Source organism: Equus asinus, chromosome 29, assembly GCF_041296235.1.
Source record: "Equus asinus isolate D_3611 breed Donkey chromosome 29, EquAss-T2T_v2, whole genome shotgun sequence".
NCBI lineage: Eukaryota > Metazoa > Chordata > Mammalia > Perissodactyla > Equidae > Equus > Equus asinus.
The window spans coordinates 39682639-39754727 of record NC_091818.1 but is presented as its reverse complement, the minus strand read 5'-3'; the positions used below and the strand labels follow the sequence as shown (position 1 = coordinate 39754727).

The 72089-nt window shown below is 39.9% G+C and overlaps 1 long non-coding RNA gene across 3 annotated transcripts; it reads right to left on the bottom strand.

Moving 5' to 3' along the window:
- Positions 1-34918: 34918 nt before the first annotated feature.
- On the bottom strand, positions 34919-66561 carry LOC123282131 (uncharacterized). 3 transcript variants are annotated; one of them, XR_011499258.1, is made up of 7 exons: positions 53234-66561; positions 52582-52862; positions 43174-44324; positions 41847-42005; positions 39847-41295; positions 38344-38406; positions 35893-37764 (listed from the first exon to the last, which is right to left on the bottom strand). It is a non-coding gene; the product is annotated as an uncharacterized lncRNA (long non-coding RNA). The 3 variants fall into 3 exon arrangements; XR_006522106.2 differs by having other exon boundaries at positions 35900-37764; positions 43174-43318; XR_011499257.1 differs by having other exon boundaries at positions 34919-37764; positions 43174-52862.
- Positions 66562-72089: the final 5528 nt, after the last annotated feature.

The window sequence follows — 72089 nt, the reverse complement described above, 5'->3', positions numbered from 1 at the left end:
TGCTGGATCTAAACACAATCTTCAGGCACTTCCAAAAAGAGGAATGTCTGATTTACAAATCAAGACAGTCCGATCTTTGTTTTTGCTGTCCTTTCACCCAAATTTCTCTTTCTGTTTGTGAAATGATAGTTAACTTAACTGAAATTCACAAGAATCCAAACCAAGTTTATGAAATGCATGTAAGTTTTATACTCAAAACTGTCAAATCTTCTTGGAAAACAAACCTATATGTCAAGAATTTTAAAACAAAGTCAAAGTTTTTGCCTCAGAAGCTAATTCAGAAAATATTACTCCCTTGCAAGTAGGCTGTTAAAGAACTGATCATCATTCCAAAAATCAGTTAATTAGAGATCATAACTCACTGTGCTGCTTCTCAGCCTAGAAAGAACAGAATTTATGTATTGTGTGAATGTTTTTGTATCTATTTTTGCTTTACTAAGAAATTCTTATTGAAATTCATTGGAGAAAGTTTGGAGGTTATTTTTCAAAGAAAAGAGGAATACCAACGTCTTCCAAAATTTGGAACATTGTGAAAAACTATTAGGGAAAGCAAATGGAAATTTTAGGAAAAGTTTAAGCATCTTCAATAGTTCTTGTCCCACTGCTTCAGACAGACACTCATTTTGCTTTATTTGAAGCATGCAACTCCCAGGCAAAAACTGACTTGCTCATAAAATGTTCATGCTTATGATGCTTAGAGATTGAAAGAGAACCTTCAGGAAAATATTTTGTGTATTCATTTGCATGGGAAAAACATCCTTGGGAGAAAACATGATTTAATGAATCTATTCTTCCACCTGCCCCCTGCAACCACTGCCACTCTCAGCTGCCATCTTCTCAAGAACTCCACTCAGGTGCTACAAGAACGCTTGTGCAGAGTAAGCATTTATTGTGACGGTATCAACCAGAGAAGCACAGTGGTCCAATATTTGCCTGTTTTATCTACTGATAAAGAAGCAGTTCATGACTGAGAAAAGGGAATTATTCAGAAAAACGAATTGTGTGTTTTAAAGATGGCTGCAAACGTTTTGACACTCTTCTCATTAAGAGATGGGGGACTAATTGTGCCCCCTATGCCCAGTTAATCTGGGCTGGCCTCAGGGACCCCTTTGGAACCCATAAAATGTGGCAGAAGTGACACTGGGTGGCTTCCAAGGCTAGATCAGAAGAGGTTGTGCGATTGCCACCTTGTTGGCTGGAACGCCTGCTCTTAGAGCCCTGAGCCACCATGTATGAAGCCCAACTATCTTATGATCAGCATGCCATGAGGAAGTCCACACCACATGGACACAGTTCTGCCAACTCTCCCACCTGAGCCCAGTCTTGAAGTCATCCCAGCTCAGGAGAAAAGACTTGGGAATGAAGATGCGTCCTCTGCCGCCACCCACCCCAGAGGATTCAGGCCCCAGATGTTTGAGTCACCCCAGCATTCAAGTCTTCCAAGCTGAGTTCTCAGACAGCAAGACACAGAAAGACCCCATCCCTGCAGCACCATTTTTTTTTTAAGGAAGATTAACCCTGAGCTAACATCTGTTGCCAATCTCTTCTTTTTGCTGAGGAAAATTGGCTCTGAGCCAACATCTGTGCCCATCTTCCTCTGCTTTATATGTGAGAGGCCTGCCACAGCGTGGCTTGATAAGTAGTGCATAGGTCCTCACCCAGGATCCGAACCCACGAACCCTGGGCCACAGAAGCAGAAAGCACGAACTTAGCCACTCTGCTACGGGGCAGCCCCTCTGCTGCCCCATTTTTAAGTTCCTGTCCAACAGAATCATGTGCACAATAAAATTTATTTTTTTCGTCAGTAAACATGGTTTTTTTTTTGTGCAGCAATGGATGACTGGGACATCATGTAATTTGGACTTATGAGGAAGTAGAATAAATATTTGAGGAGATGATATGTTGTAAATATGTTACTCTGAAACTCCATTTTATTTCTGAGGTAGAAGCAGTTAGATTATATATTATCTGTGTTTTAATGAGATAGAAAGTGGGGGCCGGCCCCGTGGCCGAGTGGTTAAGTTCATGCTCCACTTCGGCAGCCCAGGGTTTCGCTGATTCTAATCCTGGGCACTGACATGGCACCGCTCGTCAGGCCATGTTGAGGCTGCATCCCACATGCCACAACTAGAAGGACCTAAAACTAGAATATACAACTATGTACGAGAGGATTTGGGGAGAAAAACCAGAAAGAAAAAAAAAGATATTAAGTTATTTAGTGCCTTTAGCTTTTACTATAAGAGAATCATGTGGCTTCTTTAGTCCAAGTCTTGGAATACTTCAAACTTGACAACATAAATGCGTCCACGGACACTCCTGAATGAGGAGGTGACATATTTTCTGTTGGACTCCAGCCCCAGTTTTGGCCATTTCTGGTTTCAGTTCAGCAATAAATGCTCACGTGCACACTTTGGCCTGATGTAGTGACATATACTGATCACATCATGGACCAAACACATCACCAGGCACTTTCAGGGATCCTTCAGCTATGCCCACATCTTCTTGGGGCTATAGAAAGGCTCATTGTTTGAGGCTTGTGGGTTTTGTTTCATAGCAAGTTGTTGTTACACATTTTGATACAAATAAGTCTGTTTAATTTCTAACACTGCAACACAGAAAACAAATGTGAAAAAAACATTTTAGGCTTAAGGAGTTTTAATCATGATAATTCTCTTTTCTTGCAGTAACAGGTCAAAGAAATAGGATAACCTATCTAGTTTCTACCTAATTATCCCTGGAAAGGAAATGTCACTGTGTTTATAAGGACATTTGAAGCTCTTATATTCATTTGTTATTTAAAAATTAAAAAAGATTCCTATTTGCCTTTATAAACATAGAACCCAAACCATCAAGCTATCTGCTTTCGAAGAAAGTCTCTTAAATCATCATCTACCACTTATTAATAGAAATTTAATTTTGAACACATAAAATGTTTATAATATTCCAGAATCCTTAGAAAATATGTATATCTTATACTTTCATTATCTTGTGATTATGATACCAATTATAAATTATGAAATATTTCACATATACATATAAGACTCTGTTAGTGGCAAATTTTGGTACCTGGCATGCCCTATAAACATGAAAACAGTGAGTCTGGGAGTCAGAATGGGAGTTCTACCAGAATAAGCTCAAATAGGGGAAGAGGCAGTCAGAATTCGTCACAAAACAGCAATTTCTAAAACACTTGTTTCCCACTGTTACGAACTGAATTGTGTCTCCCTCCAAATGCGTGTGTTGAAATCCTCACCCTCAGTACCTCAGACTGACGTTATTTGGAAAAAAGGGTCACTGAAGATGTAATTAGTAAGTTAAGATGAGGTCATATTGGAGTAGGGTGGGTCCCTCATCCAACATGACAGCATCACGTCATTGTCTTAAAACAAATGATGGAGAAGCAGGTTTTCCATCCCAGGCCTTGACGGAGGAAGGAGCACATTTAAAACCTAGTGCTCTTAAAAAATCATATGGCTCAGAAATGCTGTGACAGACAGCTAGATAAGCAGGTAGATGGATAGATGGGTAGGTATAAAGAAAGAGAACAAGATAGATTGACGGAAAGAAAGAGGAACTGCAAAGTGGATTATAGATAGGGACAAAGAGACGAAGTGAGATAAATAGAGCAGTTACCTAATTACCCACTCTTTTTTTCCTCCCACATTCTTCTGGCCTTCTTAACCAGCTACCAGAATTGCACCATTATGCCCAGCACAGGTAGGTGCTTAAATGATCTCCATATTCGTTCTATGACATTCTTTCAAGAAAGTTTAACTAAGTAATGCTTGTCTTGTGTCCAGTGCTGGGAGGCGCTGCAGATATTAAGATGCATATGTTATAAAGATGCAAAAGAGTTGCTCCGTCTCCCTAAAGAAACAGCCTATGGACCTGCAGATCGTTCTGGTGTGAGCAGTGGGAGATGCAGCTCAGAAAATAAAACTGGGATGTTCTGTTCTGCGTTTTGGGTTTACAGTCAATACACATCCAAAATGCCCCTGTTGGTTAGCCAACAGGTCTTTGAAGACTACATGTTTTTAAAGTCTTGTTAAAGGAGATCGTATCTATAAAGTGTTTAGTACAGTGCCTGGCATTGCAGTAAGCCCTTGCGGTGTTAGCTACTAGGACAGTAGTAAGACAGCATCAGCACAAGAAGAGGCCATCCTTCATTCATTCACTTATGTATTTCTTGAGAGTCCACTGAATGTCAGGTTCCGACCAGGAGACGCAGCAATGAACAGGACCAACATGTTTCTGTGGTCTTAAAGTTTAGGTTGTAGCAGGGGAGTCTCTTCAAGTACTCCCACTGATTTGAAAAAAAGTCTCCAGGGGAGAAAATCATGAAAGAAATGGCTCAGAACCTGTTCAGTTCAAGATAAGCAGTCTTCATCAAATTCCAGAGACCATTATTGCCTTCGAATTTTTAAGTTGGAGCATCAGTTTTTGCCTGATTATCTTCAGGGACTATTGACTTTTCCTGTGGATTAAAGTTTCCTGTACAGGATCCTAGAGAAGATTTCTGCTCCACCCTTCCTTTTATCCTTTTTATCCAAATAGTTTCATTACCCACTTCACCATTTAGCTACAGAATAGTTAGAATCCTCTTAGCTGGTTGGTGATTCGCTTGTATGACCCTCTTTCCACGGAGCTTGTCTCCTGGCCAGGCAGCTGAGGGTCACTTTAAAACTGAGGGTCTCTGCAACTGACATGAACACCCCACAGAGACTGTCCAAGCTTCCGCCAGATGTCCTGGTACAAACACTCTTCCTTCTCTACAAGCTTTGGCTGTTGAGCACAAAATGGGAGCTGATCCCTTCTCATGCGAGGGAAAGTAAGAAAGGCAAGACTCTAAGCATTACCGTGGCTTGAGAGCTTGTCACTCTTCTCTATGCCTGGTGGAAGTTCCAGGGCTGAGCAACAGATGCAGAAGGTTCAAGGCCCCTCAGGTTGGATGAGGAGAAACAAGTCTGTGTATTAACCATTCCTGCCTGTCATGCCTTCAACCATTCCTCTCTCCCCTTGTGTTTTGTCGAGAGATGGCGCAGATCTCCTGAGTCATCTTCAGGTTACAGTGAGCTCTTCTGAGCTCTAAAGGGTTTTCCTTTGAAGCAAACTTTTTGGGAGAGCCACTGTCACTTTCTGCCAGCACCTTTTGAAATTCGGCATGAAGAGGGTGTAAGAAAATGCCTAGATTCTGGCAAATAGGCTCACTCAGGAGGCTTCAGAGGAAGTATGCAAACTGATCATTGTATACACCTTGGATTTGCCATAGCTGTTTAAAACGGTTGTGTAACCGTATCTCAGACTGGCCTTGGTCATACTTGGAGTCCACCTAATAGCCGTGTAGCATCTTACTGATGTCTTTTCTGCCTGCTCCCACGTAATTAAAATCATCCAGCAATTTTAATCAGTAGACCAATGTAAACAAGTAGATAAGCCCCAGATCCTTCCTAAAGATGCTGAATAGAGTGGTTGCTCAATAAATGCTGGTTCAATGCCAGTTACATTTATTGTTATTTAACAATGATCATATTTGCATTTCCCTCTCCCCTAACTAGGCTATAATTTCCAAGGGTCTGCATCTCTCTTGATCATTCCCATATCCCCAGAATTCAGTATAGGTTCTGGCACCAACTTGCCACTCAATAAACATTTGCTGAATGGGTGAGTGGGTCTCCATTCGGAGGCATTGGTGTGCTCAGTAAGCACCTTTTATCAAAATGTCCATGTGCTGTAGGTAGAAGCAGGAGGTGAAACACCAGGAGATGATCAGAGGAGTAAAAAGTGTGTGAGGCTGAACTGCAGCCCTGGTCAAGACAGCGCCAGACAGGCAGCTTGACGTGCAGTTGTTGTGGGGGTATTAGGACTAGTGATGGCTGTCATTGCCACACTCACTACTCCGCTGGGTGAATTCTTACCCAGGAATTTCTCCCATTGCCTGGAAATCCATGTAAGTGCCTCATTTTTCTGGAGTTGTCAAGGAATAAAATGTTCCATATTTTGGAATTTTCTGGACTACTGACGCCTACCCATTTAAACAACAAAACTTTTGGATTTTTCTCATTTTAGTGAGGGTTTTTTTCCCCCCTCAAAAAGTCTTGCTGAAACTCAACCCTTTTTATTTATTTTTTCTCAATTTTATTGAGATATAATTGAAAAATAACTTTGTGTTAGTTTAAGGGGTACAACATAATGATTTGACATATGTATATGTTGTGAAATGATTACACAAAAAGTTTATTAACGCTTTTTAAAAGTTACCCTGATGGTTAGTGCTTCAAGGTTTGTTGAATATTTTTACACAGATCAGTGGTTTATAACTTCGCGCCTTGTATTAATCAGGGTCCTCCAGAGAAACAGAACCAATAGGATGATAGAATCTATGAGGCTGATATGGCTATGATTTAGGGGGATGTTTTGTTTATTCATTCCTCATTCATTTATCTGTTTATCTAACCCCAGCTTCTCAAGGGCTGGCTCTGTGCTGGATTCTGGGAACCTCTATGTTGAAAGGAGAATGCAGTCTGCAGGCAAGAGGTGGGAAAGGATGCACCTATAGAGACACAGAGGCTACACAGAGATGGATAGACGCCATCAAGCTGGCAGCTCCAACGCTGAACGGTTCTAGAAGGATGTCACTGGATTTCTGCTTTTGTCTTTTATCTCTGCAGTAGACGGTTTCTAGACCCACTTAAAGGTCTTACAGCTTCACTCTGCAGCTTCGTTAAGGCCAGAGTCAGCATTGCAAAACACAAACGCAGCTCTAAAACATGGGTGAACAATCAGATTTGATGGATGTTTTCTTAGGAAAACAAATTAGAAAATTAAATCATGCTCCACAAAGCATCGCCTCCTAAAATCACATTTAAATGTTTCTATTTTTTCCTTGGATTGCATTTCTGGAAACAGCTACATTACCCATCCTCTCTCATGGATGACCTTCAAGCAGTAACTTTTCCCAAATGGCCTTCGTTGCCCGAAAAAACTCACCTCTTGCCTGTTGACTATAAAAATACGGTGGTTACCAGGATCCAGCACAGAGCCAGCCCCTAAGAAATAGTGGATTAATAGAGAGATGAATGAAGGAATGAGTGAAACACATCTGCTTAAATCATAGCCATGAAAACCATTTAGCAAGGCTTAGGGCAGTACCTTATTCATCTTTGCACTCTTGACACTTAGCACCCTGTGCATCCAAAAAATATTTGTTGAATGAATAAATGAATAACAGTCGAACACTGAATAAACCAGGCAGGTTGGCATCACAGGGATGGGGCATCTCCTGAGTTACTGGGCTCTGCGTGGTTCTTGCCCTTCATTTCATGTCACGACAGTGAGGATTTACTACGTTGGGTGAATAAAAGTTTTACATTACGTTTAACTGGATTGAATGGGTCCATTAAGCTGTTGGTTTTCAGAATATTCTGTTCAATCTTTTCCTTGATGGATAATAAAACTGCATATGTTCAACAAGATCAATTCATACTTGAATCTCAAGGTTTTCCTATTTTGAAGTACACACAAAGCCTTCCTAAGATACATGGCAGTCCATGTGTGGGAAGGGGGAAAAAGGCACCATCTTATTGCCATTTTTAGTTTACTGAAATTGTCCATAAGCTGTGAATCTCACTTTTGAGAAATATGTTGTTAGTGTTGTCTGGTTGATTCCAACTCCTAGACACCCTTTGTACAGGAGAGTGGAACCCCGCCCAGTCATTTTGCGCCATCCTCTCGCCTTCCGGCAATCTATCAGACAATACTCAACTGTTATTCATAGGGTTCTCATGGCCAATTTTTTGGAAATGAGTGGCCAGGTCCTTCTTCCTAGTCTGCCTAGTCTGGAAGCTCCACTGAAACCTGTCCAGCATGAGTGACTCTGGTGGCATTTGGAATCCTGGTGGCATAGCTTTCAGCATCATAGTAAGATGCAACCACCACAGTATGACAATGACAGACAGGTGATGTGGTTCCTTGACCAAGAAACAAACCTGGGCCGTGGTGATGAGAGTGCCAAATCTTAACCACTAGACCACCAGGGCTGGCTTTTGAGAAATTATGAGGGCTATAAACAGTAGCTTCCATGATTTTGAGATAATGATGATCAAAATGGTCATTTTTGTTCAATATTTTTCAGTTTTTATATCCTACAATAATACTCTGCAGTAGTTAAGTCAGGTTTAAATGCCTAAGGAAAGGTTATACTAATTATTGGCCATAACCAACCAACAAAAAGAAAACAACTAAGAAAAATAAGTATTATCATCCTGTGCTTATCCAGTACTGAATTTTTCTGTGCTGAATCTTCCAGAATCTCTCATGACTCAAGTTGATTCTGAAATGCACTCATGTAACAGCTGTGTCTTGGGGTTTTGGAGCACACCTCCAAGCCACAGTTGCCAAGAATGGCCCATCCACAGAGAAGCCTGAAGGAGCAGATGCATTTAGTGTTTGGGTCTTTTAGGACCCCGAGGAAAGCACTGGGAGAGAGGACAATGGCTTTGTTGAATAGCCCCCACCAGCCAGCACCGCCTCATGTCTTGCCCGCCTTGTGATGCACCCATTGCTGCACAACCAGAGGTTAGGTTAACACCAGTGCTGGCACCTTTCCCAGGCTTGACAGTCCTTTATGCTCAGAGAAGATAACAGGAAAGTGACAGAGGGAGAGAGAAAGGAGTTAACCTAGACATTTAATTTTTATTCATCTCTTGACAAAGTAAATCACTTCTTAGTGTAAGAAATGGAAAGATAGTCATTGTTTTGAACCATTTTTGCCTGTAATTCCATGATGATAAATCATGTCCGTTCAGAGGACCCTTGATCGTCTTAGGAAACCTGGCCCAGTCCAGCCGTGTCATGAGGGCTCTGTCTTTTCAGTTTACAAACTGGTGCAGGAAATAAACAGGGACCATTAGTTGGAACTGCCAGTTTATTGAGGCTTTTCTTACTTGTGGAGGGTAACAAATTGACTGTGCTTTAAGTGAACGACGGAGAGTGATGGATGATTCAATAACTTTAAATTAAAAGAAGCTTTATTGAAAAGTGGGCCATGCCATAGCAGATTTCAGTCCCCTGTTAAGCAGCAGATGGAGGCCCTGTTAGTGCCCGAACGTCACGGCAAATCCAGAAGGGAGTCCATGAAAGGAGGGAGCCTCTGGCCTGACGTGGACTTTTCTTTGGAGCCGTCAGGATGCAGAGCACTGAGCCTGTGAAAGACTTGAAAGACTTTGTGAGAGAGGAATGTGAGTAGGGAGAAGAGAGAACTAACTACACTGTCTGTACCCTCCAAGATACAAGAGTAACAAATACGTAAAGAAAATTCACTGTGTTTTTTCTCTATGCTCAGAATACATCTGTACTCCAAATGTGTGAGTTTTCTACACCATCTGATTCTCCACTTCTCAGAAGATGCCAACTGGGTGTCCTACAATTCAATTGAGTTCAGACACTAATGACCTGGGGTCGGTGCAGACCCCACAGGTTACGGGCTCAGTCCCACAAGACTGCCCCCGCTTCAGAGGCCAATCACAAGTCCAGGTTGTCACTTATGCTTCTGACCTACTGGCTATAAACTAGAGGCTACCACAGCCCCCTCCTCAGATTTGGTAATTTTCTAGGATGGCTCACAGAACTCAGGAAAACAGTTTATTTACTAGATTATGCGTTTATTTTAAAAGGATATAACTCAGGAAGAGCTAGATGGAAGAGACATGTAGGGCAAGGAATGGGGGAAGAAGTGCTGGCCCACTACCTGCCCCGCACCTCCATGAGTTTGCCAACCCAGAAGCTTTCTGAACCCCTTTGCTTAGGATTTTTATGGAAGCTTCATTACATATGCACGATTGATTGAATCATTGGCTGTTGGCGACTAAGTCAATCTGACCTCTCTCCTCCTTGGACACCGGGTGAGTGGGAATGAAAAATCGCCAACCCTCTAATCACATGGTTGATTCCTCTGGCAATCAGCCCCCCATCCTTAAGTGATTTCCAAAAGTCTCTTCATCAGCATAAACTCAGGTGTGGTTGAAAGGGGCTTGTTATGAGTAACAAAAGACACTCCTTTCACTTTTATTGCTCTTATCAGTTAGAAAATCCCAAGGGTTTTAGGAGCTCTGTGCCAGGAATGGGGATGACGATCAAACATATATTTCTTATTAGAAATCACAATATCACATATGGAATATTGTTAAAAGAGGGTAAAGACATCATTCCTTTTTATTTTCTTTCATTTTGTGGTAAGTCGTTATCATTTCAAAGAATGTACTATAGGAATATAACTGAACCTTTGAGCTATGTTTCTGGTCTGTTGGGGGTTGACACATGTCACTTAGAGTTCACACTTGTGGCTGGTACATCTGGGAAATGAGCCCCACTCTCAAGGATCCTGGAAGATCTGAGGTTCTAAAAGCCCCCAATGATCTGAGCAGCTGCACCTTGAACTAGAAAGTTGTGGGCTGTGGGTGTACTCAGGCTGACTCAAAAGTGATCTGACGTGATCTGATCACTCTGTAACATTATTATTATAGGATCACACATAAAGGTGCACAATTTTTATATATGAGTGTTGGGTTTTCTTATTGAAAGAAAAGTTTCTAACAGATAGAAGTGATAATTGGCATTTAAGACATTCCAAGAATAATTTTGAAGATGAGAGTTTTTTGTTCCTTTGTTGTACCTGACAACTTTCTGCAAGGTAAGACACTTGTTACCCTACTGCTAGGGAAAAATAGGTGGAAAATCTATAATTTCTCTCTCCAGAGAAAGGGAAAGTCAAATGTCACAGTGGGATGACTCAAATGCAGGGGAACTCGTATCAGCTGTGGTCTGCACAATGGCCCCTCAGTTCTTTCTATAGAAAGTGAAAAAATAAGGAGAAAGCTCAAAGCAATGGCCTGGTCACAACCTCCCCAGAGGTCAGGAATGGCCAATAGTGGTTTTGCTTTCTGGTGCTTCTCTACATCTCGTGTACCAATTCTGATTGATTGGTAGTGGCTCCTTGGAGCACTATGTGAAGAAGAATTCTAAGGCGTGAAGTAAACACTCAGTAATTGTTTGCTGAATGTTGAATGAATGTCTGTCTTGGGTGTAGGGGAAGGGAGAGGTATTACATGTGCCTTAGGGTTGCCTGGTTGCAGCAAGATAATCCCAAAGATGTCCTAAAGAGGAGGATTGAGGAATGGCAGGTGGTATTTAAGGATGTAGTATTGTAGTTGCTGTTGGGGAAGAGGAAGGATATGACCCATCTTAGGTAAGCCAAAATTTCTGTTCCTTCTTATTCTCAGAACAAAGATGGGTGTTAAAGCTTGTGTGTTATTCTCCTAACAGATGAAGTCTGTCCAGACCTCAGACTTCAGGACAATTGAGTAGTCAGTTAAAGAATGCTACATTAATTTGGCAATGTGCATCTAAACTTTCAAAATAATGCATATCTTTTGACTCCACGTCCACCTTCACCCCACAAATCTAGTTCCAGCAATTTAACCTAAGGAAATAATTTAGGATGTGTGCAAAGACTTAGCCACAGCGGTGTTGTACAGAAAGATTTCTTAGTTGGAAAGATTAGAAGCCCATAGACACTAATTCAGGGTAAAGAGGTTAGCATAAAGCAGGGTTTCTCAACTTCATCATTATTGATATCTTGAGCTAGCTAATCCTTTGTTATGGGGCCTATCCTGTACATTGTAGGATGTTTAACAGCATCCTTGACCTCTATCTAGATTACGATAGCAGCCCCTCACCAGTTATGACAAACAAAAATGTCTTCAGACATTACCAAATTCCCCTGGGGGCAAAATCACCCCTAGTTAAGAATCGCTACTGTAAGGGTATAAAGGTAGATCATGGGACTCAAGAAAATGTAAATACTCAACACCTAGGAGCTGAAGAACTTGAGCATCTTGAGGGCCACCAACTCGCACATTCTCATCTCTCCATCTCCTGGCCTCCTGTTTGTTCTGTAGATCTGTTCCATTCGCTCTGACTCTCTTCTCATAACTACAACGTGCATGCAGGGCAATAATGAACATCCCACATCTAACTTTTCATGACCTTTCAACTCAATTATTCACCATTGACTGGTAACTTCTTTCTGTTTCTTAGTTTAAAATAAGAAAAGATGGAGCTGATTGGTTCAGCTTATTGTGAAAAGTCAGGCCAAATATGCCTTAGGTAACTGGCCACAGAAGGATAGTCTTTATCTGGTTCCCAATCTGAGGCTGGTGTCCACATTTCACCCACTCAGTTGTAACTCGAGGAATATAGAGAGCTTCAAAATTCCAATGATAATGTTGCTCATTGCACTACGTTTTTCCTGCTTCTTTGTATGTCTGGCAACTTTTGATAGGATGCTAGACGTTATGATTTACATGGCTTAGCATGCTGGATCTTTTTATAATCCTATGAATTTTCTTGAGCTTTGTCCTGGGATGCAGTCAAGTTACTTGAAAACAAGTTGATCTCTAGCCCTAGACTACTCTAGTCCCACCCAGCAAGCCCAGTTTAGATGTAATTATTCCCCACTGCTGAGATAAGACCCTCTGAGTACTCTACCCAGTGCTCTGTGCATTATGAAGTTTTCCAATCTGCCAAAGGGAACAGAAATTATTTCTGGCCTTGTGTGAGCTCCAGCTACTGTTGCCTCTAATTCTTTTATGTGGTTCTTTCTCTGGACTTGGGTGGTTTCCTCACATGCATCGTCTGATTAGTACTCTGCTGAATACTGGAGGAGGGCTCTGCAGATCTCCAGAGTCTTCTCTCCATGCAGCTCTCTCCTTTCTAATTCTATTCCCAGTGAACTCCAGCCACTTTGGTCTCCCTGGATGCCAACTCTTTTCAACTCAGGGAATCTGCCAGGCTTTGCCCAGGTTCCCCCTCTGCAACCGTGAAATCCTCTTAAGATTGTAATCTTGGGTTCATCTTCTTTATTTCCATCTCTAAGAGATTCCTTTCCTTCACTGTGTGATGTCCAAGGTCTTAAAAACCATTGTTTCATATACTTTGTCTAGTTTTTAGTTGTTTCAAGTAGGAGGGTAACTCTCATCACTGTTATTTCACCTTGTCTAGAAGCAAAATACCACAGTGCACTTTTTATAGAGAAAAACTAGAAACAGTAGAATAATTCAATCAACAACTAGAGTATACAACTATGCACTGGGGGGCTTTGAGGAGAAGGAGAAGAAAAAAAATAATTCAACCAAAGAGGATTGTGTATCTATAGGATATTGTTAGAATGAAATTCCATTCAGTCATTATCAATGATTCTGTAGGTAAATATTACTGATATATAAATATGTTGTCACCTTTTTTAAGTGAAAAATTAAAAAATAAGTGTATGTCCAGTTTGACTTTATTTTTGTATGCATGTCCATACATATATACAGACCATGCATAAATATTACATATATCCATATCCACACATATATTACTATACACCTTTACATATCTCTTTCTATATACATAAAGTTATACATACATATATTACATCATAATTCCTACAGAAATGCTCTCTAGAGTTGAAAATAAATTTTTTTCTTTTTGCTAATCTTTATTTTACAATTTTCTACAATAAATAAGTATTACTTTATAATTAAATAAATAAATATTAATTTAAATGTACAGCTAGTAAAACTACATTAGTATATATGTTTAATAAAATTCTAATTTTCACTTTTATATTTACTTGATGTTTGAAATAAATTTATAAAAAGTCTTCCTACCACCACAGAATGAAAAGACAGCCCACCAACTTGGAGAAAATATTTGCAAATCATATATCTGATAAGGAGTTAATTTCCAAAATATATAAAGAACTCATACATCTCAACAATAAAAAAACAAACAACAGCTCGATCGAAAAATGAGCAGAGGATATGAACAGACATTTTTCCAAAGAAGATATACAAATGACCAACAAGCACGTGAAAAGATGTTCAACATCACCAATTATTAGGGCAATGAAAATCGAAACTACAATGAGATATCACCTCACATTCATCAGAATGGCTATTATTAAAAGACAAGAAATACCAAGTGTTGGGGAGGGTGTGGAGAAAAGGAAACCTTCCTGCACTGCTGGTTGGAATGTAAACTGGTACAGCCACTATGGAAAACAATAGGGACATTTCTCAAAAAATTAAAAATAGGAATATCGTATGATCCAGCTATTCCACTTCTGGGTATTTATCCAAAAAGCAAGAAGACACTAATTCTAAAATATACATGCACCACTATGTTCATTGCAGCATTATGCACAATAGCCAAGAACTAGAAGCAACCTAAGTGTCCATAAATGGATGAATGGATAAAGATGTGGTATATATATATATACAATGGAATACTCAGCCATAGAAAAGGATGGGATTGTACCATTTGCAACAACATGGACAGACCTTGTGGGTATCATGCTAAGCGAAATAAATCAGACAGAGAAAGACAAGTACTGTATGATTTCACTCAATATGTGGAAGATAAACAAGCAAACATGCAAATACAGAGAACAGATTGGTGGCTACCAGAGGGGAGGGAGGAGAGGGGAGGGTGAAAGGGGTACAGGGGCACATTTGTATAGTGAGGGATGGAAACCAGACTTTTGATGGTGAGCACAATGCAGTCTATACAGAAGCCAAAATATAATGATGTACATCTGAAATTTACACAATGTTATAAACTAATGTGACCTCATCAAAATTTTAAAAAGCCTTTTTAAAATAAAAACTCAAAAGTCAAGTTAATTACTATAATAATAAAGCTTTGATAAATATTATTGGGTTTCTACTATTTTTGAAAATAATGTTTCCACCTTACATGGCTATGTATTTGAGTTATTACTCTAACTTATGAAATATTTGCTATTAAAATATTCTTAGGCTTTCTTCTGCATGCTTTCATTGAAATCAAATACTCAAATGAAGGATAAATGTAAAAGAAAATACGATGTTAATATATAGGTCCAGGCCATCTGAGTGAGCAACTCTGAAAGACTGATGCACTAAAGAGGCGGAAAGGATGGGAGGGCGTGGCCATTCCCAGCAGTTTAGAGAACTCTTAACACTCTTTGAATGAATAAACCTACCAGTTCTCACTACTCAGCAACCAGAGCTGATATATTTTCATCAAAAAACCAAACAAATCGCTCGTTTATTCCTATTTTCGATCCCAGCAATTCTATCTTTTCATCACTACTCTCGGAACTGCAGAAAGGTGTATGCGAGTGTGTGCATGCGTGCATGTGAGTGGACACGCGCCCCCTGCAGCATCCGAGGTCTAGAAGGTCCCATCTAGCCTGTGGTGGGGAGCATGATGAGGGCTCCGTTCCTGTCTGCCTCCCACGGAGACTGCATCATCTGAATGGTGATTTTACAGTTGTTCCCAAAATAACACCCTCCACTGGGGACCTGAGGATGCACACCACAAAGCAGACCTCAGCAGGCCTGCACCGGGCACTGGGAAGGAACAGATACACAACAAAATTCCGAGCGAACTCATTGCACAGTGAACTCTGAGTACGGGACCCCAGAAGCACTGGACTGGGAATTACAATTCAGACTTCGATTTGAAACAGTTCCTCTTTCTACAAAATTCACTGTTTCCCATGTCAACAGCCAAGACTGCCCAAAACAATCACCATAAAACACAAGCCTGTTGAATATGTCTAGAAGTCCAAAATTTTGCTTCACGCTATGGAAAGTGATAAAGAGGTTAAAGAAATGGTGTCACTTCATAAGGAGATAAGCCTAATTCACAAGAAACAAATGGGACTATTAAGATTAGGTCCAAAAGCAAGCCCATCACGGGCACTGTGAGAAACACTTGCACATGTGTTTGTGCAGAGGTGCGTGCAAAAGCAATTCAAAAAAGAGGGAAATTGGTAATGGACAACAGTCCAAATATCCATCCACAGGAAAAGGAGTAAACAAATTAATAATATCTGCACACATTGGTACCCTAACTCCTCAGCCCTGAGGAAGAACGAACTGTTGATACAGGTGGCATTAGGGATTAATCTCGAGTACACCAAGCTGAGTGGAAGAAACCAGACAAGAAAGAGTACATTTAGGCAAAGTTCAAGAATGGGCAAAACTAATCCATGAAGAAGCGAAATAGTAGTTGCCACTGACTGAGGAGTGCCATTGCATGGAAAGGGGCACGGAGAAACTTTCTAGGGTTGATGTTCTCTATCTTGATTGGGGCATTGGGCACGTAAGTATATACATTTGTCAAAACTCATGCAACTGTACACTCAGAAGCTGGGCTTTTTACAGTATGAAATTATAAAGCAAAAAAAATTTATTTATTTTTTGTGAGGAAGATTGGCCCTGAGCACATCTGTTGCCAATCTTCCTCCTTTTGCTTGAAGAAGATTGTCAATGAGCTAACACCCATGCCAGTCTTCCTCTATTTTGTATGTGAGACAGCACCACAGCATGGCTTCATGAGTGGTGTTAAGTCCGTGCCTGGGATCCAAACCAGCGAACTGTGGGCTGCTGAAGCAGAGTGAGGGAACTTAACCACTACGCCACTGGGCTGGCCTCAGCAAAAAAAACAAATTTTAAATCTACTTCCCTAAAACTGTGTTACCCAGTCTTTTCAGTGTTTCCCTTGAAATGTACGTATATTTTCCTGGCTATAGTTGAATGTGGATAACTCCAACCTGCAGCGTGGACCTACGAGAGCCAAAGACAGGAGCACGTTTGGATCCTGTTGTCAGGGTCTTTGAATCAAGACGAGCCACTTATATTCACTCTGTGTTTTCGCACAAAGATGGCGGAAGAGTTATAGACAGAGGGAAATATTCACAGTTGCGTGACTGCACAGAGCGTCTGAATAAACAGTGTGAGATGAGGCAAGAGAAACGGGGTCAGTCACCCAAAAGGTTAATTTTTTTTCAATAAGTAGTGACCACTTTTGATAAGAATGACTCCAACTCTACCCTTTTATATCTAGAAATAGAACACCTCAACTATACTCGAGAGTAAACGGAATCAGTGTCTGGAAAATAATGACTACTTGCTAACACTTATTTACTTACTACTCCAAGCCTGGTGCTTGCCATGTATTAATCATTTATCCTTGCTACAACTCTTTCAGGCAGGCAATCTTACCACTCACATTTTTTCAGAGCACAGATAGCTTTAGTGACTTGCCTCAGGTCACACAGCTAGCCAGAGGAGAATCCAGATCTAGGCATTAATTGGAATGAGGAATAGGGAAGGAGAAAGGAGTATGGAGGAGATGGACAGATGGAAAAGAATTAAAGACTTTACTGGGGCGGGAAGTAATTCAAAAGGATATTGACTATTGTCAAGTGAGCTCTCATTACAGATAATGAAACTGAGGCCCAAACAGGCTATGTGACTTTCCAAAGTCACTCATCTAATTAGGGGCAGAGCTGAGACAAGAAGCCACATTTAAAAAATCCCAGCTCAGGGCTTTTCTACGACATCAAAAAAAAAAAATTAATTGAATTTTTTTTCAGATCATGTTCAATTTTGAAATCTACCCCCAAGGGGATTGTTGGTTAGATATTCATAGTATTATAAATTTGAGTATTGGAAATGGCCTGGAGAGATCAGACGGCCCTTGGCCCCCAATTTAAGCAGCATCACACTTAAACCATCCCGTCCAGATGAGAATCTTTCCCAGTTTTTAAAGCCTTCCAGATGTATCTCAAGTGGATTTCTTCATTTATTTACCAGAGCAAAAGAGCAGAATTTGGAAAACAGCCTGATATGCATAAGCCATTAATGGCTTCCCAGGAGAGAGATGAGCCCAAACCCTGGACGTCTCCAGCATTTTAATTCAGGATGCAGTGCCCCGAAGCCCTGGGGATTATTCTCATCAGAGTCGACTCTGTGAATATGAATTACTTTTCATGCCGGCCTCTTTTACCAAGAAGGAAATCTTACACAAGATTTAACATGGGAACAAGTATTAAAATTTAGGGAAAGAGGAAAGGACACTGGAATGAAGGTGAAAAATATTTCCACCTTTCCCCAAAAGACTTCAATAAGCTTTTCACGGCTTCCCCTTTCCTTTCCTTTCCTTGCCGTCCTAAAAAAAACGCCCAATTCTCAATCCGATGTCCTTTGAGAGGGCCTCCAAATTAAGTCCCAGGTGAGTGATCACTCCTGAGTCTCCAGCTGGTTCTATTCCACAGCTGGGTTTGCTGCAATGAAAAGATGCTTGTTGAAGCTGGGACATCCGGAAGACCAGTAAGTGAAGGAGTAGTTGCTATGCATTGTCTAGAAACCACCATTTGGATCCTTCCCCACCCTTGTAGAAAATACTAAAGAGTCACTTTACCACTTATGAAAGGACTCAACAGATGATTAAAAAGACTTGACAAATAAAAGCAGAGAGTTATGATGCTATATGGAGTGATACAGAGCTGTCGGAGTGTAGCCCAAACAGGCCATGGCAGTTTAAAGCCAGATAACCTATCTGCTTTGGATAGAAATATTCCAGCCACTTGTGTATGCTTCATCAGGGAAGCGTCTTCCTCTATTTGGGAAGGGTGTTCAAGACTAGAAATGATGTGCACGGAATTTTGAGAGAGGAATCTTGCCTGCCTACCAGATCAGGAAAATGACTTCTGTCAATAGCATAGTGACAGGTTACCCTCATATTCACTTTGGATCAGTCTCTGGATGCCTGTTTGCAAGCTCAGGTGGCTTGTCCATAGTACATAGCAGGCAAGGAACATTTCCACGAAGCAGCACGCTAGGTAATTTCCAGTTTCCAGGGTGATGAGCTGGCTTCATCTGCTGCCGGCTGACCATGTGTGGCTTGAATTGTTGGAGGAAGTGGTCAAGAGAGCACTCAAGGGCAGTATTTGGTTCTCGCAAGGGCTCAGGTAAACCCCAGTGTCTTGGTCTGCCATGTCCCTTCAGAGCTACCCAAGTTAACGGATTCCCTCAGCTGGCCCTTTATTCCACAGTTTGCTCAGTTCTGGGAATAAGCTCTGTGTGGCTCTTCAGGTGGAGACTACAGAAGACCTCTAGCATGCGCTTCATGTCTCATATTCTGTCTCCAAAGGCTGAGAGCAAAGAGAAATTTGCAAATATTTATTAGAAACCTATTATGAGACTTCTGCTTCTGAGTAAGATGGAGACTTGTGGAAGACCAACCCTTCCAGTAAGAATGACGAGGTTAACCAGATGAAATCCAAAAATCCCTTGTTTTAAAGGCACCAAAGAGCTTCTTAAGTGATGCCAAATAGTGGGGACAAGATTGGGGAGAGGGGAGAATCTGCAACAGCTTTTTATCCCAGGGCACTGCGGATTCTCAGCGAGGGCGCACAGCCCAGTGTCTGCGCCATACCTTGGAAGAGTTACAGAACTAAACAAAAGCTCCAACATGGGATGGATTTCTCCTGAAGACATCCCTGAATTCTCAAACTGTACAGAGGAGGAAATAGAGAAGCTAAGCTGAAAACATCCGAGGAGCTAAGTGGAGTTTTCTGCAGTCTGGAGATGCTACGGAGACAAAGGTTAGAGTTCAGCACCCACTAGCGACAGGATCTGTGGGCACAGCAGGCTCAGTGGAAGCCAGAGGGCCACATCAGGGGAAGAGGGGCAGATCAGAGGAGGCTCACCAAAATGAAAATTAAAGGTGAAATAGAAGAATTTCCCTTTCAAGAGGTGGAAAGAAAGGATGCCTGCTCTCAGCATTTCTCTCCAATGCTGTCCTGGAAGTCCAAGCCAGCACAGTGATGCAAGAAAACACATCAAAGGCAGAATAATTGGAAAGGAAGGAATAAAACTGTCGTTAGACATAGATGAAATGATTTTATATGGAAAAAATCCAAAAGAATCCACAAACAAATTTAATAAATCTGTTTAATACAGTCTCTGGATTTAAGGTCAATATAGAAAATCAGCTATTTCTGTAGATCCTCAACAAAGAGAAAATGAAATCTTACAGTTATATCATTTGAAATAGAATCAAGAAACATTAAATACCTAGGAATAAGTCTTTTAAAAATATGTGAGACATGTATACCAAAACTACAAAGCATTTTGAGCAAAATTAAAGACCTAAGTAAGTGGAGGGACATATGACATTCATAAACTGCAAGACTCACATTGTAAAAAAGGGCAACTCTCCCTAAATTTGTCTATAGTTCATGTGATGCCAGGAGATTGCATGTGTGTGTATTTGGAAATTGATTAGCTGATTATAAAATGTATATGGACATGCAAAGGACCAAAAATAGCCAAGTAAATCTTCGGAAGAGAAGGAGGTCAAGGAATGCTTCGTGGACAGATATTTGAGTTAAGTCTTCAAGGGAGGGGATGATAAGTGGAATTTTGTTAGGAACTGGAACCATATCTACTTTGTTGGTACAATCCTAATGCCTATCAGAATGCCTGTCTGATGAAAAGCAAATGCTCAATAAATATTTGTTAAATGTACATATGAATGGATGGATGGATGGATGGACAGAAGGATGGATGGAAGGACAGAAGGATGGATGGGTGCTTGAGATAAGAACATTGCAGGTTAAAAGGACAACAGAAGCAAAGGTAAAGAAACATGAAAATACATTAAAGTGAGTAGTCAAATATGTCTTAATCTTGTGTGTGGGGTATCAGGCAAGGAGGCTGGAAAATTAGGATAGGACCATGCTGTGTCTGAATGCTAGGCTTATAGGATTTGGACCCTATTATTTAAGCATTTAACAGTTTAGAAGAATGTAAAATGGTTGAAAGATTGGAAGACGATTGGACCAGTGACAGCAGAACACATGAAGCCTACCGTTCACTTCTCTGAAGTACATCCTCTTTGCTTTCTGTATCAAGCTCTGGTAATAAAATTGGAATTCTCTGCTAAGGTGATTATTCATATATTTAATATAAAAGCATCCCTAAATGCTTAAACTGATAGCCACTCAATTAAACAATCTAAGCGCTCAATCACAGCCTTGAGTATGCCAAAAGCAAAGAACTGTGCTAACAAGAATGTAGTGGGATTTCCTTACTGCATTGCCTTTTCAAAAACCATTGTAACAAGGGGGCTGGTCCCGTGGCTGAGTGGTTAAGTTCGCGCGCTCCGCTGCAGGCGGCCCAGTGTTTCGTTGGTTCGGATCCTGGGCGCGGACATGGCGCTGTTCATCAATCCACGCTGGGGCGGCATCCCACATGCCACAACTAGGTGGACCCACAACAAAGAATATACAGCTATGTAACGGAGGGGGCTTTGGGGAGAAAAAGGAAAAAAAAAATCTTTAAAAAGAAAAAAAACCATTGTAACAACCACCACTACTTCTCTGGAGATCCTTACATTCTGCCCTAGTGATTTTTTTTTTTTTGGTTAGGAACAGAGGTCAATGACTTCTGCTGGTCCATACCTCTTAGGATGGGGTTCAGCTGTATGTACAGAAATTCCAAGTAGCACTGTTTTAGATGCACAAAAGTCTATTCGCACATCAAAGAAGTCTGAAGTAAAGTGGCTCACGATGATTATGGTAGTTTCATGCTATCATCTCCTAGTGAGCAGCCCTTCTAGAAGTTCTACTCACATCTCATGGCCAGAATGAGGTGACATGATGCCTAGTTTCACCAGAAGCTGGGAAATGAAGCGCATGGATGCTCCAAAGAAAAACAGGGCTTTGTTAATAAGGAAGAGTATTGGTGACTATTGATAGGCAACAGGCAGTTATTGCCACCTGATCCATTCTTCCATTCTAAGACAGAGCCATCTTAGAGAAAGTGAGAACTTTGAGAATTTCTTCTCTGAGAATTTTTGTTGTTGTTCTTGCTTTATTATCCTCTTTCTCTCCTAAGGAAGGTTGTCTGGGGAACTGGAGTTCTTTGCTTCTGAAGCTGGTTGAAAAGATGGCTTAAAGTCTGGACAGCAGAAAATAATTATTTTTCAGAAGAATAAGGGGGAAAAAAACCCCAGGAGGGCATGAGAAGGAGGACAAGCAAGACCAACCATCCTGTGGCTGGATGGAGGGAGCGTGTGACAGGGGCCTGGAAAAGGGAAAGGTGGTCTGTTAACTGCTGCTCAGAGGAGAGAAATCTCAAACGAAGTCTGAACTGAGGGATGAAAACACCTTCTCTACACCAATAAGACATCTTCATTACGTCTTGACACAAGTCTCATGCAATCGGTGCAGCTGGCTGCTTTTTGCTTTTGCTTCATGGTCATGATTGACAAGCAGTGAACACTTTGACCTTTTCTTGGGACAGTGAACATATGGGTTTCCAGGCCAATCAACAACAACAAAAAAAAATCAAAAATTGTATCAAGTAAGAATTTACTCAAAGAAACCTTGAAATGCATCATAAAGCTTGATTACATAGAACACGGTCGTACTGGTTTAAACAACCAAACAGACCAATGGTACAGAAGAGAGAGCAGTGAAACAGAATTTAATGTGTGGGTGAAACGAGCACATGAGAAGTGAAACTCACATGTGGATCTCTGAGGGAAGCCTCGTGCTACCCCCAGTCAAAGTCAGGCGCCCCCATTATTCTCTGTCTCCCCTATTCTTTGCTTCCACAGCACAAATTACAATTCACAAATATATATTCATTCACTCAATATTTATCTCTCCTATCAGGCTATAAGCTCATGACGAACACATTCTCTGTTTTTTTTATAATTTTTATATTTTGGTTACTATGTGATCAGAGCCTAACACAGTGCTTTGCACATAATAGGCATTCAATAAATATTTGCAAAATAACTGAGTTAATGAATTACTCAACAAGTGTACTCAATAAAATTGTATGTTTGCAAAAACTTAGATTTCTCACTTTCCATCACACAGGACACATCAGATAAATTTTAGATGCATTAAATATGCATTAGAAATCACAGAATAAATATTTTTAAATGTAACCGTAGAAAATAACAGAATATGGGCAAGACTATTGCAAATACAAAGCCAATAAAAACAGTGACAAAGGCAAAGGAATATATATTTGACTTCCCAAAACATTAAACTTGCGTACGTAAAGTGACGTCATGAAGAAAATTCAAATGACAGCAGCAAATGGGGAGAAATACTCATAATAAATATGAAAGGAAAAGTTAGTATCTTTAATGTGTTAAAATTCTTTTCAAACCAATAAGAAAAGAACTAATATTCCTAAAATAAGATGAGTAAAATACATGATTAAACAGTTCGCAGAAGAAATACAAATGACTCAAAATTATGATAAAATAGTATCCTAGCTAACTCTGCTTTTTTGTTTTAAATTAAATTGTAAAATATTTAAATAACTATAACACTCAGTACTATTGAGTTTGTGGCTTAGAAGAATAATTACCAGACCTTTTCTGGAAAGAGATTAAAAGCACATGTAAAGAACCTTCTAACATTTTTAGCATTTGACTCGGAAACATGACATTTAAAGAACTTTACTAAGTGTATGATATTTTCACAGATCATGAAATTGAAGGGTGCAAAAAAAAAAATAACCACAAAACCCAAACACCTCTTTTATTTTTCTGTGACTAAATATCTTTCTAAGTTCTCATAGCCCCTGAAATCAGAAAATACAACCCAGTCAATTTCAGTTAAAACCTGTCACTCTGCTTTTCAGGCATTTTGGACTTAAGCTTATTGATCCAGGAGTTTTGCCTGTTCCATTCCCCATGGTAAAGCATTTCATCTCTGGGAGGGGGACAGGGAGAGGTAAGAGGCAGCAGGACATCGGGAGAGGGGCCTGGGTGCTTGGACATGGCCTTGTATCCTCAAGGCAATCTGCTGTGACCTCCATCTTACCCTTGATCTCTGATAGTCAGCAGCTTCCCCATTGACTTGAGCTGACATGTTCTGACCAGTCGAGTCTCCCAGCAGTCCTTTCGCTTGGTGATGGCATCAACCGAGCTGGTACAGCACCCTCTCCAGGACAGCAGATGAACGATCTACATCACTCCTTCTGCCATGACATCCTCCCAACCGATGCGGAATAGTCCTACACACCTGCTGCCTCAGACCCTCTCAGCCGTTTGGTACCTCCATCTACTAACCACTCCCATCCTTCTGGAAGGCCAGCACTCCACAGGGCCATGCTCAGGCCCACGTGCATAGGCAGCACAGCCTGCACTCAGGTACAATGCCGGGCTTGGCTTTTCCCCAAGGCTCACCCCACTTGAGGTGAAAGCCTGGCAAGTGAAGCACACATTTCCTCTATTTTTAACATTCTCCAAGTGTAACTGGAGTGGAGGTAGGGTAGCATATGTACTACTTGCTTCCGACACAAACACACCCCCCGTGGAGGAAGGCCTCCTTTCTCGAGAACTCACCTCCAGTACCTGCCTCTATTTCTCCCGAGTCTGATGCCTCCCTCAGCCAGTCAATCTACCTAGTTCTGAAGGAGAAGCCATCTGCTCTTCATCGCCAGCAGCTCCTAACTCTTTTTGTGTCATGGACCCCTTTGGTGGTTGGATGAAGCCTGTGTGCCCTTTCTCAGAAAAATGTTTTAGATGCAAAAATAAAATACATAGGGTTACAGTGGGAAACAAATTATACTGAAATCTTGTTCTATTCGCAAACACTAGGCTAAGAACCCCTCTTCCAATATTTTATTTAAGACACTAAGTCTGTGCCTTCATTCCTTTAAGGTTTGACTCTGAATATAAAACAAGAAACAAAAACTCATCTGTCTCAAAAAAGACTGTTCCTGAAAAGCAAAAATATAGATGTTCAAAACTAGGGTTTCTGCTGTGAATTTTAAAACTTAAAAAGCAAGACTCTGCCTCTGCTCTCTGTTTATGGTTTTGGTTGTCCTCTGTGGAAATGCGTGATGTGGACAGAAAAGAGGAAAGAACGTTGGATACCTTGAAGGATGAAGAAATTTTGTTAATTTTCACCCCACATTATAAGAAAATAGCAGTGGGGCCCGCCTGTTGGCACAATGGTTAAGTGCACACGTTCCGCTTTGTTGGCCTGGGGTTCACTGGTTAGGATCCTGGGTGCGGACATGGCACCCCTTGGCAAGCCATGCTGTGGTAGGTGTCCCACATATAAAGTAGAGGAAGATGGACACAGACACGGATGTTAGCTCAGGGCCAGTCTTCCTCAGCAAAAGAGAGGAGGATTGGCAGCAGATGTTAGCTCAGGGCTAATCTTCCTCAAAAAAAAAAAAGAAGAAAATAGCAGTGCCCAGAGAAACTTATGTACAAGGACAGTCATTGCATCGTTATTTTAAATTAAGAAGCAGTTAGAAAAAAATCCAGCATTTTGAAGTATTTATTTCATCTTTTTCTAAATATAGTCTTGTTTTTTATTTTTTATTGAGATATAATTGACATACATTATATTAGTTTCACATGTACAACATAATGATTTGATATTTGTATACACTGTGAAATGATCAACACAACATCTAGTTACCATTCACCGTATGTAGTTACAAATGTTTTTTCTTGCGATGAGAAATGTGGTTTTTGTTTTTAAAAACAGTAATAAAAACAACCATTTGACATTACACTTTTTATTTATTTTTGTATCCTGCTGTGGTTTACCTTAACACATTAAGAGCAGGGTCAAATGCTGTTAAGAATTATTTGAAAACATAATTTTAATGGCTCTATTTTTCTGATTACTGTATCATTCTTTTATTTGAAAGAGATTTTTTTTTTTCCTCAAGGAAGCTTCACCCTGAGCTAACATCTGTCGCCAGTCTTCCTCTTTTTGCTGAGGAAGGTCCGCCCTGAGCTAACATCTGTTGCCAATCTTCCTCTTTTTGTATATGACCCACCACCACGTATGGCCGGTGACAAGCGGTCCAGGTCCCCACCCAGGAACCAAACCCAGGCCGCTGAAGCGGAGCGCAAACTTAACCACTAGGCCACAGGGGCTGGCCCTGAAAGGGATATTTTTAAGTAAAGAAAATTTGCTGGAAAGTTGAGGTCTTTAGAGGCCCACAAAGGTAGCCTATAACAGATAGCTGTGATTACGGAAAATAACCAACAAACGTTGCCACAGATTACCCTAACAAGAAAAAAAAGACAGTCAAACGTTCACTCCTGATTTGCTTATACCCTGAGTCAAATCTTGCCGCGGTGTGTTATGTAGCTCCGTATGGTGCATCTGGCCATCACACAGGAAGGCCCCTCTGGGTGTTACCCTACACCAGCTCAATTATTGTTTCTGAGCATTGCAAACCACAGAAACTATATTCTACTATTTTTCTCCAACTCACAATGTGTTTACACCACACATTATGATACCGCTATTTCATAGCAGCAACTTGGAAAATTCAAATGAGAACAAATTTTAGCACACACTATTTTGAATCCAAGATTTGAGCGTGTTCATCCCCGTCAGCTTGGATCCTGATGTAGGAATGTAGGAGTCAGAGAACTCTTGGTCGGGGCTCCTTTAAAACCTTTGCATCAGAGCCAATAATCTCAGTGATGAAAGGTTTTCCATAACTGTAATTTGGAGAAGCAGGCTGGGGTGCCACATGTTTTCTTCCATTTGAACGGAAAAACATTTTTTTTTCTAAAAAGTCCTTTGAGGGTAAAATGCGTAGATTTCAAGGAGCCAATGTCACCCAAAGAAAAATGAACAGTGTTTACAGTTAAAACTGCCAAGCCCCCCACTCACATGGCCTTAAAGTTTGTCCGAGAGGTTCATGAAAGCGAAGAGAAGAAGTTCTTACATACAGATTCCCCGATCTTTCAGGAGACACTCGGATTAAAGTTTCTGCCCTTTGCTGAAATACAGACAGGTGTTTTTGACAGATTAACGACAACACTTTCAAAGCCTTCCTTGTGTGGGTTGTGTGGTTTTATTAAAATACACTGTGTGGTGTGAAGAGGAGGGGGCTATAATCTCTTGGAGTTTTTCTGGCTTGGGTTAATTTGTATTTTTTTCCCTATGATTTACTAGTTTCAAGGCATGAATGATAGTTGGGAGCTGGGTCTGTATTTTCCTTTTTCATATTCGCTGTGGCCATTCCACTGCAAGGATTAAATTTGCCTTCTTTCATGAATGAAAGTAATTCTTTGCCACAAACAACTGGACAATTGTTTGTGCAAGTCTTCATATTTTTAAATAAAATAACTGGATTGACAGTGCCTTTTTATTTTCTGTATTTTGGATGCTCTGATGTCTGGGTCCTTGCTGACCCTGGGGGACTGCCCTTCCCAGGGCTGGCTAATTCCTAGAAATAGCAAATAACTCGCCTGGGAGTGCATCGTTCAAAAGCAAACCAACCAAGGCAGGGTACACACCCCAGCCACGCCCTTTCTCAGGCTCTCACATTCAGGGCCACTCTACACCTGCTCTGATCACCACAAAACTGGGTACCAGACAACTAGGGACAGCTCTCATGCCCAAGAGCCCACTGAAATTATTCAAACTAGCCAATCCTCAGCTTGTTTATGCTGCCTCACCCATTCCTTCCTACAGAAACCACAAGGAAGCCTCTTGCCTACATTTTCCCCTCACTCCCTCTGCCTCCCGACCATCCCTGGTCCAGCCCCATGTGGCCCTGTGTAGCACGGTGTGCCCCCTCCTCTTGAGAACTGTAACAACCTACCTTTCCAATGGCAGACGTCTCCTGATCTATTGGCCTCACCATACCTGAATAATAGTAAAGCCTACATTTTAAAACCATAATCTGCATAAAGTGCCTGGTATAGTTCCCGGTAAGGAGCAGTGCTGAATAAATGGTGCTTATTCTATCTTTATCCCTAGGGTGTGCTTAGGACTACTGGTGACGTTTCCCTTCTCCCCTCAAACCCCACCCCTACATGAATTCTACAAACTTGGTGACTCTGGCTTTTGTGCCCGAGTTCACCATAAGAGGTAGGAAGGACACAGCCTACTTCTCAAAATGTTAACTCTGCCACCTGAAGATGTACCAAAAGCCATTCCCATATTCCAAAGTCTCCCTTGAAAGTTTAAAATTCTGGGACTGGTCATATTGCCCTGCAGTATCTTAATAATAAATTAGGACCTGATACAATTTGGTTGGCACCTAATTTTATATATGTAGATATATACACATACTATGGATTGAATGTTTGTGTCCCCCACCTCCCTAAATCCATATGTTGAAGCCCTAACCCCCATTGGGATGGTATTAGGAGGTGGATTTTTGGGAACTAAGTAGTTTTAGCTGACATCGTGAGGGTGGAACCCCCATGATGGGTTAGTGTACCAATATAAGAGGAAGAGCCCCCTTTCTCTCTGCCACGTGAAGACACAGTAAGAGGGCAGCTGTCTGTGAACCAGGAGATTCTCACCAAGACGCCAACCATGCTGACACCTTGATCTTGGACTTCCAGCTTCCAGAACTATGAGAAATAACGTTTTGTTGTTTAAGCTCCCCAGTGCAGGGCGTTCTGTGATAGCAACCCAAATGGACAGAGACAACTCATTTCAGAAAAGGTGACTCATAGAGAACAACTCCTGGAGGAAACTGGGGCAGAAGAGAAGAAATGCCATTGGGAAAGTAGCTTGAACTCTGCCAAGAATCTGCTTCATTGGCTTAAAAGCTTTGCCCAGTCACTCAGAGCCAGTTCATGAGCCCCAACAGCCCTGAGAATCACGAGCCAGTTGAGTCTTTCAACAACCATTTGGATGTTGAATTACTCTAGGAAATTGGGACACTGAACAAGATAGACAGGGCTCCTTCCTTAAGGTGTCAAGTAGAGCTAAGGAAAGGAGATGATTGGGAGTGTGCATTTGTGCGTGTGTGTCTGTGGTTGGTAGGGTTGAGGAGGGGAGACCGCACCATTTACGAAGATAATCTGAGTTTGAGAACCTTTGAGAAGTTGAGATCTGAACCGAAGGAAGTTGGAGACGGCAAACGTGGTGCATAGAGTCAGTAACACAAAATCTCCGGCTTGCCAATCCAGGTGCTGTGCCTTCCCTTTGCACCCCATCTCCTCCTGCATGTTTAGTTATTACTGATCCTTTAACCACAGAGCAAGTTCTGTTTTAACAAGATTATTCTACATGGCTCCCAGGATGTGATAGTTTAGACTGTACAAATTTTAGAGATGCATCTAATCTGAGGGTTTGTAAACATAGTTTTTAAAGCTGTAGAATCATTTATTTAAAAGAAAAAACCTCTCAAGGGGAACATAAATAAAAAATGAGTCCTCTCTGGGCAAAGCCAGGAGTCTCACCCCCAAACCAGCACTCTCCAAGGCAGATCCTGAAGGCCCTCCTTGGAGCACACTTGAAAGGCATGCATTTACTCTAAGCATATCTGTCTATGAGAAAATTGATACCCAGACAGGTCAGATGCCTTGTCCAAGGTCATGGAGAGCATAAATCAGTCTTCTTCTCTACATTTCTCCTTCCACTAAGAAATGTCACCTCTCACATTAAAGTATAAATAAATCTTTGAGATAGAAACAACAGTCTTTCTTGCAAGCAACTTACACACTCAGTTTCAAAAGTCCTGACATTTTGCACTGTAGTATATTGCTCAGAGATTTATGATGGCATTTTTCTTAGTTTTCGATCATTTACAACAATAAAGAATTTTCTTGGCAGTGAAAGAATTAATTCTTCCCATTTCAATCTGCTGGAACGTCCCTCTGATGGTAGTAAATGATTGAGAAAGGTCTTGATGATTTCAACTTTTAAAAGATTGACCAATAAAATTGGACGGAATTAGATGTTGGACCCAGGTCAGAATTAGATGTGCAAAACAGTCTTAACAAAATAAAGCTCTGATAGCATAGGTTCACTTTACATGCTATTAAAATCTTAAATCAAGTTCTTTGGAAAATTCTTTAAGACTTATAAATGGTTGTATCGCACCCAAAGTGGAGGAGTTGGATATTTAATCAATAGAGCTACACAAATTGAGTAATTTAGGTACAAAGTGGATGAGAATAGAAGTGTGGTGGGGCGGCCTTAATTATCTTGTTTAGCAGGTCAGGTTGATTAAATCAAGTAAATCATAGTCTATTCTCCCTTTACATCAGAATATAAAGAAATAGGGCTAGGTTTTTTCCACTTTGGGAAATCTGCTTGCTCCCAGTGGGACCATCGGAACAAGGATGGGCTGATGAGCACTGCTTCTTCATCAACCATCTTGGGAATTGCTTTATTAATTCAAGAAATTAATCACCCCTCTGGCTTCAATGATAACTTTAATGCTGTGTATTCCAAGTCTTGACACCCAGCTCTGCTCCTTCCCTTGACCTCTGAAATTTCCAGCATTCTGCTGCATTTCTTAGCTACCCATCTACCATCACCTCAAACTCAACTTGTCCAAAACTAAACATCACTTGCAACTCCTTGATTTCTCTTAATAGAGCTAACATTCCTCTAGTCACTCAAACTAAAAACCCTGGTGTCCTCTTTGAATACTCACCACAATAACTCCTACATTCAATAAATTACTATGTTCTATAAACAGGTGTCACACTCATCTTTTCTTTTCGATGACCACTGTCAACACATCAGTTTGGGTTGTAAACTCTTACCTGGACAGAAGGTGCAGCGAGGGGTTGGGGCGTGAGTTGTATGCACATAAGCAGTTATATTTGTTATGCATCAGTGTGACAATTAAAATTCCATGGAGAAAAGCACCCAAACTATGTCCTACTTGTCTTTTCCCCACTACCTACACATTTTAGTTAAGTTATACTAAATTACGGCTACCATCTGAACTACTCCATTCATCTCCCAATTCTCCTCTTTGAGATTAGTTTCCTCATAATCCATTTATATACTGCCGTCGGATTCATTTTCTTTAATGAGGAGCTCTGATGCCTCAAACATGTGCCAGAAGTAGAGACCCGTCCTAGCCATCAAGGCTCTTCAGAAGATGACCCCTATTTTCTTTGGTAAATTGTAAAAGGCTGTACAGATATGTATCACCTTTGCTATCATCATCATAGTCCTCCTTTACTGTTGCTCATGAGGTCCAAGCAAAACTTAACCCTGTTTTCCATATCTTTCCTGTAATTCCCATTACTACTTCCACCTCAGTAACTCAAGAACTTGCTGTTCCTCCCAATAGACTAGAGCTTCCTAACACTCTTTCTGTCCGCTCCATCACCATCTTTCAACCCACTTACACATTACTTCCAGATTCTTTTTTTTCCCCAGACACTGCTCTGATTATGTCACTGCCTTGCTCAAAAACAATCTTTCCACATTACCTAATTAAGGACAAATGTCCTTTCCATTCTTCCCTCTCACTAATTCCTTTTACGCATTCTGCACTCCAACCAAAGTTCTAGAATGTACTCCTACTTTCTGTTCCCACACCTCTGGCATTTTCCCACTCACCATCCTTCCCAGAAGTATTGAACTCCATCTAATTAAAGAGTCCTTTCCCCGTCTCCCCAACCATAGCACCCAGTTTAGAAATTCTGTGACACACTTTTCATGTTCATTTGTCCAGTCATTTATTCATTGAGCACCTCAGTTCCTGCCTATGAGTTTATTCCCAGAGAGAGAGATTAAACACTATAAAGTACTTTCACATACAATATTTCTAAACGGTCCAGTGGCCTAAGTAGTCTTATTATCCCCATATATCGTTGAGGAAACAGACAAAGAGAGTTAAGTGACTTGGTGGAATTCAAATCCAGTTATCTAATTTAAGAATCAATTACTTTTTATGATTATCTTATTATAAGTTGTTCTTGCCTTCTTTTATGAATTTTCCAAATTATCCCTTCTAGGTATCAGTTCTTTGAGGTCAGGAGCCATATATTAGAGCCGCTTCCACAGTGTATTTGCATAGAATGTTTGCTCAGCGAATGCTTGTTGCATTGAACTGAATTGTATTGATTTGATTTGAATTCTGGAGCTTACCCTTTTTTAACGACATGTTTTCTAACCTAGTCACAATCTCTTCTGATCTTCTGTTCTTTGTATATTTGCTAGAAATATTTCTGCTAAATACTCTTACCCTCTGGTGTGGATTGGCCGCATGTCTTTCTATCCGGTCATTTGCTTGGTATCTCTGACTAGACTTACTCTTTCAGATATTTCTTTCTCTGAACAGGCTGCTTTTTGTGCTTAATTACTTTACACATCATGCCATCCATCAATGTTGCATCCTTATGAAAATATTGACTAAGCAAATTCTAAGATGAGATACAGTGTAAATAACAGCAAGAAAACGACCATCACTCATTTCAGATTCTGAGAAACTTTCAGGGCTCTAGATTAGAGATAGAACTATTTGTAAAATCAGATGTCTGTCCTCTTGAAGCAAATTTATAATAGAAACTTAACAAGAGACTGTAGTTTGGGCTCAAAAGTACATATTTGAGAGACACATCTATTAGTGTGAACATTTGCTAGCCTGTCCCATGATTCCTAATTGGTCCAGCCTCAGATGGACTTAGATTTACAGTCTCCATAAAATGCAGATTAAGTCAAATCTATCTAGAGTCATCCATAGTGTCAGAGATCATATCATTTTTAAATCTCTCGAGCTGGCCTTAATTCAAGGACAATAAGCAAGGGTGTTGGTGAAGAGGTTATAGCTTTGGCTAGATAGTGCCAGAATCTGCAGAGAGAAGGGCTTTATGGAAAATATGCCTGAATTCCAGCCTCGTGGTGTCTCATTGTACTTCAGCTTTTTTCAAATTCATAAAAAAAAATGTGATTTGTATTAACAAGACATCAGCCAACACAATTTCAAACAAATTAAACATATTTTCTAAGGAAGACGAAAACTGCAATATTGTGAGTGTATGTTGTTCAGTGAACAGATGTGGCGAGAAAACTTTGATGGCTGTGTGGTTAGGTGGAAGGAGGGAGCCAATGTCAACAGTAGTAGCTTCTGAGAGAGAGAAGCAACTTAAAAAGGACAATCGCTTGTTCTATGCCTCAACTTTATAATCCCAAACAGAAAATACTCCTACTGAAATGAATGGGAAACGTGAACAGTTAGAGAGTGTGGAATTCAGCCTTTGATTCGCTTTCCCTTTGATATATAATCATCATTGCCCACAGCAGGTATGAACTTTATTAACTTAATTTGCCATTAGTTCAAGAAGTTATATGTTTCCTCAAAATAAACTCATTTTTAAAGCTGAAAGAACATTTCAAGCCTTAAAAATGCAAATATGTCATAGTTTGGCTGCATTCAGAATCAATCAGCTGAAAACAGAGTAATGCTATTACTGAAGAGGGAACTGAAAGCATGCAAATTGAAACCAGGATAAAAAATAAAACGTAAAAGAAGGCTTACAGAATCTACAGAAGCGTCTTTCTTGTATGACTATGGTAGTATAGTAAGTTAAATATAAAACATAAATAATATTTATATGTAATATTACACTATTTTTCTTGACATGACATAAGACATTTAAACTAGTCCAGAGATGAGCTTAGTTTATTAAGCAATGCATATCCTGGATCTGGGTAAGTCAGGATAACAATAATTTACAAGCAATAACATTTTCTATTTTACAAAATGTTTCATTTTACACACACACACACACATACATACCCCTAAGATGTAAGTGGCATAGATACAATTATTTTCATTTTGTAGATAAGGAAGCGAAGGTCCCAAATTGAAGAGCCAGTGAGAGGCCCCTGAGAACTCAGACTGCTCCACGGTCCTGAAAATTGCACCGCACTTTTCCCACCACCTGCAGGAGACTAGAAAACAGGACACTCTCTGTTTAGGATGTGGCTGCTTCTCTGGCTTCATGGCCTCACTCAGGCCCCACAGCTCTGGTTGAGGTGTGATCTTTCCCAACCAAAACACGGATTATCCAACTTTTATGGGTTTCAACTGCTCACCTTGTGGCCTCTCAGATAACCTGAAGATTATTACTAACTTGGAGGCGGGCATGTGGAAGGAGAAACAATGGCCTTAGACTCCTTAAAATGAGAATGATCTGGCATCATGGTAATTTACTCAGCTTCATTTTTTGAGTATGGTGGTTAAGAATTTGGACCCTGGAGTTGGGAAAGCATGGTTTCCACTCTCTGCTCTGCTATTTCTGAGCTGGCTGAACTTGGGCAAATTACATAACCTCCTGACCCTCACTTTTTTCATCTGGAAACAAATTATCAGACAAATCAAGTGGAATGTTGTATCTAAAGCGTGTTGCACAGTGTCAGAGACCCCAAGACTATTAGCTGTTAGGAGTTCTCCATCCTTTGAAAATTACGAGACAGGCCAATGTCATGTTATCTTTGGCGGGAAATTGAGCGGTTCTTGGATATAAAGTGAAACTTTCTGTCCTGTGAGTTTGTCTATGCACAGAGCACTCTGGGCTGACAGCGTGTGTGGATTCTCACAGGAGCTACATTAGAGTGAGAAGCTCCAGGAGCAGATGCATTCCTACCTCTGTATCCTCTGTGCTTCGGAAAACCACAGGTGCCTGGGAGGAACAGGAGCAGATAAACAGGTTGCAGAATGAAGTACAAAACTGAGCACTAAAACAAACACCGAGAGAGTCAAGGGCCTGCGCAGAAGTTGCTAAATCAAAGAAGACTCCCTGTAGGAGATGACATGAGAAGCTGACGCAGAGCTCCCAATGTGCATCTTTACGGTGCCATGTCTCTGGCAGATGTCGTAGGAGATTCCCAACTCAGTGAATTCTCACATCACTCGCAGAGGTTGAAAGACAGGATTCTCCCGCCAAATGACAAAATGCTGGGAAAGCCCCTCCCATCTCCCCCACCCCTGCCGCCACAGGTAGATAGAATCCATAACGTGGTATGTGCCAGATCTCCCTAATTTTATAGGTAGCATTATCTTACCAGAGTGTATACAACGGTCTTCCTATTACCATTTAGAAAGCCCTTTCATACAAGCAAACAAGATTGCATTTAAGGGGTGATTAAAACAGAATGGGGTGTGTGGTACTTGTCTAAATGTAATCTAACTGCACTATTCATTTAGCAAGGAGTATAATTACTAGCTCCATAATTACACTACTCAAGAAAATTGTTTTAGTGATGGTTTTATTAAACTAACTTGAGATAATTTTTTGCACCAACATGAGCAGAACAAATGGAATTTAATTTCAAAACAGGGGCAAAGGAAGGTTACCCTGGTGAAGAAAACCTCATGAGCTGGACTGTGGATTTAAAAACTGGTGCAAAGTGCAGTTGGAAAAGGAACAGGCGAGATTTAGGCAGCCATTAAGCAAAACTTCCTGACTCAGATTTTCAAGAAAAGAATTTCCAAGGGAAGCTTCATAAGTTCTAACTCTCAGATTTAAGTGGCTCTACAATGATTCTTTCTTGCTCATTCTACATGAAACCCAACTCAAAGTGGTGGGGTGGACCAGGCCAGCAGCGTGGAAATAACCTGGGAGTGTGTTAGAAATCAGAATCTCAGGCTTAATCAGAATCTGCGTTTTAAACAAGCTCTCCAGGTGAACATATGCGCACTAAATTTGAGAAGGACTAGTGTAAATGACCGTCTTGCGGTTGCAAATTGAAATTTTAATTTTTTTCTGTTTTTAACTGCAACATATGCTCAGTAAAGAAAAAACGTGCGTGATAATATAAAAAGGAAAAACATACCTGTAATCTTACTTCTCCGAGAGGACACCTGTTAAAATTTTGGTTATTTCTCTTCCAGGATGTTATGCATATTTTTGAACATTTTAAGCTCAGCCTATAAATACAGTTTTACTTTTTTTTAATTGAATGCTGTAAATATTTTCTATATCCCATTAAAATCTTGTTGACATTTGTCTGCATTCTACGTTGTGTGCTAATTCATTGTTAAAAATTTATAGCCTCTTTTTGTTGTTGTAATTATAAATAATCACTGATGAAAGTTTTATATTTAAAATTTTTTATCATTTCATAAGAGTAAATTCCTAGGATATAAATATATTTAAAGCTTTTAATAGTAATGATCTCTTCTAATCATAACATTTCTTGAAATAAGATAAATTTTGTTTTAAAGATTTTATTTTTTCTTTTTTCTCCCCAAAGCCCCCCAGTACATAGTTGTATATTCCTTGTTGTGGGTCCTTCTACTTGCGGAATGTGGGACGCCACCTCAGCGTGGTTTGATGGGCAGTGCCATGTCTGCGCCCAGGGTTCGAACCAACAAAGCACTGGGCCGCCTGCAGCGGAGCGCGCGAACTTAACCACTCGGCCACGGGGCCAGCCCCCCCAAGATAAATTTTTTAAGAAGCATTTGAACGCTTAATTTCCTGGATTTTTTGGAGGTGGTGAGAGGGTGCTAATTTGTTTAATTTTGGGGGTTCCTGACAAAGTCCATTTTCACCAAAGATGATCAGCACTTTGAACCATGGACCATCCTGTTTTCTAACACTTTAGGCCAGTGGAACAGAGGCATCTAGTGCTAAATTACCACTGTTGAGTAAAAAGCCGTCATCGACTTCACTTTGTAAATAACCACTCAGTTTCTCATGGGATGTGTCTGTTGCATCAATAGGATGATCACTGGTTTAAGTTCTGCCTTTATCCCAAGGCTGTGTGACATCACATAAGTCATTACTTACCCTGTTTGGACAATAATCATCTCATTTATAAAGTTTTGTTAATAATGCCTCCTTCACTGAGTTAATCAATGCATCATAAAAGAGATGTTAAAGGCCCTAGCACAGAGCATAGGGTCTGCCACAGAAAACAGTTTAATAAATGGTAAATGTTATTCATTTCCTCTTTTACGTACTGGTGAGTTGACCCCACGTCAGCCATTTGAATGATAGAATCACCCCTGAAAACCATGTCTTTAAAAATGTGTTGAACTTTACTTAGGGAAATTCAGCTTGGTTTCACTTTCTTCAATTCATACAAAATTCACCTCCATTGGCAAGAACATGGATAACTCATCCTTGAATGCTTTCCCTCAGTTGATGGAATAAGCCCCTTTCAGTCAGACTAGAATGCTCAAGGCGGCACAGGTCGAGGGGACAGGGACCATCTTACATGGACCGGTGGCCTCAGCAAGAGGGAAGAATTGGCATTCTCAGGCACGGGGTTTTTACTTACCTCCCACTGACAATGAAATTCACTTAGTGGTGTGAATCAAGTTTTGTCTGACTCCTTAGAGCTGTGGGTTCCTGACTTATGGGCATGCTTGAATTTCAAAAGCTTATATCTCTCATTCGTAATTAATTAAGAATTGAGCTTCAGCTGATTTTTATATATATTTGTAAATAATAGACAGAAGTTCACAATCTATGTTAAATTAAAAATCATGGACATATGTATACATTGAAATATCAATAGGGAATTTATCTGGGCAGTGGAAGGGTGGGCAATTTGTTATTATTATTATAAAAAGTTATTAAAATCTGTATTTTTTACTTTTCTCAGACAACTATGCATGACATGTGTAATTAAAACATAAAGAAGATGTGATGGTTAATTTTGTGTGTCAACTTGAATGAGCTAAGGGATGCCCAGAGAGCTGGTAACATTATTTCTGGGTATGTCTGTGAGGATGTTTCTAGAAGAGATTAGCATTTGAATGGGTAGTAAAACAGAAGGCCCTCCCCAGTGTTCCGGTCCATTGAAGACCCCAATAGAACAAGAAGGTGGAGGAAGGGCAAATTCACTGTTTCTGGTGAGCTGGGCCATCCATCTTCTCCTGCCCTCAGACATCGGAGCTCTTGGATCTTGTGACTTCACACTCAGATTAAGACTTACACCATCAGCTCCCAATTCTCAGGCCTTCAGACTGGGTTGGAATTACACCACGGCTCTCTCGGTTCTCCAGCTTGCAGATGGCAGATTGTGGGACTTAGTCTCCAGAGCTGTGTGAGCCAATTCCCATAATAAATCTCCTCTTATACAGCTCTATATATCCTATTGGTTCTGTTTCTCTGGAGAATCTTGACTGATACACAAGCCAAGTGACTTAACTGAAATTAAGAAAGATAACCCTTTATGATAGAATTGTAAAGAGAAGTTCTATGAATTTGTTAATGAGTCTTTGCACTGATTTTTGATCTTTAGCCAAAGGGCAGACCATTGAATCATCAGAAAAGAAATCTCCTCTAAAATCTTTTTGTCATGTGTGCCTGTGCCAAGCCCCCAATTCAAAGGTTGGGGAGCAGCAGGTTTCCCCAATGATGCTGGAAGGTGGATGAAAGGCACTAAATTACAAAGATGACATTCTTGTTAAATTATATCTCCTATACGCATAGGAGCTGAGGGAAACCAGCATCACTTGCCAACAGAAATTTCCCTGACAAATTAGTTTTGAGGTACACAGCACCTGTGCAGTGACAATGCTTCTGTTCTGGCAACTCCAGCACTATTCTCTCCGAAACTTCAGTGACACCTTAAGACAAACACCAGCGTCCCAGCCCAGGTATGAGGCCTCTTCAGGAGAGACTGAGCCCACCCACCAGAGTCCTTCCTCTAGCATTTAAAGCACGTTTATTTTATCATGTGACATTCATTAGGGGTGGAGAACAAGAAATCAAAATGAAACGGACCTCTGTCAGGAGCTCAGCCGAGCTGGCGGGACATCAGGAACTGCCAGGCATTGGAGCAGTCAACTAAAACCAAGCCAATATAGAAGAGTTAAACTTTTAATCATTTACAGTAATAATATAAGCAAGAAGTGAACACAAGAAGAGATGCCAGCTCCCCCTTGTTCCATTTCCTCACGCCCACCCCACCGCTCCATAGAATGGCATGCTGGCGAAGGGTCAAGTGCGGACAGGAGAGTCATCTCATTGATGAAGAACCTGAAACAAAGGCTTGGGCAGTTTTATGAACCCTGAGGCTGGGGGATGAGTGGGGGTTGGGGGAGAGCTAGGAGTGGCACAGGGGAGCCCAAAGAAGACCTTGGCCAAAGGTCCAGATAAACAGACCCAGAAATGAAGATACCCGAGTTAGGGGTGCAGTTATGCATGAGAGCATGGCTACCCAGAGGGACCTGAGTCCCGGACTGCAGCTCTGTTCCGCCTGGACTGCTCTGGCTGTGCATGAGTTTGATGTGGAGAGGGCAGCTTTCCCCCATGAAGCCTGCCGGGTAAGCCTTTGTAATCGTCTATATTTGGGCTTCCAAAATCGCATAGGATTTGGGCCCGAAGCTGGAGGACTCAACCTCATTGACTAGCTGTGTGATTTGGGGCAAGTTACTTAATTCCTATGTACCTCTGCTTCCTCAGTCTGTAGATTATGGATAATATTGATTGCTTCATAGGTGTTGCAAATATTAAAGAAGTTAATACATGTGAAGTTCTTTTACAAGCGGATCTCGAGAGCCCACGATGAAGCTTGGCCATGAGTGGTAGCCCTCTTGATGATGTGATAACATTAGTTTGTGCATTTTCTTTCCTCCATGTTTCCTTCATCTCTTTCTGGTTTTGATGAATAAATAGAGGTTTGGGGCCTGTTTGCTTATTTTTCGTTTTTCCCTCTGGTGTGGCTATTCTTACTCCTGCCTACTTCCGAGGTTCTGGAATCTTGCTAATCTGACTACGAGAGTTCATCCACTTGTGTAGCCATGTTCACTGAGAGTCTTGACAAGAGATTTCACATTTTGAGGTACATAGGGTAGCTATTCTTGTTCAAAACTGATTCGGCTTGAACTAAAGAAACCTGACTTATGGCCAATCAAACATACATTGTACATCCGCTTTAACCATTAGAGTAAAGAATGCACTCTCTTCAGATAAGAATGCATACTTCCCCTCCTACAAGCCAGTACTGGTAATGCCCTATGGGTACACTGTATTAATACTTTTGAAGATAAGTTCCCTTTCCTGGACATCAGGGTCATGTTGACCTGCTAATTTGCAACTGAATACCTCTTTGCAACTTTGATGAGTATGTATCCTGGGTGTGTTTAATGTGTGTTCTTTGTTCTAAAAAGGTATAAAACTGTACTGAAAACCAGGCTTCTCCGGAACACTTTCTTCCTTTGAGAAACTGCCTTCCTGGGTTGTAATCCTTACTCTGACTCAAGTAAAACTCACCTTATCTCTTACCTATAGAACAGTTATTGGTTATTTTGCATCAACAGTCTGTGATGGGCTGTAATCCCAAGTATGCTGGTTCTCTTGAGCAACCACACACATGTATTGATTTGCTGAAGGAGTGTGTGATGAGCCCCCTGTGTTTCTATGTGTTTATCTGAGACCAAACACAATAGCCACGTTATGTTTCCTGGGTGAATACTTGAATTGGTTTCCATTTCTTTTTCAAAGGAATACAAATAAATTGTTAAAATGTATTTGGGAGCTCCTAAGTCTGGCATAAACTCTCTCTCAAGGTGCCTTCCTGGATATCCGAGAGAGTAAATGCTTTCCAATTTACTTATCTTTGAACGTTTTTCTCTCTCAAGCCAGTCTCTTTTGTCTTTTTAACTGAGGCCTGTTTCTCCTCAGGTGACCACTGCCGAGGGATTACAGTGGGTTCACGGTGATAAGAACAGAAAGACTTTTTCTTTTGTTCATCCTGGTCTCTGTTCTGTCCCTTTGGTTCCTCAGGGTCGAATGCACGTCCTGTGTGTGCTCATGACATGGATTCCCTGGCTCTTCTGTGGTACGTTTCCATCCTACCACTCCCAGCAGTGGTTCCTCCAGCCCAATGTTGCTGCCAGATGCCCCTTGATCTCTCTTGTGGGCCATTTGGTTCTGTATACGTATCTGTAGTCAGGACGAGCTACGTAATTTGTAGAGCCTGGCGCAAAATTAAAATGTGGGCATCTTGTTAAAAAAAAACAAGGGGCTGGCCCAGTGGTGTAGTGGCTAAGTTCATGTGTTCTGCTTCTGTAGCCCAGGATTCACCTATTCAGACCCTGGGCATGGACCTATGCACTGCTCATCATGCCATGCTGTGGTGGCAACCCACATACAAAATAGAGGAAGATTGCCATAGATGTTAGCTCAGGGACAAGCTTCCTCAAGCAAAAAGAGGAAGATTGGCAATAGATTTTAGTTCAGGTCCAATCTTCCTCTCCAAAAAGAAAAAAAAAACTGTTCAAACTTTCAAGAGGGTCACAGCAGAGCATTCAACCAAGTACAAGGCCATTCTAAGCACACTGCACAAATTGCACGCCCATGAAGCTGCCCTGTCCACAGTTCTTTCTCATTCTTGAGTTCTGGCGCCATCGATCTCTTGGCCATGAGTAGGATGTCCTCTGCGCCTTCCACTGGTTTGGTGGTCATTGCACTGAAGTGCAAAATTTGTGCTCTGCACTACTTGCATATATGAGGCCACACAGCAGTGTTCCTTGTGCCTTCGGTTTCTTATAATTTCACTGTCTTGGACCAACCAGCATCCCTGGGGCTGGGGTGGAAGCAGCTCATACTGTGCAGCCCCAATGATTCCACGCCCTTCTTAACAGCCTCCTTTAGAGCAGGCTCTGAAGCCTTCCATCCTTGTCAAGAGGTACCATCACCTGAAGCTGTTCCCTCCCATGTTAGGTTGTGTTTCTGTGAGGAAAACAAGGAATATTAGTATATTCTTTGTATAGCAATCAGAACACTATTCCTTGTTTAGTAACAGGAATATCAATATTCAACAAATAAAAAGTATATTTGGAAAATCTTGTATTCCCAGCATAATGCTAGGTACTCAAATAATGACCAAAAAAGGATAAGACAGAATCTGTGCCTACATGGATCTCCAGAGAACCTTTAGTGAATACCGATATCAAATAAAGGAAACACAGATGGAATGTAATCAGCTTGTAGGCTTTATAGACTATGAGATTAAGAGAATTCCTAGAAGATAAAATTCATTGTGAGTGAGGATGGAGAAGGGAGCATCCTGAAACTATTCACAAACGAGATAAGGTTTGAAGTGGTCTTGAAGGATGCGGGATAATTAGGTTGCAGAAAGGAAAGGAAGATGCAATATACTGACATATAAATTCAATTTCAGCTCCGAAATAGGACAACCCTGTGTCTTGTTATAAGGAGTGGCGCTACCACATGAGCAGAGTCAGGGACACAGTGAGTTAAGAACTGAAAGGAGAAGAGACCTGACGGATGCTGAAAAGGTCAAAATGAACTGGAAGCCACTTCATAGAGGGTCTTGAATTCCAGGCTGAAGAGCTGCACACTCCATCCCGCATTTTCAGGGGACACCTGCAGGTCGTTGACTAAGATGGTGACAGCCATGTGGTGCTAGGAGGGTCATGCTTTGGAGGAAAGAGAAACCTGGATCAGGGAAGCCCGTATAATGACATTGCAGGTGGCCCAGGAGAAGATTGTCAGGAGAGGTTACACAGAGTTAATAAATAGATCCAAGCCAGAGTTTTCCTCTTCCCCTTGTGACTGTCCAGGGCAGGTCTGGGTCATTCAGCACAGGAGGGAGAGCATGGACTCTGTCATATATACAGGGACTTGGGCTAGGGGTAGCTAAATATTTTTCAATTTTAGGCAGTAAAGAATGCCAGTGGAAGCGCTAGCTGGAGAGGTGAACCTTGAGCTCTTCAAATCCAGCTCAGTTAGCAGCCTACGTGTTGAACCAAACACCTTCCCAAGCCAGCGGAAAGCCTTTGGTGACTCTTTTTGCTTTTAGATCAAGGCCAAGGGAAGACTGGTGAACTTCAGGTATGGACAAAATTTATTTTTGGTATTTTAGGCTTGAAAAAACCTGAAAAAGAGCTTATACAACAGATGTTAGTTCAGGGCTAATCTTTCCTTGCAAAAAAGAAAACGATGAAAAAGAAAAAGGCCACTTAGTAGATGGGGAAACTGAGGCCCAGAGAAATGAAAACCTTGTCCATAGTCACTCACTGGTGCCCAGTGCCCTTCCAATGTTTTCATCCTTCTGCTCATTAAAATGCACACCTGGTAATTTGTCATGTTGAAAATAATTCGAGCTACAAAAATCATAACCTCATGTTAATGATTTAAAACAGGAATATTTTTCATCTTTAAAAATGAAGCTCTAATGGCACTGTTTCAAGCATTGTTGACAGGTCAAAAGAGGAGGTATTTATGGTATTTGGTGGAGAGTATGAGGGGGACCTGGCTAGTTCTTGACAATCACATAAGGTAGTCAATGTTTTCCAGCCTTTTGCTCATCATGGCACCCATTGACCATGGAATGCTTTGTCAAGCACATTGGCACAAACTGAGATTTCTTACCGTGGAGACAGCTGTCTGGGGGCTCAGATTGTCGCAGGTGCCTCTTGGCTGCTCTCTGCAGACACATCCCTTCTATCCAGAGCACACTAGTGGGAGGCTCCAAGGTAAAGCGCCCCCTAGTTGACCTGCCCATCAGGCCCACTTTGTTTGATGATCTAAGGAAATCCCACTTGTGGCTGTAACTCCCGGAGGGATGTGACCCTTTGCTGTTACCTGGAACTAAACACTGAGTTAGTTGAGTTGAGAAATAATCCAACCACAGCCATAGCCCGCCTGCTCGACCTCCCCGCAGGACTGTTCTCAGAGATCATGGGTGTTCATTCCTGTGTGGACGCTCTTCCGAGAGACGTATGATGATCTGAAACGAGATTTATGAAGCATAGAAATTCTGGGCTAACTGGGTCAGCTCCTAGTGGAGAGTGCAGAATTTTTTGCTACCATTTCTCCCCAGCTTTCTACCTAGTTCAATTTTAAATTACTGAAGAGATGGTGAAATGAGCTTGTCATAGCTGCATAGTCCTGCATGGAATCACATGGCGGGGGCAGTCTGACCCGCCTGCCTCAAAGCAGAGGAACAAAAGACAAAAATGTAAATACAAACAGAACAGATTCCTGGAAAAACGACAGTGAGTGTTCACGTGGTACTAAAAGACACCAGACAGATGTGGACTGCAAATAAACAGAATTGTGATCCTGAATTTAGCTTAGTACTCTCAGTACTCAACTCAAGATCCACTAGGAAGTCACAGTCAGTCTCAGAGACTCAGTCAACAAGTATTTATGGTACTTGCTTTTATTTTACTAGTGTATTTTTATTTTACTAGTGTATTAATTGTTCTTAAGTGCAGATTATGTTCCTGAGTGAAATTACCATGCTTTTTATACAGCTTTGGTGTTGGTCTTTTTTTCGCTTGGAAAGATTCGCCCTGAGTTAACATCTGTTGCCAGTCTTCCTCTCTCTCTTTTTTTTTCCTCCCAAAGCCCGAGTAATAGTTGTATATTCTAGTTCTAAGTCCTTCTAGTTTTTCTACGTGAGTCTCCTCCACAGTGTGGCTATTGACAGACAAGCGGTGTGGTTCTGTACCCAGGAACTGAACTCAGATCACTGAAGTGGAGCATGCAGAACTTTAACCACCAGGCCATCAGAGTAGGCTCAGTTCTACCCAACGTCTTTAGAGGCACAAGATGTAGATGTTTTTCCCAGGGAAAAATAGCCACAGGAGCATAATATCCTATGTTCTTCGGCTGCTGTTAGCTCACTCGAGTGTTCACACATCTCTCTGCACCAACTGACTTTGAAGTCCTTGTGGGGACCAAGGATGATGTTTTATTCACCTCTGTGTCCTCAGAAACCTGCACAGCTCCTGCCAATGAGAGCATTCAAATGTTGGTTGAATAAATTAATGAAAGAATAAGTGTTCCAAAGAATTGTCTTTAAAAAATGCACCATATTTTAGGGATGGTAAAAGAATCATTAGAGAAAAATTTCTAAATGCTATTTTTAAATCATGGAAGCTTAGGAATTGGGAGGACCATTTCAAATTCCCCTCCTTAAGCAAAATCATATTTATAAGAAATAGAAGCAATGTTTGGCTCTCCCGTTTTAAATGGTTAAAAGTTGTCAACATAAGTATAAGATAAAAATTAAATTTGTAAGATCTGAGATATATGTATATGAGGTATATGTGTATACACACATACAAGTCCTTTTTGCATACAGGTCAAAAATTAAAATTATTTCTGTCCTAAAAGTTCTTTTTAACCAGAGCTGGAAAGAGGGCCTTACTTAAGGGTACTTTTGAGAATTTACTAACTCAGATAGTGTAGTATAGATGAAAAGACCTGAGTTAGAGTCAGGAGACCAAGTCTCACTATAACCAACTTGTTCTGTGACCTTCTATCTGTTCAGTGTAATTCAATAACATTTAACAGATAGTTATTACAGCAAATTGTGCAAATATTGCACAAAGCCTTGTGCTCAGTGGGTCATTTAACCTTTCAGCATCTTGGTTTTCTAATCTGTGCGAAGGTATAATAACACCTGTCTAGCTCATCCCAGAAGAACGTTTTGAAGTGATGTTGAAGCATCTTACAAATAATATTGCTAGTATCTATACATAAAAGACCAGCATTATTATTAAATTGTCTTGAACCTTACTGAATGATCTGATTACTTGGGTAAGAGTTGGGTGGAGCAGAAGGATGCTGGCACAGCTGTTTTTCTCCGTTCATGAGCTTATTTCGTCTCAAGAGCGCTCCTGATTTTTCATATTAACTACAGTGACTCAGATGGGTTGACAATTTTTCCAATTAGAAAACTCATTTTTCCTACCTACTAGATTTATTCTGGTCTGATGAATTCACCCTAGACATGTAGGACCGCATGATAAGAGAATTGGAAAAGAGCTCATCCGTCTGGTCCAAAATTGCAATGAATTAGTGGGTCGTGAGATCTATTTACGGGTTGTGAGAAACATTTAGAAAACTGACTGGTTCAGAAAATGTCAGAGTTCATTCCACGTAGTAGAGCAAATTGTTTTGTTTCAGTTACGTATGTGTGTCACAGTGTGAACTATGTTTTTGACTATCAGATATTTTCAAAAAAACGCAAATAGTTCCATTTCTGTATCTGACAGATGAAAATAATGAAGCCCAGAAAAATCAAGTGTTAGGTCATCTATTCAGAGACATCCAGGATAAAAATTTTAATGTCCAAACTTCAGAAGACTTGGCATGATACAATAGAAAAAACCGTGAAAGACACAGGTTCAAATCTGGCCCTTAAAAGCTGTGTAACTTTGTGCAAATTGCTTACTCTGTAGGCTTCATTTTTCTCATCTCTCAAATAGGGTTAATAACATCTGTCCATTTCCTTATTGGATAAATGGGAGAATTATATAATACAGATGAAAGAAAAAAATTGCAAAATAAAAAAAAACTACAAGTCAACTATATATATATATAAAATTTATATATTTATGTAACATATTTACATTTATATATATCTATATATAAAATTACTCTCTTCTCTTCTTTCCCCCAGACACAGTTTTTTTCATACTTAGCTTCCCTGTTTTTTTTCTACCCCTTAATTTGTTTCTTGTCTAAGTCATTCTTTCACTCGCTCATCATTCTCTATCTTTGAACATTGTCCAGATAGGAACATCATTATTTCGCATTTGCTAGCATGTCATAACTTTAAAAGAATTTCTCCTTAGATTATCCTACTTGATAATGCTTAAAAATTCATAATAAGTTGAAATAAGCTCAGTATACCATATACGTGAGAAAAGAATGAGACAGGATATTTTTGGTCAATCTATTATTTCAACAATTTCTTGTCCTATCCAATTTGTTTTCAAAGTAATTACTTTTGACCAAATTGCTTTCAACCTGATTATTTCTGATCAAATTGATAATTCTAATCCGATTGATGGAATCTACTCTAAAATCAGCCATTTTTGCAGTCTACGCCTGCTGATTTACTCAGCCACCTTCTCTCCTGTATTAGTTTCTTCAGCTCACAGGGAAATTGGTCAGGACTATTGCCTTCAGGTCAGCCTTGCATCCCTCATCTGGCCTTCTGCAAGATGTCACCTGCCAGATGCGGTATTAGCCCCTCAAGTCCAATATGGCAAGGAAGACACTCCACTGCATTTCATTAAAGAAAAAAACCAGTGGCTTCCTCCATCTTCACCAACACAGAGCTGCAGAGTGTTCTCTGTGCTCAGCTTTCTCTTTGCCATGACTCTCCCACTGTTGGCATCTTTCCAAGTCTGTGCTGTGTTGAGATTGTGAAAGTGACTAAGTGACAGCTCGGACAGTATTATGATTGGCAGCTGCGACTCCAAGGAAATGTTCGGAAGCCCAGGCTGTCGTTTTGGATTAGGCCCTAAGAGACTGCCATATCAAGGGGAGGGACCTAGAGCAACAGTCCGAGATTCTGATATCCCTGGAAATATAACAAGAGGAGAGGATGTTCCGTCCTAGAACAGCACTAATGTATAGTGCGAAATAAATGCATCCCCTGGGTGATGGTAGGGGGCTGGAATGCTCCCCTTTGGCCAAGCTTTGTAAGGCGGATCATTTCAGCTAACAGGAGGGCTCGTGTTCTGCAGATTGGGTATACAGCTTTGGGGTGCAAGCCAAATTTTTGAACAATGGAGAAGCCAGTGAGAGAGACCACCTGTGGGCCTCTCCCCATCCTTTCCCCAGAGAGCGCACGATCCTGCTCCCAAATAAATATCGGTGAAATACTCTATGAATGTGATTTTAAAGAAACGCCAAATTATCAGCTGTTCAGAGCACCCAAATATGTAATTCTACTCTGATTGCTGATAATTATTAGGAAAAAATAATTAGGGATATCATTAGACCTGAATCTTTCAGCTGACGCTTTTGAACGCACTTTATCTCAGTTTGTATATATCTGTTCACTCACGTGAAAAGCACTTATACCGTACAATGGAGTCACATCATACCTGCGTTTAATTGACAGCCTAATCTTCGCACGCAATCAAGGTAGAGGTGACTCTGCTCATATCCTGTTTAACACAAGGAATCTTATATTTAGCTTAAAGATGGAATGGGTCGAATGCTCAGATGGCTACATACAGATTTTCCTTTTGCTCCTTCCTTTAATCTAGGTCAGGATGCCTCAATTAGTTGGTGTGTAAAAGAATTAGCATATGTGATTATACACACAAAACCCTGAATTCTGTAGTCTATGAGCATTTCAAGGAATTTTTCAAGAATATTTGATGTCCTGGCTTCAGTGTCCAATCTCTGCTTACGCTTAAGATGGAATATACTGGGTTTCATTGGTTCATTAGTTGAATAATACTGAATTAATATTATTCAACTAATACTTTCTAATAGTTTAATGTGTCAGAAATTACGCAAGGTCCTGGGAAAGCAAGCACATGAGATATTGCCCCTGTTCTCATGTTGCTTGTTTTCTAGTCAGGGAGCCAGGCTTGTATCTAAGACTATGCAACCCATTGGTAACAGCCAGCTGACTTTTCATTGCGTGTTCTTCATGGAGATGGCTGTGGGAGCGGTGGGGGTCATAGGGTAGGAGTCACCTGGGGCAAGGTCGATACCTCATAGAGGCCAGGGGACACTGGAACAAATGTTCCAGCCCTGGCCCCTTAAGCCCCCCGATCCATCCACTCATCACACACCTGGTTCTCCACACAGAAGAGCTTCCCATAGGCTCGTGGATGAAGCTATTGCCCAGAACTTTCATGTGCCCAGTATCTAATTTCACTCTGTTTTTCTGCCTTCACCTCCCTCCAAACTCTTGCTCTGTGACTTCCAGCCTTGAGCTCACCTCTGACTCGTTTGAGTGTTGTGTTTCCATGGTCGTAACACGTGGCCCCTGGTTTCCAGCCACAGCTGTCCACTGTGGACTTTAGTGCAGCTCACCCACCCAATTTTCATGTTTCCTGTTCTCTTGCTGCTTTAGGCAGCTTTTGTTGAGTTGACAAGCAACTTGGATGTCTTTAGAATATTCAAGATATTTAGATATCTTTTATTTTCCCAACTCAGACCTTGTCTTTTAATTTCTTCTTTAATGTCTTTTATCCTCCACAACTCTGATGGAGTCAAATTTGTTGATATTTTTCTCTATATTTTTAACTTTCTGTGTGTTTTTTTTTATAGCCTGTCGTTTTGTTTCTTTTTTGTGGCCTGTTTAAGGATTCCTTCTCTGCTCTCTATTGTAAACATAGTCTCTTATATTTACATTTCTTTTGCAATTTTGCCTTTATTCCAACTGGAATTTATTTTTGTGAATGACAGGTGCCAGCATGACAGATTTGCCTTTAATCTTTGTTCTTTTAAGCAGATGATCAATTACCTCAGAATCATTTATAGAATGATCCATCCCTTCTCGAAATGCCACCTTTTTCGTTGTCTGATTTCTCTTCCACCTAGGAATCTGCTTCTGAACTTCCAGCTCTGTTCCATTGATCTAATGATGTGTGGTTCCAGCAAAGCTTTATGGCTTTATCATACGTTCTGATATCTGGTAGGGCTATTTCTCTTTTTTGTATTGGGTATTTATTTCAGTTTGTCAAATTCCTCCCAAAATTGTGTCAGGATTTTGAATGGGATTTCACTGAATTGATTTGGGGCAGGTTTGACACTTTACGATATTGAATTTCCCCTTCTGTGACTGATTCAAAAATTTAAAAATAGCTTCATCACCCTCAATTACATTCTCTCTTTATTTCCTTCATAGCACTATTGGTTTACATTACTGTCTTAGTAACCGACTTACTTGTTTGCTGTCCGCATCTCCATCTAGAATAAATGCAGGATTTCCCAGGCCTGGAGCGTTTAGTATGTGCTCAGTAAATATCAGTTTAAAGATTGAATGAAGTAACCTTGGGTTTCCAAAGGCATCTAGACCTCAGATTGAGAAATTCAATTTCTTTGATTTCTTATTGGTTATTTGGTTCTTCCCCCACTAGCAGTCCACCCACTGGTTCACCAGCCTCGGCCAGCCAAAACACTGGGTCATCCAGTGTGCACTTTCTGTGTTATTTTGCTTGGCTTCGCTTCCACCCTCTGCATTCACCCCCCAGGGTGCCCAGTGTGTCCTGCTGTTTACCTCCCGCTCCCCGCAGCATCCTTGCAGGCCCTTTGAAGGCTGTCTTCCTTCTTCCCAGGCCTGAAGTGCTGCTTCTGGGGGAGAAGCTCATTCTCTGCTCCTCCTTTTTCTGTTTCTTGCCTGAAACCTTTGATCTCAACTTATCACTTTGACTTCCACCTAGATACTGATGACTCCCAAATCTATTTTCCTGGGCTGAATCTCTTTTCTGAATCCAGACGCATAGATATAACGGCTTGCTGGACATTTGCATGTAGAAATCAGAAGGGAGTCTTCATAAGCCGTATGTACAAGGCAGACGAAACGCCCCTGCCAAGACCACATCCTCCTTCTGCTCCTCTCTTCTTTTCCCATTAGTCTCTCCGCATATGAAAGCCACTTCGCTCTCCCCAGTCTATTCTCAATACGAGAAAACTGGAAACCGGCCAGAAGGTGCTTTCATCCTCAGTCCATTTCTCACTAGCTGGCCTCTCCCACGGATTTCTCGGTTTCTCTCAAATACATGCCGCTTCCCCCGTCCACACAGCTGCTACCGTGATTTCTTATTTCTCCTCCAGATTTCCTCAATAACTTTCTAACTGTTCACTTTCCGTGTCAAGGAGCTCCCTCTGCTCTTCCCAATCTTACCATGTCACCTTTTCCTGAAATCCTGGCTGCCCATGACCTATAGTCCTGCTTCCCAAGTGTATTCTCTGCGGGCCCTAACATGTTAATGTTCCTCTTGAATCTACTTCAAATATAGTTATTTTAGAGCTGGTATCACCTTCATCATGACATGAATACTTACTAGAGACACATAATGACTTGCAGCCAAGTTACCTGGCATACTCCGCAGACGCCTGGCTAACTGCCTGCTTGTAGATCACCTTGTTCGTATTTTTCTCATTTGGCTACTGGATCAATTCCAATTAAGAGTTTAATAATGAACTAACTAATGATTTAAGCAAGTGTATAAGGTTAACACTGAACTAATGATTTTAAGTCAGTCTAAATACATAAATCCCCCTAAATTATTAATTTATGTTGCGTACTAAAGAGAGTATTAAAAACAACATCGAGGAAATTCTTCCACCCCTCTGTAACGGGAGTGGGAGCTAGAAGCCCTCGTTTCAAATCTGAATGATCTCCCGCCCCTGACCACGATGTTAAACCAGTCATCTTGACTCTCCTTGTCGATTTTGCCCAGGCATCAACTGATGACAGCAAAGCTTACCTGGACCTACACAATCATATATAAAACAGGGTCATAAAATCTAAATTTGAGGAGTTCTTTAGAATTGACTAACTTCAGTCAACTTTCATCAAAATCTGGTTATGTTAGGAAACAGAGGAAGGCTAACCAAAACTCGATTCTGTTTTATCTGGGAATGTATGACTGTGTTATTTTTTCAAGAATCTAATTTACTTCCTAATGACGGTTTCTTTGGGTAACTGTGAAATTTTGCTAACATTTTTTGAATAGACTCTCACCGATGATCAAGTTGTAAAGTCAGAAGTTACGCTTGACCACAGAAGATGGTAAATCTTAAATGAGAAAAGTCCACAGGTGGATAATTGATTTTGGTGCTATGGAATGATAATGAATTCTTTAAAAATTTAAGCGAGAGCAGTTGCCCCAAGTCTTGACAATATCTTACTCTCTGGGAGCGAATCAGTTTGTCGTCAGCCAAGATACACACTCTATATTTCCTACCACTACATCTGCCTTGCAGGCTGATGAAACCCAGAGAAAATCAATCACAAGACTGGAGTTAATCCAATAGACTTCCCTTCAGCTGCTGGAAATCAGACCTCACATCTGGGATGATAGTGCTAGTTCTAACAAATGAGATCACACATTTGACCATTTTATTAGAAACCCTCTTCTAATGTTCACAGGCGAAGAGGGAAGTTGAGTTGAAATTGAATAGAAACGTCCTTCCCTCTGTCCTGATTGCATGTCTGATAATAGGCCCAACTTTCATGGTGCAGATCAATTGCCTAGTACTCAGAGCCCGGCTTTAATAGGCAATAACTGTTGTAATTCTGGGGAAGACTCAGTGGCAGGAAAATAAACGAGATCAACAGTATTTGACTACAGGCCATACCCATCAGTTCCACTCCAACCCTCGACCAGGTTCTAGGAACCAGACTCAGAAGCAGCATTTGTTTCCACTAGTGGTAGTGGGCAGTGCCATGAGGCCCCCACACTTGGCATTTGCAGGTGGTCTCTATATAACTATAAATCAAGAAGGTGTACAACTTAGGAGAAACTCACCAGCCCCAAAAGTCACTTGTTTCATCATGTGAGTGGAGAAGCCCAAAGGAATGAGAAGTTTCCAGTATGATATCATAATTCTCTTTTGTTTCTGCTAATCCTAAATTTACATAATATCTAGTACTTCGTGCTTTTCAGAGAATGAAGAATATGCCTATGAATTAACACATAGATATCCAAGTTATGTCTCATGATCGTTAACATATTGATTTTATGCAAATAAATTCTCCAAACTTTTTAAATTAAAACCCTTATCAGTGGCAAAAGTAATAATAATTATCATTAACTGAAACTTCCCCTGTACAAAACATTGCATTTGTGTCTTATCATCCTCTGAAACTGCGAAATTTTACTATCTCTGTTTTATAGATAAGGAAATTGAAGGTCAGTGACATTAAATCAATTGCTCTAAGTCACCCAGCTCATCAGTGATAGAACGTAATTGACCAGGACAGTTGGATTTCACATTATATACTTTACACCATGTTGTAGATAGAGGTTTTTAATAAGATAATATACTTATGGTTCCTGCTTCTCCTGGGTTAAGTCATGACCATCATAAACCTAATCTGTCACTCAAAGCAACAGCAATTAAAAACCAAAGATTCTTGATCTCTGGGAGCAAGGACCAACTCAGTTGAGTACCCAATAACAGCCCATTCTAGGAAACGTGAATCTTCAAAACTAGAATGACAAAGCCAAGACCAACTTTGCCAGAGGGAGGCAGCAGAGTTCAGAGGATCCTTACTCAGAGCAGCGCAGTCACAGCCAAGGTGGGGCAGCTTCTAAGCAGCGGGCTGGCAAATATGCCGTGGCAATCCAGGCATGGGAAGTTGATTCTCAGCTTCAGTCTTCACCAAACTGAGGTTGGAGACTTGGAACAAAGTCAGTGAGAGGCTATTCGGCCAGGAATGAGAAGGAAGAGTGTCCAGGAGGATCTCAGGAATCAGGAGTTCACGTGAGAGTCAAAGGGATCGGAAGTCACAGACAGGTTGGTGGACCCCAAAGAGAGGCCTGCCGCGTGGCCCCCTAGGAGCGGAGTTTGGGTTGCACATTATACAGATGTTTTTCCATTTTGGGAAAGTGTTTTAAGTTGCTAACTTTCTGTACACCCACTTTAACTTTAATATATATTATTTCATACATATTTTGCAATCACAGAAGAGATTAGTGCAAAAGCCCTAGCAAGAATGTAGTTATAATCTTCCAGCTGAGTTATCCTCCGGGAGCACAGGGGTGGGAATCTCATCCAGTCCCATAGTATACTATAAGGCAAATAGCTCGTTCTAATTAAAGACAAACCTTCCATTAGCATTTACAGGGGAGCACATACTGCCTGGTAAGGGGAGGTTACTAAGGAATACACTGGAAACCATTTTAACCACCCCCTCCTCACTCACCCTCCATACTTGGTTCAGGAGAGAGCTGGAGCCAAGAATCCACTTGCAGAAAATGAGAAATCACAGAGGTGGAAAGGACTCCAGGGATCGCCTAGCTCAGTCTGTGTGCTTTGCAAATGTGCAAATAGAAATGCTTGCTACTATCAATTCCCAGTGATGTCAGGACAGGAACACCAGAGTTTTGACTCCCCGTCAAGTTCTTTATCTCCTACATGAGAACACGCTAGATTCTAGTGGTGTGGAAAGAAGAACACCAACGAAGAAGGTTTTCAGTAATTCTCTAGAAAATGTAAGAGGGGAAAGGACTGAAACTCACTCCTAAGACTTTAGGTATATCAAATATAAGTAAAAATAAGAAATTTGGAATTTAACTCAATTAGGTAGATAAGGTCATTTTAGTGTAGCCAAAAAACTTTGTAACACAAACAAATGACTAAGATAGAGCAACGTAAAATGTGCCTATCTCAAAAACAACAACAAAACCAACTAATATAAGATGAAGAAGAGAACAACTATAAATCAAGAAGATGAACACCTTAGGAGAAATTCACCAGCCTGAAGCCATAAATAGCGTGGGGAGCATTTGGTTGAGGACAAATGAAGAGAGGAGCAGAACTGAGGTAGTTTTAAAATTGAGGTTATGGATGATGGTTTCCTGGTACCCAGACCTCATATCACAAACCTGACAGAGAAATAAGATCTAGTAGTAGCAAGGAATTCTGACTCCTGGATGTTTGCTAGAAGTCTCATTCTGCTGGAAACAGAGCATCTAATAAATTCATGGCTTGTCTCACTGACCATTGAATCTCTCAGAAAATTGAGGTAGCAAAAAGGGAAACGAGAGTCTTGAATTAATACAGGAGTTATCCAAAGTTTGTTTTATGGTGGTGTTTCTTGAAGTGTGATCCATGGGCCACCGGGGGTTCAGAAGTTCAAAACCATTTTCTTAATATTACTAAGACATTCTTTGGCATTTTTCACTGCTTGACATTTGCATTGATGCTGCAAAAGCAATGGTGGGTAAAACTGCTGGCCTCAGCACAAATCAAGTAGTGGGACCAAGCTATCTGGTAGTCACTTTAGTCTTTACCACCACACACTCAAGCCAGTAAGTAAGTAAATTAATTAATTAACAACGTCAATGTCATTTAAGAGTATCCTGAGCCAGCCCTGATGGTCTAGTGGTTAGAGTTTGGCATACTCCACTTCGGCGGCCCAGGTTCAGTTCCTGGGCACAGAACCACATCATCTGTCAGTCAGTAGCCACGCTGTGGTGGTGGCTCACACAGAAGAACTAGAAGACTTACAACTAGGATGTACAACCATGCACTGGGGCTTTGGGGAGGAAAAAAAGAAGATTGGCAGCAGATGTTGGCTCAGGGTGAAGCTTTCCCTGCAAAAAAAAAAAAAAAAGTCCTGATGAAGCATTAAATTATTTTATTAAATATTGATCCTTGAGTACATATCTTTGAATATTTTTTATGGCAAAATGGAATGTAAAGCAATTCTCCTGCATATCAAACTATGGTGATTGTCTGGAGGAGAATCACTTGTGTAATTGCTTGAGTTGCAAGCTGCACTAGCCACTTTTTTCATTTTTTTTTGAAAGAACTACTAACTAACTATATTTAGGCAGACTTGGGCATTTGGCAGATTTTCTTAAAATAAATGAAGTGAGCATGTCATGTCAAGGGAAAAAATTGACAGTATTGGTCATTGATAATAAAATGTGAGTTTCCAGATGAAATTAGAATTTTGGAAAACTTATACTCATTACCGTGAGTTTAATGGCTTCCAATACTTGAACGCTTTTCTGTTGAGGCTGATGGTGATATGAAGGAATGTGATTTTTTCTTTTTTTGAGGAAGACTGGCCTTGAGCTAACATCTGTGCCCATCTTCCTCTACTCTATATGTGGGACGCCTGCCACAGCATGGCTTGCCAAGGGGTGCCATGTCCGCACCCAGGATCCGAACCTGCGAACCCCAGGACACCAAAGAGGAATGTGAGAACTTAACTGCTACACCATGGGGCTGGCTCCAGAATGTGATTTTTTCATACTGTGTAATTAAATGTATGAACATTTGGAAGAGCAAATGCCTGATGTTACAAAACCATGCATGATTGAAAGGTCCATTCAAAGTGAAAGATAGACCAGTGGATTTTAATACAATGAAGAATGCAAAGTTCATCGACCTGGTTTCAGATGGTTTCAGATCACATATTGCAGGTAACCTGTAAGAAAGTATCACTAATTGAGTTTTGTTGCTGTTAGCATCACAGAAGAATATTCACAGTTAACTGAAAGGTTACTAAAACAATCTCTTTTCCAAACACATATCTACGTGCGTTTAGATCTTCTTATACTTCAACCAAAGCAATTTATCAGATTGAATGTAGAATCAGATATTAGAAGCCAGATAGCAAAGAGATTTACAAAAATGTAAGACAATGCCACTCTTTTCATCATTTTTTAAAAGGTGGTTCTTAAAATAAAATAAAATAAAATTTAATGCATTTACTGTTATTTTTAAATGAATTAATAAATATTCTAAACATATGTTGATAAATGGCAATAGTAACTCACATAAACAAAAGTTCTTTGGGGACCTCCATAATTTTTAAGGATATAAAGGGGTCCTGAGACCACAATGTTTGATAACCTCCGTTTTATGGAGCCAACCTACCCTACAATCCCCAGCATAACCTGTTCGCCTTAACTTGCTTCATTTTTCTCTGTGGTATTCTGCCTCTCCTAAGATATTTTGATTTGTTTTTCTGTTTAATGTTTCTCTCTCCCAACTAGAAACTTAACTCATAGGGAAGGGACTTGTCAGTTTTGTTCTCTCTTCTATCCTTGGTGCCTAAACTATCCTAGCGTGTAGTGGGCACTCAATGACTATGTGTTGAATGAATGAATTAGGTGAATGATTAATAATGCACATCCTTACAAGTCTCCCTACGACCAACCCTTCCCATCTTTACACAGGTGTCTTGGTGAAGGTCCCTAGGGCTTTCAGTTAGCATGTGTTTGAAGTTGAACAGACCCACAGTTGTTACCCAAGACAGAGTTTGGCCTTACCTGTTTATTCTCCTGCAGGAGACCTCCATGCAGACTTTAGATGACTTTACCGGGAAAAGCTCTTTAATGTCCAGAACACCATCTCAATCACCTATCCAGACACCTGATAACTGAAGTATTCCACCTCTTTTCAGTAAAGCTATAGAGCGACACTTCTGGCGCTACCAGACCCCGTGGTGGTCTAGAACATCAACCCTTCAGTTCCCACTCAGTTCACCTTGTTTCAAGGAGGGAGAGTTTAGGCTTCTCCACCTAACAACAGCATTAATTCATAAGAACAAGAGAGTAGCTTAAGAGCAATTCAAAAGAAACAGGTCTTCAAGTATTATTAATTAACTACAAGTTCACTATGGGCCAAAAACGACACGCTGCCATCTCATGAACAATACTACCCTGTTCATCAGGGGTAGTATTTGACAAAAAAAGTGTTTTGCACTGGTGAAGCCACATTTCCAAAAAGGGTGAGGCAAATGAAAATATGTCTTATAAGGGCGATATGAAGGTGAACAAGGAATGTTCTGTGTGAGAGTGAAGACTTAGGTGTGAGGCGTGAAAGCTGTCTTCCGATATTTTAAGGACCTATTCCCCATGGCTCTGAGTCAACTCTAGATAAACTGGCAAAAGGGAGGCAGTTTTAACATTACCATAAATAGCTAATAATTTTAGGTTTTTGGAAATGGGATAGCTTCCCTTGCCTGGCAGCAAGCTTGCCTTTCTCTAAAGTTTTTAAGAACGCATATTGGCTAGCTGCAGGAAAGAGTCTTAAAATGGGGATTTTAAAATTGGCTTGGCTTGGGAGAATGGATGGTTCTCAAATGTCTTTTGTAACTTTTTTCACCAGTAAGATTCTGAGTCTAAAAATTAACTGCGTTCCTGTATTTTTATACTTTGATGTATTTCTGTATTTTTCATGTGCTACTTTTTATGACAAATTAATTCATAAAATTTAGAACATTTACACTTTATTTCAATCACTTTATGAATTAAAAATCTTCCCCCATAAATATTCATCAGTTACACTGTTTAAGAGAAAAGAATGAAGGCCAAGATAAACTTAATGGCATAACTAACTCTTAATCCCTAAGTAAAGATATGATACTTTTCTTAATTTTACATGAAGAAAATACTTCATTAGTCCCTTTGCTTATAGCACAGAAGGGGAGACTGGGCATGAACTCTGTAAGATAAATTAACCTCATTGAGCCTTTCATCACTAACAACTCCAGAGTCAGGGGAAACGTCTAGTTTGTTAATTAAGACGTAACTGAGTTCTAAAGAATAGTTAAAACTGCCTTAGCATATCTTTGAGATACACACAAAAGATCATGGATTATGAATTGACAATAACAAAATAACCAGCCTATTTAGTAAAACATTAAGGGAATCCAAGAGCATAGAAATAATGTAATCAATTGATTGAATGAATTACTCTTAGTTTAACTCTTTGAGTTACCTAGACAGAACATTCAGAGAGGTAGCAGCTTGCTACAGAGATTCTAGCAAAGTACGGGGTCACCTGTCAGATTAAAAACAGCAACTTTATGTACAAAAGTCAATTGTGTTTCTATATACTAGCAATGGACAGTTGTTAATTGAAATGTTAAAAACATTGCTATTTGAAATAGCATTAAAAACTTAGGGATAGTCTAACAAAATATGTGCAACATTTGTAGGCTGAAAACTATGAAACTATTGATGAGAAAAATCAAAGATGGCCTAAATAAATTTAGGGAGATACACTGTGTTCATGGGTGGAAAGCCTGAATGTCGTTAGTATGTCCATGTTCCTCAAAGAGGTCTATAGATTCACTTAATCCCAACCAAATTCTTAGAAGCCACTTTTTTGGTGGAAATTGATGAACTGATTTTAAAATTTATGTGGATAAGCAAAGGACTGAGAAGAACCAAAACAATTTTGAGAAAAAAAAAACAAAATTGGAGGACTCAGTCTACCTAATTTCAAGACTTACAAAAGAGCTACAGAAAACCAGGTAGTATGGTACTTGTGAAAGAAAAGATGTATAGATCAATGGATCTGAATAAAGCTTCTAGAAATAGACCTACACATCTATGGTCAAGAGACTTTTGACAATGTTGACACTCAATGGAGAAAGGATAGCCCTTCAACAAATGATACTGGAACAATTGTTCATCCACATGCAAAAAAAAAAAAAAAAAGAAACTGAAACATACCTTACATCATATACAAAAATGAGCTTGAAATGAATTGCTTAAATGTAAAATCAAAAACAATAAAACCTCTAGAAGAAAACAGGAGAAAATCTTTTTGACTTTGGCAAGTTATCTTAGGACAGAAAAGGAAAAATCCATAAAAGGAACAATTTGATAAATTGGACTTCATCAGAATAAAAAACTTTTCCTGTTTGAAACACACAGTTATAAAAATCAAAAATGTAAGCCACAGACTGGGAGACAATCTTTGCAAAAAAATTCTGATACAGGGCTTGTGTGAAGAATATTATTATACAGAACTCTTAAAATGTAATAATAAAGGAAACAGCCCAATAAAAATGGGCAAAAGACTTCAATAGACACTTCACCAAAGAAGATACATGGATGACAAATAAGATGTTCAACATTATTAATTGTTGAGGAAATATAAATTTATACACAATGAACTACAGCTACATATTTATTAGAACAGCTAAAATAGAAAAACCTGATAATACTGAGTGCAGATGAGAATGTAGAGAAACTAGAACTCTCTTGCATTGTTGGCCAGAATGCAAAATGATGCAGCCACTTTGGAAAACATCTTGGCAGTTGCCTTTAAAATTAATCATATAACCTAGCAACCCCACTTCTAAATATTTACCCAAGATAAGTGAAACATGTCCACCTAAAGACCTGTGTGTGAAAATTTATGGGAGCTTTGTTGATAATAGCCCCAAACAGGAAATGATCCAAATATCCATCAACAGATGAATGGATACACAAATTGTGATCCATCCACAATAGCAAATGCAATTAGCAATAAAAAGGAACAAACTCTAATACAATCAACTACATGGACAAATCTCAAATGCATTATGCTAAGTGAAGGAAACCTGACAAACAAAGCTATGTGCCGTATGGATTCCAGTTATATGATATCCTGAAACGGCAAAACTTAAAGGGATCAGAAATCACATCAATAGTTACCAAGAGCTGGGCTAAGGGATTGAGTAAAATGGGGATAGTAGGAACACTTTAGAGTGCTGGAATTATCCTATATCTTGATTGTGGTGGTGGTTACACAACTCTACATATTTACCAAACTCATAGAATTGTACAATTAAAAGGTTGAACTTTACTGTATATAAATTTTTCCTAAAAATGTAACTTTATCTGAATATACTTTGACAAAAGTTGAGAAAGTATCAGAATAAGTGCCCTCTCCCAACTCACTGTATGAACACAGTGGTTATGTAGACAGATCATAGTCAAATGACCATATTGGATTCACTGGAATAGTCCATTCAGCATGTTCTGTAGCTGATTTGGATACCCACATTGCATCCAAAGCCACATAGACGGATAAGTAGTGTTTTGGGGGGTACGATTAGAAAGATAATTGCAAGTCTGAAGTTGGATAGAATTTACTAGATCCAGTTCTTGGCAAAAGCAAATTGTAGAAATAACAAACTAATTTTAAGAGAAGTTGAGTGTGAGGACAGCTAACCAGCTGTCCCTGATGTACCTTCTCAGAAATACCTATGAAAACGGGAAAAGATACAAGCTCTCGATGTCTCAGCAGTACTGGAAACAAGGGGACTACATAATTTGCTAATCCTTTGAAAGAAGTATCTCTAACCATGGTGAGGATGACCTCAATTGAGAAAAAATCAACTGTCGGTCATGCTTATGTCTGGAACAATGACAAAGCCAGACAAGGAAGGGGTTTGGCAAGAGAACTCTTGCCATGAATCCCTATTTCAGAGATATGGAGCCTCCAAAACTTACTAGAAACTCTTGCATTCACCTCTATACTAAACGCCTACCCTCACTGATAAGTCACTTTCTACATCTTCAAAAGTATAATTTCCAGTGCCATGGGATATTATTTTGAGATATCAATTTTTTTACCATTACATTTTCCCCATTCTCATCCCTCAGTCAAGTAGAAATTCACTCTCTGATATTTTGGAGCTTAGTGTGAACTGGTAACAAATAATTTTAAGAGATTTCCTAGAGCCTTAGGGCTCCATAAGGCCCCACCAAGGACCCCTTTATTCCCTGGGGGAAGGAGGGGGATGGTGAGAATCCTCAAGTATGACTAAAAGTTAATTATCCTACTTATCCAGTGAGAGGGTGGCTCAGAGTCAAAATTTAGTTGAATTTTTGCTAAAAAGTATTATATCTACTGCAGATCTCAGCTTGTAGACTAAGGTTCATAATCACTATATCAATTTTACCACACTGCACCCTGATATGTTAAATAAAAACTATATAAGGGATGGAGAAAGGAAAAATACACTGCATATTGTCTTCTGGGAGTTATGGTTCTCCATCCACCACTTTTAGCAACTTCAGGTTGAAATTGGCAGTTAGCTGCAGCACCTAATACAGCCTAAATTCTTTCTAAAATACCTATGATGATGCAGAAAATGAGGAAAATGCTCACCACTTCCAAAATAAAGTCTTGAGGATAACCAAATGCCAGAATCTTGGAAAGGATGACATGAATTATGAGGTAGAGATAGGTAGATTGGGAGAAATTTTCCCAGTTCATGAGCCAACAACTTCCTGAAAAAAAAAAGATAACAAGATGTACTGTGGCTGTGCCACACTTGTTCTTGACAAAGAGACCCAGAATCCCATGGAAAATTAAAACTGAGTAGTTGAGACTGTAGCATCTTGAGCGCTGGATGGAGAGTATTGTCCTCCCAAATTCTTACCCTAGCATCATGCTATATCCAGACAGAACCTAAAATTCCCAGAAAACCAATAGATATGAAAGATAGTCAACAGAAGTCCAATATACAATAATTACTATTTCTAAAGGAGAAACTAGACCAAGAAGCTTTCATCAAAAATATAATAAGTAAAATCTTTGCTGAACTGAAGACCTGGGTATGTTGCTTGCAAAGGCCCACCTTGTTCAAGAAAATTAATAGAGATACACATAAGTATTATGCTCACCTAGACTGATGCTAGGGAAAGACTTCGAACTAGAGTAAGAAGTAAAGAACGCAAAAAGAAACAAAAACACGCCTGGTGATGGAGTTCTCTACCAACGACACTCGATGTCAGAACTTAGTAAAGCAACATACACAGAGTTATTAGGTAAAGAACTGTGAGCTAAGGATGTCATGGGATGACAAATGGTCTTTTATGAATAAATTTAGTGGAAAGATTTCCTCAAATGTGCAAGAGTTCAGAAGACATAACACATATTGTCTTCTTGGTAAAACAAGCAGTTAAAGATGTGCTTCAACCAACCAAGAGAACAGGTAAAAGTAAGAACATAAGAATAGGAAAGATGAACAAACTACAGGAAGAAAATCAGAAAAGCCACAAAAATGTGATTAAACAAAATGCTACTGAACAACGATTGGGTCAATGAAGAAATCAAAGGAGAAATCAAAAAATACCTGGAGACAAATGAAAATGAAAATATGACATGCCAAAAATCTATGGGATACAGCCAAAGCGGTTCTAAGAGGGAAGTTCATAGCAATTCAGGCCTATCTCAACAAAGAAGAAAAATCCCAAATAAACAATCTAACAGCACATCTAAAGGAGCTGGAAAAAGAAAAACAAACAAAGCCCAAAATCAGCAGAAGGAAGGAAATAATAAAAATCAGAGCAGAAATAAATGAAATAGAGACTAAATAACAGTAGAAAAACTTAACGAAACAAATAACTGGTTCTTTGACAAGATAAACAAAGTTGGCAAACCTTTAGCTAGACTCACCAAGAAAAAAAGAGAGAAGGCTCAAATAAGTAAAATCAGAAATGGAAGAGGAGAAATTACAACAGACACCTCAGAAATACAAAAGAGAATACTATAAAAAGCTATACACCAACAAATTGGATAATCTAGAAGAAATGCATAAATTCTTAGAATCAGACAACCTTCCAAACTGGATCAAGAAGAATTAGGGAAGTTAAAAAGACTAATCACCAGTAAGGTGATCGAAATAGCAACCAAAAACCTCCCAACAAATAAAAGTCCAGGACCAGATGGCTTCCCTGGTGAATTCTACCAAAAATTAAAAGAAGAGTTAATACCTATTGTTCTCAAACTCTTCCAAAAGGTTGAAGAGGAGGGGAGGCTTCCTAACTCATTCTACCAAGCCAACATTATCTTGATATCAAAACCAGGCAAGGGCAACACAAAAAAAGAAAATTACAGGCAAACACCACTGATGAACATTGATGCAAAAATCCTCAACAAAATACTAGCAAATCAAATATAACAATACATTAAATACATCATGATCAAGTGGGATTTATACCAGGGACGCAGGGATGGTTCAACATGCGTAAATCAATCAATTAACAAAAGGAAGAATAAAAGTCACATGATTGTCTCAATAGATGACGAGAAAGCATTTGACAAGATACAGCATCCATTTACGATAAAAACTCTAAATAAAATGAGTATAGAAGGAAAATACCTCAACATAATAAAGGCTATATATGACAAGCCCACAGCTAATATCATTCTAAATGGAGAAAAAGTGAAAGCTATCCCTCAAAGAACAGGAATCAGACAAGGATGCCCACTGTCACCACTCTTATTTAACATAGTATTGGAAGTCTTAGCCAGAGCAATCAGGCAAGGAAAAGAAAAAAATGGGATCCAAATTGGAAAAGAAGAAGTGAAATTGTCACTATTTGCAGATGACATGATTTTATATCTAGAAAACCCTAAAGAATCCACAAAAAAATTTTAGAAATAATAAATGAATACAGTCAAGTCGCAGGATGCAAAATCAACATACAAAAATCACTTGCATTTCCATACACCGACAACAAAGTAGCAGAAAGAGAAATTAAGAATACAGTCCCATTTGCAATTGCAACAAAAAGAATAAAATATCTAGGAATAAACTTAACCAAAGAGGTGAAAGATCTGTACACTGAAAACTATAAAACATTGTTGAAAGAAATTGAAGAAGACACAAAGAAATGGAAAGATATTCCATGCTCTTGGATTGGGAGAATTAACATAGTTAAAATGTCCATACTTCCTAAAGCAATCTACAGGCTCAATGCAATCCTTACCAAAGTTCCAACAACATTTTTCACAGAAATAGAGCAAAGAATCCAAAAATTTATATGGAACAACAAAAGACTCCAAATAGCCAAAGGATTCCTGAGAAAAAAGAACAAAGCTGGAGGCATCACACTCCCTGATCGCAAAAATATACTACAAGCTATAGTGACCAAAACAGCATGGTACTGGACAAAAACAGACACACAGATCACTGGAACAGAATTGAGAGCCCAGAAATAAACCAACACATATATGGACAGCTAATTTTTGACAAGGGAGCCAAGAATATACAGTGGAGAAAGAAGAGTCTCTTCAATAAATGGTGTTGGGAAAACTAGACAGCCACATGCAAAAGAATGAAAGTAGACCATTATCTTACACCACACACAAAAATCAACTCAAAATGGATTAAAGACTTGAATGTAAGACCGGAAACCATGAAACTTCTAGAAGAAAACAGAGGCAGCATGCTCTTTGACATTGGTCTTTAGCATATTTTCAAGTACCATCTCTGACCGAAGAAGGGAAACAAAAGAAAAAATAAACAAATGGGACTCTATCAAACCAAAAAGCTTCTGCACAGCGAAGGAAACCATCAACAAAACAAAAAGGCAACCTAACAATTGGGAGAAGAGATCTGCAAACCATATATGTGATAAGGGGTTAATATCCAAAATATACAAAGAACTCATATGTGTCAACAACAAGAAAACCAACAACCCAATTAAAAAAGGGGCAAAAGATCTGAACAGAGATTTCTCCAAAGAAGATGTATGTATGGCCAACAGGCACATGAAAAGATGTTCAACATCTTAGCTATCAGGGAAATGCAAATCAAAGCTACCATGAGATATCACCTTACCCTGGTCAGAATGGCTATAACTAACAAGACAGGAAACAAGGGTTGGTGAGGATGTGGAGAGAAGAGAACCCTCCTACACTGCTGGTGGGAATGTAAACTGGTGCAGCCACTGCGAAAGTAGTATGGAGTATCCCCAGAAAATTAAGAATAGAACTAACATATGATCCAGCCATTCCACTGCTGGGTATTTAACCAAAGAACTTGAAAACACGAATGCATAAAGATACAAGCACCCCTATGTTCATTGCAACATTATTCACAATAACCATGACTTGGACGCAAGCTAGGTTCCCATCAAGGGTCAAATGGATAAAGAAGATATATATATATACACACACACAATGGAATGCTACTCAGCCATAAGAAATGATGAAATCCAGCCATTGTGACAACATGGATGGACCTTGAGGGTATTATGCTGAGTGAAATAAGTCAGAGGGAGAAAGTCAAATACCATATGATCTCACTCATGAGTAGAAGATAAAAACAACGACCAACAAACACATAGCAACATAGCAACAGAGATTGGATTGGTGGTTACCAGAGGGGAAGGGGGGAGGGGGAGGGTGAAAAGGGTGATTAGGCACATGTGTGGTGATGGATTATAATTAATCTTTGGCTGGTGAACATGATGTAATCTACACAGAATTCAAAATATATTACGATGTACATCTGAAAGTTACATAGCGTTATAATCCAATGTTACTGCAATAAAAAGGAAAAAAAGAACAGGAAAGATGTGTCAGGAAAGAACTGGCCATCATCAGTTAATTCAGTTCAGCCAGAAATAGCAAATTTTAAAGTATATGTAGAAATAATCCTGTTTTAAAGTCGAAGGTTATGTTAACGAAACCAAAAACCAAGAGGGTGAAGTGACCTTCTTGCCTCAACTAGAAGATAATTGGAAAAGATTCAGTCAGATATTGGCAAGATGATGGAACAGGTGGTCCGCAGCTACAGTCTCTCACGGAAAGACTAACTAATAACTATCCACAGACAAGACGCCTTTGTGAAAATTCTGGAACATGGGGGTGAGGCTGAAGCACAGCCCTGGACTGCAAAAACCGGGAAAAACAGCATTAGAAGAGGAAAAGGAGCTGGTCCACTCTGACCACACCATCCCTCCCCAGGCCAGCCCAAGGCAACACCAAGACAGTCCCCTGGGCCCACGTTTTCTCCAGTGGGTAAAAGAGAGCCCCAAGTGGACAGCCAGCTTCCCCAGCATATGTGGACGCTTCCTGAGGGGCCCACTTAGGTCTCACATCAGAGGGATCACCGGTCAGCGGGGCTGGACCACCAGGGCTGACTTCTATGTAAATCCTTTTAATCATTTATACGTATCGAAGCACATCCATACATACGCACATTACTGCAGAAAAGAGAAAACTAATTTAGAAGGTTTCTTCTCATGTTCAAAATACAGGAAAATACGATTCTATGAAACAAAAGGTCAAAAGTGAGAGGAAAAGTGAACTGATGAAAATGAAAATTTTACGTGAAATTTTCATTTTAGATGCTTTCGATGAAATGCTTTTAGATGCAAAGCAGAGAATTTTTTTTAAGCAACAAGACTAAAAATACAATAACATAGTTCAAATCTGCTCTGGAATTAGAAAACAGTAGAAAAAAAGCGTAAAATTCTATCAAGGTAACAGAAAACAAATTATTCGCTCTCAAAACATGCAAAGGAAAGGAGAAAAGAAGAAACAATGAGAAAATACAATAGCTCGGTAGGGTAGAGAATAAGGCTGCACCTGACCCTCAGCATTGTTTCCGCTGCAGAATAAATGGAGCAGGAATACCATTATTCATTCAAGAAATCCCGAGTCTATGCCATAAAAGAACCTTCCCCAAAGTTAGAAACAGCTAGAAAACTGAGTTTGAAATTCTGAAGAGTTTTTACTATGGTCCAAAAATATAAAAATAAAAAAGTTTTCGCTTAGAGCCTGACACAATTTTTCCATTTTGAGGATTAAGAAATAATCCCGCAAGCATACGAACAGAAAAAAAAAAAATCTAGAAGTGGCTCTGAACCCTCTCACTTGCCACATTCCAAGCTTCCTTCCAGAAGAGTCAAGTGCAGCTCTTCTTAGGCCCCTCGCTCCTCTGCTCCTGCTGTCCAGAAGGCGCCAGCACTCTTCTTTCTCCTGACACTTGGGCCTTCCTGTCTCTTGTGCCTCTCCCTCCCTTCCCTGCCCCCTCCCTGTCCCCTCTCTTCCCCTCCCTCCCCCCTCCCTCCTCCTTCCACATCCTCCCCCTCTTTCTTCTTCTTTTCTCTCTCTCTCTCTCTTTCCCTTTCTCTCCTTCTCCCTTCCACTCTCTCTCTCTTCTCTTCCCATCTCCTCCTCTCCCCTCTCCCCTCCCTTCTCTTCCCCTCCCCTGCCCTCTCATCACAAAAAAATCTCAGAGCTGGCCTGGCAAAAATCACACTCTCCTATTGGAGAAACTAAATAGTTAAAGATAGAATTCTCTTTAGTTATGGTGAGAGAGGAGGGATGGAAGAGAGAATAAATACTCTAAAGACTAACATATTCATGAATTTTGTCCCTGTCATACTTATCAATGCAATTCTACAAACATTAGAATGCCAATTATATAAATACGAGTAACTTAGGCATTATTTCAACAGCACTTTTCAATGATGTTGTTATGTGCTGAGCCTGCTGAGGATGCAGCATGGAGCAAAACAGACAAGAGTATGGGCCTGAAAGGGTCACACCAGATAGATGTGATTGCAGTGTAAGTGGGAGAGCCAGGTTAACTCTTCTTCAAATAAATGATCTCTGAACATCTACCAGGGAAACTGTTTTACCTAGAAACAAGCTGGATCTTTAGAAGAGATCCTGGTGCAGGAAAGGAAGGCTTTTCAGTGGGTTTTTCATAAAATAGGTAGGAGTTAAAAGGGACCAAAGACAGAAAGATAGACCAGAAGGTACCGCAGATGACTTCCCGGATGTGACCTCTGGGAACAAGTCATCCCCAACTGTCCGGGTGCTCAGTCAATATTCACTCTGAGATGTGGGGAGCCAGCATCTCCCAAAGAAGCTGTGTACCTAGAGATTCCCATTTTTAGCACCTGGAAAAATTCTTTATGAAAGATAGTGAAAAAATTGAACGAAACTTTACTGAGGTTTTCTGGGCCTGTAATGGAAATTTTATTTTTTTTTAATATTTTATTTTGAAATGATTATGGATTCACAGTTATTTGCAAAATAGTACAAAGTTCCCATGTACCCTTCACCCAGTTTTCCCCAAAGCTTATGTCTTGCACAATTATAACACAATATCAAAAGCAGGAAACTGACGCTAGTACAATCCACAATGAATTTGAAATTATTCAGATTTCTCTAAGATTGTGTGTTCTTCTATATGTGAGTGTGTGTGTAGGTCCATGCAATTTTATTGCATGAGTAGATTCTTGTAACTACCACTGCAATTAAGACACAGAACTGTTCCATCACCAAAACATCCCCCACACCCCTTCCCCCCACTATCCCTAACCCCTGGCAACTGGTAATGGTTCTCTATAATTTTGTCATTTTGAGAATATTATAGAACAGAACGGAAGAGTTGTGTATATCAAGAGCGGTTTTTTTAGTGCATATTAAATGCCAAAGGAATGTCCTATCCATGCATGCTGTTAAAAGTTTTTCTACAACTAGATATGACAGTGTGGCTACAGTCAATGATTCTTAACAGAGCAGGATAATTGACACTTACAGGTAACCAATAGCTGCTGTTTCCTTGAGACAAAAGAGTTTTCCAGGATTGTTAAGAACTAGGCAAATACTCCACTTAAAAGGCGTGTTGTCTTTTGAAAAGTCCAGACCAAAAAAGTTTTTCGTAAGCTTCTTGGTTCAGAGTTACGGAGACTCAACTGGGTGCTCATGCAGGATTTCGGGCCAATTAAAAAAAATAGTTTGGCTCTGAAGCAAACTTTCTTCCCTGGAGCTTGATGGAGGTGGAGCAGCCCCACTTTGGAAGATCACATGAGTCAGCAGCTCTTAGATTTCATGGTTTCACGTTGACATCCCTTCTTGAGCATCTAAGGTCTACCGTAAGTTGAGAATCTCTGTGTCTCAGTAATAACCTGAGAGTGAAACCTCAGATTGACTTCTACTTAACCCATGTCAAAAATGCAGTTGAGATAAATGGTATTTGAGAGCTAGTCTAAGGAGAAGATCAGCATCCTCATTAGACACACGTGCCAAGCAGAACGTTAGAATGTAAACTGCTTGATTTATATTAATTTAGCCCTCACAGAATTGCTTTCCCTGGACTGAGATTTATGACTATGCTCCCAGCTTTCATCAAGAGCTGGTATAAAAAAATGCCTTCACAAAGTGCATTTATTTATTATCGGTAAATAAAGTCTATCTTTTTCTTATATAAGTAATTTGTACTCATTGTAGACAACTGGAAAATGGGGGAAAGTAAAAAAGAGAAAAATATCACAGATAGTCTCATTTCCCAAACAGTATGGTTTATTTCCATTCTGTCTTTCTTTGTTCTATGATATTATTTTTAGAACGTTATGACAAGATAATAAACATAATTTTCAAAGTATAATTTTTCTAGAAACATAGTTCTAAGACATTGTTTATGTCATTTTACCTCCTTAATTTAAGAGTCTACACAATTTCCTCAAGAATTCAAAATCAGGGGAAAAGTAGTTTCTTCTGACAAGTCAGTATGGTTTCTTTTATCAGACCAAACCATGTACAGTATCGCCTTATTTCTGTTTGACTTTGCGACAGGAAAAACAATTTTGTGCTCATTCACAGTGATTCTTCCCTAAGAATTCAAATCTTCTTCTCCTTCTCTTTCCATATGGTTTCTGATCTCTCTTTTATCTTTATTTTAACTACTCTGAGTATAAAATATAAATGAGCCCTTTTTTGTAAAAATTATCTACCAAATCCTTTTTGAAGAAACTGAGATGCCAAGAAATAGATAGATTGACAGGAAGGGAAAAACATAGGAACCTTTTTACTTCTTTTGTGATAAAAATGCAAAGAATAAAGCCCAATATTAGCCTGAGCAGAGGAGACAAACAGAAAGAGTTAAAGAGAAAAAAATCATGTATATATATACATAGATAAATGACATAGAGCGTCTATAAGCTACACAATTAAACCTATATCGCTATGATTTGACTGGATGCAAAAATGCACACACAAAAATAAAAACATTTTTAAACAGGAAAAATAAGCAAAATAATGATCATTGAGGTAACCTTACTTCGTATACATGTTATGTCCTGTTATTTCCCATGCAATTCTCACCGTCATCTAAGTCCCCTTTTCCTTGTAGATGACATTTGGATACCAAACTATAACTACTCTGCTACTCGTGTGTGTCCCGTGCTACTGCTCACCTGAAGAGTCCATGCAGCATGGAAATGCAAAGATGAGCACTGCTACCATTTGGGTGTCATATCCAGTTTATTTCCTAGGTGTTTTCATACATGACTTTTTTTAAAAAGTTGAATATATCATACATAACTTGGTTTTTCAAAATGGGCAACATATTGTAAACTTTTTCCCATCTGCAAACGTTCTTCCACAGCACGATTTGTTTTATTGTGGTAAAAAACGCGTACCATGAGACCTACCCGCCTAACAAAATTTTCAGGGTATAGTATGGTATTGTTAACTATACGCACTTTGTTGTACAACGGATCTCTAGGATTTTTTCATCTTGCATGGCTGAAACTTTATATCCATTGAACAACAGCTCATTTCCACCACCACCCACTCCCCAGGCCCTGGCCTTTACCATTCCACTCTCTGCTTCTGTGAGTTTGATTACTTTGGAGATCTAGAGTAAGAGGAATCATACAGTATTTGTTTTTCTGTGACTGGCTTATTTCACTTAGCATAATGTCCTCAAGGTTCATCCATGTTGTAGCATAAGGCATGACTTCCTCCTTTCAAAGGCTAAATACTATTCCATTTTACAGATATAGATATATGTACATATATTTACTATATTTTATTTGTCCGTTCATCCATCAATGGACATTGAGGTTGCTTTTATCTCTTGGCTGTTGTGAATAATGCTGCAATGAACAAGGGAGTGCAGGTATCTCTTTGAGACTCTGTTTTCAACTTTTTGGATAAGTACTCAGAGGTGGGATTCCTGAATCATATGGTAATGCCATTTTCAATTTTTTGCAGGACCTCCATACTGTTTTTTATAGCGGTTGTACCATTTTGCATCCCCATCAACAGCACACAAGTGCACAGTTTCTCCACATCCTCAACAACACTTATTATTTTCTCTTTTCTTTTTGATCATGGCCATCCTAACAGGCGTGAGGTAATATTTCATTGTGCTTTTGATTGGCATTTCCCTGATGATTAGTGATGTTGAACATCTTTTCATATATGTTGGCTATTTGTATGTTTTTGGAGAAACATTTATTCAAAGACCTTTGCCCATTTTTTAATTGGGTTATTTGGGGGGTTTTTGGCATTGAGTTGTAGGAGTTCCTTATATATTTTGGATATTAATCCCTTATCAGATATATAGTCAGCAAATATTTTCTCCCATTCTATAGGTTGCCTTTTCACACTCTTGATTGTTTCCTTTGCCATACAGAAGATTTCTAGTTTGATGCAGTTCCACTTGTCTATTTTTTCCTATTGTTGCCTGTGCTTTTGGTGTAATATCCAAGATATCATTGCCAAGACCAATATTATGAAGCTTTTCCCTTATGTTTTCTTCTAGGAGTTTTATACTTACAGCATGATTTTAAAAGACTGTCCAATTAGCCATTAGATAGAGCTACTATAATGTATTTAAATAATGCTCAGTTGCTAAACATATAAATTGTTTCTAAGGTTTGGTTAGTTCAAATGTTATCATCTTTAAGTATATGTTTAAGTATAAACACCTTTGCATGTAAGTATCTTTGCACCTATCCATGAATATTTCCTTAAGTTAAATTCCTGTAAATAGAATTGATAAGCCAAAGACATTAAAAATTCTAAATCTTTGCAGATTTCTGTATTTTCCTCGCAATATGTCCCTTGACCAGTGCTAGAATATGAAAATATTTAGGAGGAATAGCAAAGAAAGAGCATGGACTCCAAATTCCATGGTTTATCACGTATACACCACACTTAAGATCCAAATAACCCTGATGAGGAAGAACCGGGAAAGTTACAAAAGCCCCGTAACAGGTGTCACAGAAGGACTAACGCTGAGCGATGTAAAACATGACAAGCAAGATACCTAGTGAGGGACTCCTGCGGAAGAATGGTACAGTCTAAAGGACCAGTCTCAGAATGAGCAAAGTTTTGTGAAAAATGCAAAAGGCAACAATAATTGATACCGGGCAAGGGCTTAACCTGCTCACCACAAGATAAAAGGCCAAGCAGGAGGTGGTAGAGAAAGAACTTCAATAAGTGATAAGCTAACAAATCAGAAGATGGCAGACTATCGTCCAGAATAAAACCATCTTAAAGGGGAACTGATTTGGAAATGACTTCTGTAAGACAAACAGGGCTGGGGAGGGGGCTCAGAAATGTCAGGTGATGGATGACCACAGAACGTTGGGTGCCTGTCCGTAGCAGACCTGCTGAACGCAACATTCTTGAGGAATCTAAGAAAACCTCCTTTACTTCTTTACCTGGGGCAGAGGGAACAGTTTGGACAGAGGACACAAATTTTCTGCTAACAA